General features: G+C 44.9%; 2 protein-coding genes across 2 annotated transcripts; one reads left to right on the top strand and one right to left on the bottom strand.

Annotated features, from left to right (window-relative positions):
- Positions 1–31660: 31660 nt before the first annotated feature.
- On the top strand, positions 31661–50619 carry ANKRD1 (ankyrin repeat domain 1 (cardiac muscle)). Its single transcript, XM_015410177.1, has 9 exons — positions 31661–31768; positions 34284–34460; positions 40373–40510; positions 40623–40730; positions 44391–44489; positions 46124–46222; positions 46383–46481; positions 48124–48222; positions 50333–50619. The coding sequence occupies exons 1-9, from the start codon at positions 31742–31744 to the stop codon at positions 50441–50443; spliced, it is 957 nt and encodes a 318-aa protein (XP_015265663.1). The 5' UTR covers positions 31661–31741; the 3' UTR covers positions 50444–50619.
- A 2615-nt stretch (positions 50620–53234) lies between these two features.
- Positions 53235–71026, bottom strand: RPP30 (ribonuclease P/MRP 30kDa subunit). Its single transcript, XM_015410180.1, has 11 exons — positions 70733–71026; positions 69037–69092; positions 68428–68484; positions 66379–66453; positions 64101–64172; positions 59985–60074; positions 58933–59049; positions 57601–57630; positions 56722–56759; positions 54912–54991; positions 53235–54083 (listed from the first exon to the last, which is right to left on the bottom strand). The coding sequence occupies exons 1-11, from the start codon at positions 70812–70814 to the stop codon at positions 53977–53979; spliced, it is 804 nt and encodes a 267-aa protein (XP_015265666.1). The 5' UTR covers positions 70815–71026; the 3' UTR covers positions 53235–53976.
- Positions 71027–71690: the final 664 nt, after the last annotated feature.

The raw sequence follows: 71690 nt of genomic DNA, 5'->3' as shown, positions 1-71690 counted from the left end.
TTGATCACCTGGCAAAATGTCCACACCTGGCATCTTCCTGGATATGTTCATAGTTGGTGTGGAAAATCTGGATGTGGTCCTAAGGATCTTTATGGCAGCTGTGCAAGAAGATACAGACATGGCCAGAAGAACCAACATGTGGAAGATTCTTAACTCTGGGGGACGGATTGATAATTTATTTAACCCAGGCTAGCCCAATCTCGTCAGATCTCGGAAACTAAGCAGGGTCAGCCTTGGCTAGTATGTGGAATACCACGGTCATGACACAGAGGCAGGCAATGGCAAACCACCTCTGAAATGTCTCTTGCCTTAAAAACAAGTCTAGCTCATCACCTAGTAGTGCTTAATGCTAAAAGTGCTAGAACTGCTGACTGCCAGACAAACTTAGGATCTCCTGGCTATTCTACACACAATGCCATATGATAATTATAAATATAATTATTAATTTATTTAGTTAATAGAAAAATAGACAAATGCTTGCCATTGGGCCACCTGTATCTTGTTCCCATGCTGGGAAAGGAAAAGGAAAATAATGTATTGTGCCTTGTGCCACTCTTATGAAAAAATAGTGGGGTTGCCAGTATTCAGGTGGAGTTTGGAGTTCACTGATCACAGGGATTAGTTTACCAGTAGTAAATGGCAGCTTTGAAGAAGAAGAAGAAGAGATTGGATTTATACCCCGCCCTTCACTTGGAGTCTCAGAGTGGCTTACAAACTCCCTTCCTTCCCCCTCCCCACAACAGAGCTCTGACAGAAACTGCTCTTTTCCAAGAACAGCTCTGACAACTATGGCTTGCCCAAGGTCATCCAGCAGCTGCAAGTGGAGGCGTGGGGAATCAAATCTGGCTCTCCCAGATTAGAGTCTGTGCACTTAACCACTGCACCAAACTGGAGGACAAATTATGGCATTGCATCCCCATTGAGACCCCTCCTTTCCCAAAACTTCACCTTCCCCAGGTACCACCCCCAGTTACCCAGGAACTTTTAGAGTTGCCCTAGAATTGGCAGCCCTAGAAAGTAGGAAAGAGTTTGAATGATACACAGCAACACCACCTGACTCTAGGCCCAGAAATAAGAAAATGTAATCACTGGGGGGTCCTTGAAGCCCTGCCAACATATTCTATTTATTGTCTTGTTTTCGGCACTGGGAAAAAGGAAATCTTGTTGCTTGTGCTTGCCCCACTCTTATGGGCAAGTAAAAATGGTTACATTTTCAGATTTCAGGTGGAACAGGATCTGCCTCTCTGATTCATGATGTGCACCTTCAGCACAGGCATAGAAAAATGTCAGTCACGGTTCTAGTCATCTGCCATCATCCCTTACTTTTGTCACCACCCCCTAAAAGTCCTAGATGCCATTATTTCATTCTCCACATAAAGATTTAAACACTTCTGTAAAAACTTGCACATATTGCATACGGGGTATATTTTTTATCCCAACCCAGATTTCATTGTATTTTGTTGCAGCAACATTCCCACAAACCCAAGAATGTTTATGGCAGCAGATACCATTGTGTTTCATAGTACTAAAGCATCCAGAGCTTGAAAACATACTTTGACAGATGAAATGTTTCTTTTGCACAGATTCAATTCTCTCTTTTTACATATGGTTCCTTTATATAGCTATAATTTTTTTTGGGGGGGGGATCAGAAACAATTATGTTTAGAGCCTAAAATATTAGACAGCCAATAAACTTTGATGGATTTTAAAGGACTACATTTAAAAGTACCTAAAATTAATAATTTCTAACATTTTTGTAATTTGGGGTGGTTTCCTACCCCCTTCACCTCAATATGGGCTAAAAAAATCTCTGTGCTAAAGACACATTGATTTCTGAAGTTGTTTTGTACCAAGAGTGTTTGTTTGTCTACAGAAAGCAAACTGTAAGTCATAACTTGCTGTACTTTGAGAATATTGTTTATTACTGCACAGGTGACAATGTTCTAAGCAGACAAAGTTGTGGAACTACTTTTCTATTCATTCTGCCAAAAAAGTACAGCCAGTGTAGCTAACTCATCCTAAGGGTATTTCCAATATGATGTAATGCGTGCTTCTGGGGAACCCAAAATTGTGGTCTGCAAAACCTTCTATCTCCAGAAATGTGCTGGAATACAAAATGTCCAGAGTGCAAAATAAGAAGCTCCTGCAGGGGGCAGTAAATGGAAAAGCTAGTCAGTAAAGGGCATGGGTGCTAGTGCCACCCTTCTTTAATTTGCTAAATGGTGTTTCTTTGTTTTTTCTGGGAATGCAGCTCTTAAACTTGCTTCCTACTTCTCTCTGTTACTTCCTGCCAGATAGAGTGCTTAAACACTCTCTTGTTGTGTAATGTCCCTAAAATAAAATATTATTGTGTTCAATTCAATTTCAAAACACCTCCAGTGCATTTCTTTATAAACAAAGAAAAACCTCAACTTTCCCAACAAGAACAACATTTTTTTGGGTACCCTAGCAAGCCCCTCAGTGACAAAACTGTGGTCCACCCCCCACGGCTTTTGCACTCCAGGTAGCTGGAGAAGGGGGAAAGTTCCTGAAATCTTGGAGCACATCTCTCTCTCTCTCTCTCTCTCTCTCTCTCTCCCTCTTCCCCCCTCTCGCCCTGGCCCTTTTGAAAGGAAAATGACTTCATAGTGTCTTCACACTGTCCCTCTGCACACTAGATCACATACTGGACGGCTGCCCATGCAAAAGGCAGAATAGTACCACCAATGTCTGTTGACACCAGCAGAGATTGTGCTGCTGCAATCCTGTACTAATCTCTCCCCGCCCTGCCCCCAAATGCAACAAAGGAAGAAAGAGACAACATGGAAGAGTAACTGGGTGAAAAACAGGAATGCAGCTGCCTGTTAATGACATCATCTGGATTCTCTCTAGCAAAGGAGTGTATAATCAAAGGCAATTGCAAACTCTCTGCTGGAGGAGGAGGGGGGCGGAGAAGAAGAGTCTCAGAGCACCTTACAATCACCTTCCCTTCCTCTCCCCACAACAGACACCCTGTGAGGTAGGTGGGGCTGAGAGAGCTCTGAGAGAACTGCTTTTGAGGGAACAGCTCTGAGAGGACAAGGTCACCCAGCTGGCTGCATGTGGAGATGTGGGAAATCAAACCCGGTTCTCCAGATTAGAGTCCACCACTCTTAACCACTACACCACACTGGCTATTCAGAAGATGCCACACTGAATTTGTTCTTGCTGTAGGATAGCTCCCACCACACACTGTATCTGGGTTTCAATTGTGCATCCACACTAGCATGAGAGGGAGAGTATTAAAAAAAGGGTGGGCCCTGTCTCTCTGACTAGTAACGTGGATCCCCAAGTCCACGAATAGGAAACAAAGGTAGCTTTATGATAGAAACGTCTTCTTGCCACGTAAGAGCCATTACTGTCAGGGTTGTTAAATAATGGCAGGGAAGGCCCTTATCTTTCTATCAGTCTAGCAATCCATGCTGATTAGCATTATTAATAAAACCAGGGTGTGGCAACTATTAGTTCATCTGGGCTGGCTGATGCAGACTACACAAAGGTGTGGTTGGATAACTTTGGCATTTCTCGAAGGTTTTGATTACATCAGTTTCATCAGAAGAGTGCTGGGTGATTCCCACATGGGGAGGAGCTTGGATAGGTTCTGCATTGCTGCTGCAACTGACAATACAGCATAGTGGCAAAGGGGTTCCACATGGCAGGTTTCTTCATCATTTCCAGACTTTCCATCCTACGTGGAGCTATGTAGGCTCTGCTGCAGTGTTTCCCAAAATTTCAGAGCCAAGCAGATTTGGGAAATGTCAGGGGAAAGTCAGGAAATGCACGAATGCACCAGGAAACTGTGGGGAAGTGAGGAGGAAAAAACCCCATACACTTCCCAGCAACATCAAACCTGGGGCAGATAACCTGTACATAAATGGCCCCAGTGTGATGAGAACTTCCTAGTTCAGAATTTACCTCAGCGACAAACTTGTTTATGCTTTTAGGACAGTTGCTATTGTCTCCTCCTCAGCCATCCCTGTCATAGGCTGATTGGTAATCTGCATCATGACAGGAAGAGAAAGTTAGTCAAAATAACTTCTTACCCCCTCCCTTCTAGTGGTCTTTACCCTTGTCACTGGGTGGAAATCTTTTATTTATTTATTTATTATTTTCTTTTTTCTTTCAGCTGTCTCTTCTCTACACAACAGCCTTTTTTGATAACCTTTGGTGTTGTTGGTTTTGTTTAAATAGGACTAACCAGCTCACTATTATCAGATAGAATGGTATGGCCTTAGACAAAGAGTGGCAAACAAAATGTAAAGACCCCAAAGTGCTTATTCAATAAAGGCAATTTTTACTGAAGATATTTTTTAAAATATTGACAACATACAGGGTTACCAGCATTTATACTGGTCCTTCTAGTTGTCCCTGCATTATCAGCTCGATATGCAAGTAAATACTAAGTTATGTTATTCACCTTCATACCATGAAAAAGCTTAAACTGTCCACTTTTCCTCATTAAACCTCTATTAAAGTGACAGGATTTTTTTTTTGCCAGGCCAGTTAGCAACCTTACTTAGCGCTATTTTTTAAAAAGCAGTTTACATTAAAATCAGAGGAGCATTTAGAGTAAGAAAGTAACAAGGGGAAACTCAGCTACTGTTTCCTATTCTGATAAGAGTCTAAAACCAAACAATGTCTTCACTGCATCCTTTCTCCAGTCAGCTCCTTGAACTTTTTGTAGTGACCAAATTTTTCAGCAAAGATTTCTCTTCAGTTCTCTTCTTTGGTGCTCAGCCTCAGACCTACCTTTGTTTCAACTCTTTCTCCTCACTGCATTGTCTCTGGTTCTTCTTGTTTATATAGTTTAGTTCTGATTTCTGTTCCTTATGAACTTTCTGCCTGAAACGGATCATCACAATGATTCTTTTCAAAGACAACCATTTTAAACACTAAACATAATAACAACCAGTGTTCCTTCTAAGCTGAGTTAGTGTGAACTAGCTCACAGTTTTTTAGCCTCTGGCTCACAGATTTTTCTCTTAGCTCAGGAAGGATAGCTCCAGAGCAAACTAATTTACGCAGTAGCTGAATCACTCACTCACAACTTTAATGTCAGTAGCTTACAAAGTAGAATTTTTGCGCACAAGACTCCGTAGCTTAGAGGGAACATTGATAGCAACTAATGCAATATGGTGCAAACCATTACTCCTAAGGGCACCTTGTTGCTTGGTTATCTGGCTTTTATCTGAAATCTGGGCATGCCATCCAGTACCTGTTTGGCCTATGCCCAGTTTTCTTTTCCTTCCTTCCTTCCGGCTGTAGAGATATCTATTAAAATGTGAAGACTTCTTCATCCTGACAAGGAGAAAAATATCCTCACGGTTAGAGCAAACAAAAGTAAGCTTGCCAACTGGCCTGGAGAAAAATGTCCTATCCCTTTAAAAGATGCATAATAGTATGCTATTTACTCCCATGCAACAAAAAGCTTCCACTGCCCATTTCCACACAATAAGCCTCCATTAAAAAGACAGATCGGTTAGTCTCCTGGCCTACTTTCAGGTGCGTTTGTATTTGGAACCAGTGGAGACTGAAGAGAATTTGGCTTATCTAAAATAAATAGTAATTATTTCCTTTTTATACAGTCAAGTTTTAAGGTTTTTTTGGGGGGGCGGGGTGGATACACTGTGAAAATTACAAACAACTTTGAGGTTCAGGCTAACCTTTCTGCATAACAAAGTTTGCGTCCAGTGGCACCTTTAAGACCAACAAAAATTTATTCAAGATATAAGCTTTCATGTGCACCCATACTTCAGATACAGTGAAACAGAATTTCCTTACCATTACATATAGGGGGGTGTGTGTGTTAGTTGCCAGGAAGGGCTACTTAGAGTCAAGATGCATAAGTAACTAGGTGATTATAGCTGACATAGAATTAAGGCGGTTGGTAATATCTGTGAATGGCAGTAAATTACAAATACAAGAGTTAACAAACAGATGTGAGAACGAAGGTTGAGTCCAGTGGCATAGTAGGAGAAGATACAAAGCAAGTGGTTGATAACATGACAATTAATATGATTGATCTGCATAATTAGCAACCAATTTGGATAATATTCAGATTAGGTCACCCAGATTTGAGGAACTTGACTATGGCACTGCTAATTCCTTCTCCCTATAATGATAGAATGTATAAGTTAAAAACATTCTCTTATGCGCTAGAGAGCTGGTAGTTTCAGGATTTTCCCTAAGATCACATTACCTATAACAAATATGTGACCCTATTTGTGAGCCGCCCTGAGCCCGCTTGCGGGGAGGGCAGGCTATAAATTTGAATAAATAAATAAATAAAAATAAATAAATAAAATAACAAAGTTTAGAAATGGCTGTAGAAGATTTTTATTTGCTGCAGGCCTCATTCTGGTAGTCCATCAGTGGATGGAGTAATATTATACTCCCCATTTGCAATGTAGGAATATTGAAATTGGCCCACCTTTCTGGACTGTTATAAAGATTACTGAGATAATATATACAGAGAGAGCTTTGAACACTTACAATATTTTATCAGAAAGATGAGATGTATGGTGGTGAAGTGCAAAAGAGCATTGGGAGTGTGGGAGACAGATGGTGGGTCTTGGGGAGTGCAGGGATTAGTGGGCTGAATGTGTATTTTAAGTGTTAGGGAGTGATGGATGCTGGCACATGGTTGATGGCAGAGGGTTCATAACTGTGAAGGGCTATGGGTGGTGCGTTCAGCATACCTATCTCTGAAATATCAGTTTCAGATAATCCTTTATCAAGGCAAGCATCTTTTCCTTGGGCTTGGCACAAATGTGTAACATCCCCTCCAGCTGCGCACCATCCTGCCCCATATGTATGATCACATGAGCTGAATATTTCCTATATTATTTCTGAAGTGTCATTAAGTAGACCATAACATAATACGCTTGTAGGCATCTTGAGTGTGGCCCCTGCCTGAGGCTACCAACCTCTAGTGAGGCCTGGAGTTTCCCAGAATTACAGGTGATTCCCAGACCACAGAAATCATTTGCCTGCCCTGGAAGAAATGGCAGCTTTGGAGGGTGGACTCTGGTGGCATCACATCCCTGCCTTCCCGGACTCCTCCTTTCTTCCCAAGCGCTGCTCCCAAATCTCCAGGGACCTCTCAAGTTGGAGCTGACAATCCTGGCTAGGCTCTAGAGAAGTGCACTTATTCTTTCTCTCTCCTGCCGTGCTTCATCATTTATCAAAAACTAAATTATTTAACTAAATTCTTCCATTATCTGGCCACAGGAAAAGCTCTCCCCCCCTTTCTGCTCCCTGTAACAATGGTTGCTCTCTCTGACCCTTGTGTTCAGAATGTTTCCATTCTTGAAGAGCTACATGGACCAATATCGCTGCAGCTTGTTCCGTTCTCTTCCGGGTTGTATTGCCTTAAAAGCTGTCCTTTAAGTAACAGCATGTAAGATCTTTGTTTCTAGGAATTCACTTTCAAAGGCTGCAATCCTAAAGAACATTGTCCTGAGAGTCATATACCCCACTGAATGAAATGGGACTTACTTCTAAGTAGTCCCATTTCGGATTGCTCCCCAAGGCCTGTTATGCAAGGATGTTTCCCCTCGCTTTCACTGTGCATGTCCATCGGGTTTTCTTTGTTGTTCTGCTTGTTTTTCCTCCCTTCAGTGCTCAGGGCAATTGCATACTTTTTTTGCAGGGGGGGGGACTTTGGATGCCCCCCCACATTACAAGTAATGTTCCACCCTGATTTAGAAAAGTGTTTTTTAAAAAAAATGTAGCTGCAGAATAAATAAAATGGAGGGGAAAGAATGGTGTGTAAGGTGGGCACAGAATCCAAAGTCAAGATTAAAGGCTTACTGCTCTGAAAATCTGCAGTAAGATGTGCCTGTGTAATAGGCCTAAGTTTTATTGTTACTACAATGGCAGTATCTTTTATATCTCAACAACACAGCTAGCAAATAATTCAAGTGATTTCCAAGCAACATTCAATAAAGTTTTATTTGAAAATTAAGAAGTTGTGATAATCATAAACATTTATTTTTATTCATCCTGGCTTCTTGTCTGGAGCCTCGAGACACCTAACGATATATGTTCCCAGGTGAGCAATCCTTTAATTCTCTGAGACCCTTGATTACATTAACAAGCATTCCTTTAGCATGAGAACATATTTGTTCTCTTGTCACTGTAAACAATGTATAGCTGATAGAGAATAGCCTACCCTTTCCTCTGAAAACAATACCAAACATTAACAATTCTTCAGGGAAACCTGAGCTCTAAAGGCCAAAAAGTTAAGGGCTAAAAAAGAGGGCTGTGCACAGAATATTGGGCAGGACCCAGAACAGAACCATTGGGAACTTTGATCCAAATCCTCAAACTATTCTACAAAAATGTTGTATGAATATTTTTTTTGGGGGGGACGACACTTTCCCCTATTCCTGTGATATACCCGGGTTTTAGCCTAGCAGGAGCCTTCCTTGCAGGCTTCCCAGTTGCCTGGGTTCAGCTCAGGGAATTCCCCTCTCATCACCTGCTCTTAAGAAATTGAAGAGTAGGAGAAAAAATGCCCGCATAGTGACATTCTAGGAATTTCCACTAGTCTTTATGGTCTTTACCATAAAGGTTAGGGGAAATTCCTAGAGCATCAGCTGGAAGGGACATCCCATCCTCCCCAAACTCCATACTTCCTGGACACTGCTCCCCAAATCCTCTAGCATTTGCCTAGGCAATGTGGGAACTCTACATCCTTGCCTTGCAACATCGTATCCTGGAACCATTGTCTCTTCTTGGTGCCCTTCAAACCAAGTGACAGAAAATGGTGCTGGTGGTGTGGAAATCATAATAAAGAAAGCACAGCTCCTGGTAAAAGTATGTCGGGGAATATTCCCAATGGATTTGGTGGGTACAAACTCTGCCCAATTCCTGCACCTTTGTGATTACATAAAATAACAGCAGAACCTCTTCCAGCTTCACCCAACCCCTGTACTGCTCTTTTCATAACCATGACACATAAAAGCCATGTCACTTTTCATCTCTCATGTTATACTGTAAAGCAGGGAGGGTTCAAAAACTTGTAAATGGACACATATTTTTCATTGGGTTGGATCCCATGCAAAATTTCACTGTATGAAGGAATTTCAGTCCCCAGAGCAGGATTTCTGCACCTCATGTATGAGAAGGAGTGACTCTCAGGTGTTCATTTCCCACCTGACACATTGATTGTGCCCTAATGTGAGTGATAATTTGTTTCACATAGGGTACAATTTCCCTTCTTACCACAAGCATCTTTTATCATGGAAACAGCTAGGAAGGATGAATGGACACAATAAATGTGCAGAGGAAACTAATTTTTCTGTTCCCACTGCCTCTTCCATTGAGGGTGTGTGTGTGTGTGTATAAAATACTGTTAAGTTGCAGCTGACTTCTGGCGATGCCATAGTGGTTTCAAGGCAAGGGACATTCAGAGGTGGCTTGCCATTGCCTGCCTCTGTGTAGCAACCCTGTGACTTCTTTGGTGGTCTCCCATCCAAGTGCTAACCAAGGCTAACCCTGCTTAGCTTCCGAGATCTGACAAGACTGGGCTAGGCTGGGCAATCCACGCCAGGGCACTGAGATCTTCTGCTGAGACCATGCTTAAGTCTATATGTGCCAGTCTATTTGGAAATTGTAGCCGATGACCGTGGGAGCCCTGTGTCACTGAGCAGCTGCAAGGATTTCATGTGTGTGTCTCTGTGTGTGTGTGATCTGATGGTGACGGAAAGGCACTTTCCAATGTTCCCAGTCTGTATTCTAAGTATTACTGCAGGTCTTTCAGAGCTAAGTCCCAGCTTTAAAAGGCATTCTGAAATTATTGTAACACACCTGTTAAGGAACCAGCATTATTAAAAGTTTTCCAAGTGGTATCTAGTGCAGTCTTCGGCACTGATCTTAAATGTAGTTCCTACAGTGAAAAAGTAAGCCACCACAGAATCCACAGCAACAACTAGAACCAATGGAGAACCAACCCAAACACTTAGATGTGCAACAGAGGCAGGGATGGTTATATAATCATCACATTACACCCTAGAAAAGACATGTGGGCGTCATGTCCAAATGAAAACTCTCAGACTCTGCCAGTGGGTGGGAATTAGTGTTCCCTCTAAGCTGAGTTAGTGAGAGCTAGCTCACAGTTTTTTAGCCTCCGGCTCACACATTTTTTGGTGTAGTGGTTAAATGTGCAGACTCTAATCTGGGAGAACCAGGTTTGATTCCCCACTCCTCCACTTGCAGCTGCTGGATGACGTTGGGCAAGCCATCATTCTGTCAGACCTGTTCTCTCCAGGACAGTTCTCGAAAGATCTCTCTGCCCCACCTACCTCAAAGGGTGTCTGTTGTGGGGAGGGGGCAGGGAAAGGAGTTTGTAAGCCGCTCTGAGATTCTGAGGGAAGGGCAGGGTATAAATCCAAACTCCTCCTCCTCCTCTCAGGAAGGATGGCTCCAGGCCAATGCTCCCTCTAAGCTGTGGAGTCTTGTGAGCAAGAATTCTACTTTGTGAGCTACTGGCATTAAAGTTGTGAGCAAGAGATTTGGCTACTGCATAAATCGCTTTGCTTTGGAGCCACCCTTCCTGAGCTAAGACAAAAATATGTGAGCTGGAGGCTAAAAAACTGTGAGCTAGCTCACACTAACTCAGCTTAGAGGGAACACTGCTCCAGACCCGGAGCTACAGTGGGGCATCTCGGGGCCAGGCCCCCCAACTTACCACACAGGCCTCCTGACTTCCCATCTAGCCCTCCTGACCTCCTTCTCCAGGGTTCCTTTAGTAGGGCTTCTGGTGGAAGAACCTCAGAAAAGAGCACGGAGGGTTTTTTTAAAATAGTACCCTGTCCTGCTCCTGCCAGTAAACGCTCCCTAGTTGCCTTAGATGAGGTCTGTCTGGCCCCTCCTGCCTTGTTCTCCCACGGTGCAGCATTTAAAGAACTGCCTGGGGGTGGGACAACTCTGGCCTCGCCCACTCCCTCTATCCTTGGGGACGGTGCTATGGGAATGGTGGGTCGTGGCCCAATGGGGATCCTGCCTGGGATCCCATTTCCCCTGCCCCTCCCCTATGGGAAGCCCTATAAGGCTTCTCCTGTGACCCCTGCTGGCCTATGTAGGTCACTGCAGCCTGTTTCCTGCCTTTCCCCTTCCAAAGAAGCCTCCCTGGCTCCCACAAAAGATGAGGAAAGGGCCATCACATGTGGTGGGTTCTACTGCTCTTCTCCCCCCCCCCCTTGTTGACTGCTGCTGGCCTCTGGGGTTTTTTTGCTGACCAGCTCCTGGACTGTCTGGCAATTCTGGGTGTTGCGGCAAGCTGGGAAACTGCTTCTGTTGCATCACATGGGGCTTCTGCAGCCCTCCCTGGACGGTTTCCTTGGCACGGTCTGGAGGCCTCTCTCTCCTTGAAGGTAAGCATGGGCGCGGGAAGCCTGACCCCGGAGAAAAATCCTTATATGACATCAGGATTGTCAGTGCATCAACCAATGCTCTGGAAACTCTGTGGCAATACCATAGAATTTCCAGATCATTGGTCAATACACTGATGTCAGATATGCAGATAAAATGCAGTTTTATATTTAAATATTTTATATATATTATTGGTACCCTTTTGTATTGTTTGTAATTGGGCTGGTGATATACCGAATAAACTGAATACTAGTAACCTTCCACTGATGTCAGATCCAGGTTTTCACTTGGGTCAGCACATTGGCTGATGCACTGATGTCAGTCCCAGGTTTTCACCTGGGTCGACACATTTTGCAGTGTCACAGCTGCCCCTTGCCTCACCCCCAAAGTTTCCCATGACACCAGGCAGCAGCCTAGTCACCAACTTCTTCTTTGATTAAACTGAAGTTATTGTACCTCGGTCACATTATGAGAGGGCAAGATCTGCTGGAAAAGAAAATAATGCTAGGGAAAGTTGAAGGCGGCAACAAAAGAGGAAGGCCCAACATGAGATGGATTGACTCCATCAAGGAAGCCACAGCCTTCCATTTGCAAGACCCGAGCAAAGCTGTTAATTACAGGACATTTTGGAGGTCATTAATTCATGCTGTGATGTTGCTGTGATCCTTTGGTATTTGGGCAAAAACTCTATGGTAAAAATGGTTTTTACCATACAGTTTTGTGCCCGAATACCAGAGTGTCAGTGCAATGTCACCATGTCACTAGTGATGTAGTCTGGGCCTCCCACCCTCTCCTGGTAAGTCCCTCCCTCTGGCCAGCTGATCATGAAGGGGCTGTTGGCAGGGGAGGGGCTGGTAAACTTAGGTCTCCTAGATTACAGTCCAGCACTCTAACTAATACACCACACTTTGCCCGTGTTCCCATAATATGGTGACTGTGTTTATTGGGTAGTGTCATTGGTATAAAGGGGGGGGGGAGGTTGTTGGTAGACTCCTGGTACACATGCATGTAATGTCCGAAAAGGCCTGTAGAAAACGTGAATGACAAGGCATTTCTTCTCTTGTTCCAAAGCGGCTCTATTTCTCCCTCTAAAAAACTCAGTGGTTTCCTATCCCCATGTTTTCATTCTTCTTATGCCATCATCGACAATTTTACTGACATGCAAAACAGTATGATAGTCTCTCCGGACAACCTGAGTAAGGTTGCCCTTTCAGGCACTGAGACCTCAGCCTGATCTAATGGAGAAACAAGTACTTTTCCCACTCAGAGCCTTTAGCTGGGAGTAAGAGCATACATTAATATTTTGAGTGCAATTAATTAAGAGCGTTTTAAGGGAAGAGGTTCTTCTCTCAGAAAGTACACCCCACATTTAGTAAGGAGAAGGGAAACCACTGCAATTTTCTGGTAATGGAGATGGGTATTACTGTTTAAGATGTATTACTCAACATTTTGGCATTTGCCAAATCATTGCTCTTGCAAGACTCCGTGAGCCCATTAGCCCTGCCCCCCTCCTCCTAACACCTTTTCCTTTCTAGCAGTTGCTTACCTGTAAGTTGCCTAGCAACCAGCATTAATTCAATTGCTGGTGACTGTGTTAGTACAGAGTCCTCTGCTGTTCTTGAACTGACAATTGTAGCCTTGCTGTATATTGAACATGCCTGCATAAAGGAAATGTTCAAAAGGAAAGCCTGTGGAATGCATTTTACTTTATGTATTCCACGAATGTATATGTCATATTTCCAACCCAAATGAAACCCAAGATAGACTCCAGAATAACCATTTAAAATATGATGTCCATTAAAAACATTCAGAAAGGCACAATATGAACATTTCAGACATAATAAATATATTTTTTCCTCCTTTTGGGAATGAGTATGTTTTCAGATTCACACATTGTACATGAAGCTGCCTTCTACTGAATCAGACCCTTGGTCCATCGGTCAGTATTGCCCACTCAGACTGGCAGGGGATGGGAGACCACCAAGGAAGTCCAGGGTCACAATGCAGAGGCAGGCCATGGCAAACCACCTCTGTTTGTCCCTTGCCTTGAAAACCCTGCAGGTTCACCATCACGCCACCAAAGAGTTGCTGTTCCTGCTCCTGTGCTTTTAATAGCAGCCTAGATGTGCAGAGCTTTAATAGGCAAAATGTTTCCTGGCATGACCATAAAGTAATAGGGAAAGCATCACCTGCAACATTTTGGTTAGTCATGCTGTGGTTGAGTGCCAAGCAATCATAACCAAAACACAGTTCAAATGATAAAACACAAAGTTGCTTACAGTTATGGTTAAGCCACCTCTGAAGTCTCCAGAGACCCATTTTTAAATGGTGTGTGATGAATTATGCAACTCGTAGTAATTCACTTCTGTTTCAGGGACCTGACATGAGAATGGTGTTGTTCAGAACAGACATGTACCAGATCGTGAGATTTTAGTGATGGTTTTATTGTTACCCGTTTGTCACAATAGCCTAAACATACAGAAACATTGTTATCACTAACTTGCTGAACAAACCATGCTGGAAGATAAGACTTGTATTAATTTGGCAAGCAGAGGCTGCTTTTGTCTCGTGCTCATCCAGAGCTGTGTACAACAAGACAATGGGCACCATCCAGCTTGCTCTGCGCACAGTGAGTTGCAAGGAGTGGCAGTTCAGCCCTCCCCTATCCATTGTGCTATGTTAACATTTGCCTGCCACATTTTCTATGCGCATGTTGCACTACAGCTGTGCTAGTTCCAGGTTTGGGGGGAGTCTTTGAAAACAGTGCCCAGGGGCTCCCTTCAGCCCACCACCAGCCTCCCCCATGACTCCCTTGCCACCCACCAACCTATGTGTCCTCACCTACCTGTGCACCCTTTCCCCACTCACCACCCCTCCCACCGTCTGTGCTCACAGCCACCTGTGCCACATTCATGCCCTTTCCCCTGACAGCCCTGGCTTTGGCATGCGGCCAGTAATGCTGTTGCTGTGGTTGCCAGTATTGCCATCACTGTGTGTGCCCCCTGCATGTACCCCATCAGTGCGGGGAAGCTGTGACCACGGGTGGTGGAGCACTTGCAAGAGAATGGGCAGGGAAGGGCCCAGGGACAGGTAGCAGGGAGGTTTATGGGGAGGGTCAGCAACAGTGGGGCCAGGCAGCTGCCCCTCCTCAGGGCATGCTGACGCTGACCCTGCCCTGCAGCCTTTGTATTGACTGTAAGGCCAGGCTTTCACGGAGGTCTCCAGGTCTCCAGTGGACAAGCTGTACTTGGGCATCCCGGAATAGTGTGGGGTCTTGGGCAGAAAAGAGCTCTTCAGTCAGAAAATCAGAGGCGATGGTTATTCAAGCTATTCAATCCCCCCCTCTCCCCCCCTGACAGACTATTTATTTATTTATTTACTTATTTACTTATTTACTTATTGGATTTGTATCCCGCCCTCCCCTTAATTGGCTCAGGGCGAGTTCCAACAATATAAATATAGTACAACGATATCAATACAGTACAATTAAAACCATGTTAAAACATATAAAACATACAACTCTTACAAAAAGCCAATTGCCAATTCAGACCAACCTCTAATTTTTTAAATATATTTCTAGTTTGGGATTGCAGTTATGGTATTGTTGTCAGCTCTGGGTTGGAAAATACCTAGAGATTGGGGTAGGGTTGCCAGGTCCCCTTGGGGGACAGGGAAACCCCTGTTCGATCATCCCATTACCCGCCGGCCCGTGATTAGGCCGCTGGGGGGAACCCCACCCCCAAAATGCTGGCATCGCAGCAATGTGCTGGCGTGATGATGTCACCCGGAGGTTTTCTATGGTTTTCCCTAGAATCATAGCTGCCCTGCCCCCAACATGCCTGACGCAATGACGTCACTTCCGGGTGGCGTCATCAGAGCGCGTGCTTTGCGTGTGCACCAGAAGACTCCCAACGAGGCCAGGAACTCCCCTGCTACAGCCCAGGTAGGGACTTGGCAACCCTAGATGGGGGGTGGAGCCTGGGGAGGGTGGGATTTGGGGAGGGGAGGGACCTCAGCTGGGTGTAATGCCATGGAGTCTGCCCTCCAAAGCAGCCATTTTCTCCAGGGAACTGATCTTGGTCATCTGGAGATCAGTTGTAATAGTGAGAGATCTCCAGGTGCTGCCTGGAGGTTGGCAACCCTAAATTATGCCTCCAAACGAACCAAAGCAAGCAGGAAAAAAAATGATAAAAGTGCCAGAAATCTCAACAGCATTTTGATACAAAACCATGTGAAACACTAAGGCATCAACTCAGATGATATAGAATAGCTGGTGTAGTGTGGTGGTTAGAGAACTGGCCTACGATTTGGGAGAGTCGGGTTGGAATCCCTTCCCTGCCATGGAACCTTGCTGGGTGACCTTGGGCCAGTCACACACTCTCAGCCTAAACTACATCCCAGGATTGCTATGAGAATAAAACGCAGTAAAGAAGAACGATGTAATCCGCTTTGGGTCTCCACTGGGGAGAGAGGCAGGGGATAAATGGAGTAAATAAATCAAGTTATCCCACTGCTCTAAAGCTTGGAAATTTACTTGCTTATAAGGTATTGTTTATTCGCTCAGTAACTTGAAACAAAATGCTTTCAGTAAAGAGGGGTGGCTCACTTTGGTTCTTGTCGTGTTTGTGATGTCTGCGGACACAAACACAGATCCAGAATTGAAGAATGTTTAATCCCCCCCCGACAGTGTGAAGTTGAATCATAGTTTTTATGACTCCACTGTCTACATCCTTAAGGTTCCTGGCCATCTTGACAGGATGACTCTCAGTCTTTTCACAGGTCGCTGCCAAGAAGCAGACTTTGGCAGGCCGATGTCACTTGGTGGCAGCTGAGAATCTAGGCCCGGTTCCAGCAAGAAGCAGCCTGCCTGTGTCTCCACTAGTGCCAGCTTTAGCCATGTTTGCTCCTGGAGACAAAATGAGTGCCTTCCACTCAAGACTGGAATGCTCCCTTTGTAATACCAGTGATACAGAAGCGAGTCATCAATGTGACATCCTTTACAGAACTATGGAGACTGCTTCACCGCCCCTAGTTCCCACCTCATCTAGGCCTGCCAGTTCTCATACTATGGGGGGCAATCTCCCTCTTCCACCTGCTGGAATCTGCTGCTGCTCAAATGAGGGGGGGGGAATGGGGGGGAACACACTGTGTACACCTTGAAGTCCCTTCCAGCTAAAACCTGGAAACGATGTCACTGACATTCTAGGATTTTACTGATCTCTACGGTAAACCAGGTTTTAGACAGGTCTCCAGGTTGTAGCTGGAAATGACATTGACACATATATTGACACACATATATCTTTTTGCCCCATGCCATGGCCTCCCAAAGTCTCCCAAGGATTGTACACATGCGCCTGACAACCCTAAGATCACCCCCTGCCTGATGTGCACAAGAAGCTGTTACAGAAGGGCAACCCCAGCCCAACATCTATCTAACAATAAAAATGTAGAGTGCACCAGGTTCTCCATGCGCAACAGCAGATTATGTCCTTATATTGCTGTGCCCACCTTTCCCACCACCATGGCAACAGGGAAACCTAGTCCATGCATCCATTACTCCATTTACTTTCACCTGCTCAGTGCAGGAGTTAACATAAGAACATAAGAGACGCCAATGTTGGATCAGGCCAAAGGCCCATCCAGTCCAACACTCTGTATCACACAGTGGCCAGAAATACCAGGTGCCATCAGGAGGTCCACCAGTGGGGCCAGGACATTAGAAGCCCTCCCACTGTTGACCCCCCCCCCAAGCACCAAGAAGACAGAGCATCACTTGCCCCAGAGCCCCTAGCTATACCTTGTGGCTAATAGCCACTGATGGACCTCTGCTCCATATGCTTATCTAATTCCCTTTTGAAGCCGTCCATGCTTGTAGCACCCACCACTTCCTGTGGCAGTGAATTCCATGTGTTAATCACTCTTTGGGTGAAGAAGTACTTCCTTTTATCCGTTCTAACCCGACCGCTCAGCAATTTCATGGAGTGCCCACGGGTTCTTGTATTGTGAGAAAGGGAGAAAAGTACCTCTTTCTTTACCTGCTCTTTCCCATGCATAATCTTATAAACCTCGATCATGTCACCCCTCAGTCGTCTTTTCTCCAAGCTAAAGAGCCCTAAGCGCTTTAACCTTTCCTCATAGGGAAAGTGTTCCAACCCTTTTATCATTCGAGTTGCCCTTTTCTGCACTTTTTCCAAAGCTATAATATCCTTTTTAAGGTGTGGTGACCAGAACTGCACACAGTATTCCAAATGAGGTCTCACCATTGATTTATATAGGGGCATTATGATATTGGCTGATCTGTTTTCAATACCCTTCCTAATAATCCCCAGCATAGCATTGGCCTTTTTTATTGCAGTCACACACTGCCTCGACATTTTCAGTGAGATCTACTACAACTCCAAGATCTCTCTCTTGATCAGTCTCTGCCAGTTCAGACCCCATCAATGTGTATTTATATTTAGGATTTTTGGCTCCAATGTGCATCAGTTTGCACTTGGCCACATTGAACCCCATTTGCCATGTTGACGCCCAGTTGCCCATCCTTGACAGATCCCTTTGGAGTGCCTCACAATCCTCACTGGTTTTCACCACCCTGAACAACTTCGTATCATCCGCAAATTTAGCCACTTCACTGCTTACTCCCAACTCCAAATCATTAATGAATAAGTTAAAAAGCAGTGGACCAAGTACTGATCCCTGTGATACCCCACTGCTTACCACCCTCCACTTAGAGAATTGCCCATTTATACTCACTCTCTGTTTTCTATTAATTAGCCAGGTTTTGATCCATGATTTTTGAGCTTACTTAGGAGCCTTTGATGAGGAACTTTATCAAAAGCTTTCTGGAAGTCAAGGTAAACAATATCTATTGGATCCCCCTTGTCCACATGTTTGTTCACCCCCTCAAAGAACACTAAGAGGTTAGTGAGACAAGATCTTCCCTTACAGAACCCATGCTGAGTCTGCCTCAATAGGTTTTGAGGGAGGGCTGCTAGTTCAATAACTGTCACAGATCTATGGGCTCTGGCACCAGTTTTGGAGCATAGTCCCTTTCACCCCAAGGGCACCGGCCACTCACCAAATAGCTCGGTGAAGCCCTCCATCTTCCCAGGGATCTATTGCACCTTTTAATGATCCCTCTATCTCTATGCAGCTACTGGGAGGCACTGAACCCATTATCGTTTTTGTGGCAGCTTATACATTCAGTACTTTTGTGGCACGCCCAACTGTATCTGAACCCATTTTCCACCTAATAAGAATATATATTTTTTTTCTCTTCCCTTTAATCAGTCTGTTTTGTCATCTCCTTTTCTCATCTGGTGAGATACATTTTGAAGAGTTAGTGTAAAGCAGTAGGTGGCACACTCTTGCGTTTTCTTAAATAACGTCAGCTGTGGGGCTAATAAACCATACACAACCTTAAATTTGATTGATAGATTTCACAGCCTGCCTTTACATTTAAAGATCACTGAGTTGTAAAACACAGAAACTAAAGATAACCAACCCTCCAAATTAACCACATTTGAGCAGAAAAACAGATTGTGTCTATATCCACACTTCAGATCGCCCATCTGCATGTCCTAATCAATAGTTGATCAGCCATATTGTGCACTAATTGTAGCTTCTGGATAGTCTTCAATGACAGCCCCCAAAGAGCACATTTCAGTAGTTTAGCCTCACAGTAAGAATCACAGATCAATGTGATGTGATGGTGCTCAGAAATGGAAATAAATTTCTGCACCAAATGCAGCTGATTGATGGAATGCAGCATCTTCCACTGCATTTATCTGATTTTCTGACAAAGGTGTGGCACCCCACAATACACTAAGTTCTTTATAAAAGGTAAAGGTTCCTTTGCTCGAAAGCCAGTCGAGTCCAACTCTAGGGTTGCAGTGCTCATCTCCATTTCAAAGCCGAAGAGCCAGCGCTGTCCGAAGACGTTTCCGTGGTCATGTGGCCGGCATGACTAAACACAAAGGCGCACAGAACGCTGTTACCTTCCCACCGAAGTGGTACCTATTTATCTACTTGCAGTAGCCATATACCATAGTAATTAGCACAATCCCTACCAACGCTTCTCCCTTACCTATCAGTATCACCTTCATTTTGCAGGGGTTCATCTTTAACTTGGTCTCCCTCAGCTAGCTGACCACAGCTTTGAGACACCAGGCCAGCATGAATATCCCTGCCTCTGGTGGCTTATTAAACATAATGATGATGACACTATGACAACACCCAACTCTGGAGCTCTGGACAATCTCATTTAAAGGGTTCACATTTTAATTTAAACAGTATGGACAAAAGGGTTGAATATTGTGTAATCTTGCAGGATCCTATGCCCCTCGTCATTTGCCTATGCTTTCTGAGTACAACCAGACAGAAAAGACTGAAACCATTTTAATACCATGCCTCTTAACCCCAGTCTCTTTTCAAGATGGTCCACTAATATCAAGTGGTTCACTAGTGTCAATATATAAATATATATTTAAAGATCTGTTTCTAATGTAGTGGGTGGCCGTCTGATCAGGATGTGACCAGGCCATTCTCATTCCCTTTGCAGAGAGAGGCTTGCCAGGTAAGAGTCAGCTTTTCATATTCTCCTTCCAGCCTTGCCAGTGTTGTTCCCAGTGATTTTACCTGAAAATTAGTGTTGGTTAGTCCAAAAAAAATGCGAGGATTCTACTTTTCTCCTGGCTCCAGATGTCCTTCCCATTAGGAAGTGGGAGGTCACCTGAAGATCCTTGCCGGCTGGGAGAGAAGTAGAACTAGTGCAGTGTTTTTTAAATTCCAGTGAATTACTATTCCCCTGAGCCAGCGTGGTATAGTGGTTAAGAGCGATGGACTCTAATCTGGAGAACCAGGTTCAATTCCACACTCCTCCACATGATGCCAGCTGGGTGACCTTGGGTCAGTCACAGCTCTCTCAGAGCTCTCTCAGACCCCTAAATAAGTCTAGCTTGCCACTTAAGTGGTGCATAATACTAAAGGGCTAGAACTTAAGGCTGCCAGACCAATAATAATAGTTATTATTTATTTATTTATTTATTTATTTCATCACATTTCTATACCGCTCCTTCCTGAAGGCTCGGAGCGGTTTACACATATATTTAATAATCTAACTAGGGCCACATATATTCAGGGGAGATGTATGCCTTACCAGGCACCTTAAGCAGCGTAGATCTTTTTTTCTTCCTTTCTGAGGCGGGTCTTGCTGGAACCAAGTGGTAGGGTCTTTTTTCCGGCGGAGGGCTGTTCTCTTTGGCTCGGGTCCCCTGGGGTGGCCCTCCATGGTGCGCGGCTGTGCGATGAGTCGCACTGGTCTCTGTCCAGCAGGCTCCGACCACGCTTCTTCTTCTCATCATTATCATCATCATCGTCGTCGTCGTCATCATCATCATCATCCCCCTGGGCTGAATAAATTCACAGTGTCTGTTGACAGTGAAGATATTTATGATCTGGGTCCTGCAGAACCTGTTCCACCTCTTCCTTACTAATAAATGATTCAGTTCCACTTCCATTCTTAGTACTTGAAGTACTGGGTGCTATGAATGGTCATAACATTGTGCTCCAATCTTGGTATTCTTCATACTCATTAGCTTTGCAGGGTTCTGACCACCAAGAGCAGTCTATAGCTCTCTGGTATCTGCACACACAAGCAGATTTCTATTTTGGAATAGAAAGTGCATGATTGGATCTATCAAGCAAAAAGTGGAGTTCAGCTAGTGTGATGTCTATCAAATGGTGTGATGCATGTTGTGGAATAGTCCAGGAATGGGCAGATCTCCTCTTAGTGTGAATGGTACTTCTCTTACTCCCCAGGTTGTCCACATCTGTACTAGGGATGCTTTTTCTCCCATTCAGGTATCAGGCCAGATCATAATTTTCTAATTTCTGCATGCACACATTTGTTCTTGACCCCTTGCTTTAAGGCCCGTTGAATCTACATTCTTCAACCCTTCTACATTCTTTGCCCCTTTATGGAAATAGGTGTCAGATTAGGACGGAGGTTATAATAAAGGCCACTGATGCCACAAAGGCACTGATATCTCCATTTAGCAAGGGGTGAGCAGTGCTATTTCAACATGCTGTCTGTAAAAGAAAGAAATCAAGATGGGTAGTCTACTAATGTCATTCGGCTGCCTGCTAATGTTCCACTTTCAGATATATAAAACAATTCTAGCTGTATCTGAAGAAGTGAGCTGTAACTCATGAAAGCTCCTATCCTGCCACAAATTTTGTTAGTCTTTAAGGTGCTACTGGACTCTTGCTATTTTCTAAAGGAAATATTATAGGGAGGATGTCTCTCAGTTAAAAGTTAACACATTCCCTAAACACTGTTTATGGATTTTATTCAGTACTTTCCTGCCTTGCACCAGCAAAGTGGTTCAGGAGGTGAAGGCAATCAGACAGATGGACACATTAAGAGAGATGCGGGCAGGGGTCATTTCGTAGAAAAAGAGCTAGGGGAACTCATTAGCATAACTCATTAGCATATGCCACACCCCCTGACATCAGGGGCCCGGTGGTGGACCTGCAAGGCCAGCGGGAGTGCGAGGAAGCCCCACCAAGGCCCTCCCTGGCCCCAGGCAGGCAGGGGTAGGGAGAGGTGGGGAGGAAGCAACTTGCCCTCCCTCTTCTCCTGCCTCCTCCTGGCTGAATGAGGGCTGGAAGCAGGGCATCCAGAAGCAGGGGGCGGGGCTTCATGTGCCCCGCCCCCTGCGCCTCACCCGGGGGAACTGCGTTCCCCCGCGTTCCCCCCCGAAATGACCTCTGGATGCGGGGCATTATTAGGCAAAGTACATTGTTGTTAGATTTTTGTGTGTGTGCTTCTGGGAGTTTTAAACATCTGGATTGAAAACAATAGCAAGCATTCAAGTGTGTGCATGTGTGTTTTAAAACAAGCATTTCATTCTTGCAGACCAGTCAGTCAACCATTTGAATGTACTCTGCACAGTATATGAGAACTCAGGAATGTTAAACAAGCATAAGTGGGATGGCCAGCCCATGCACTATGTATATTGTATCTGTGATGATTTCAAGTTATATATGTGTGTTTCTTTAAATGGTTGGTAAGTGCCAGAAGAACAAGGGGTGTGTGAAGGACGGAGATGAGTGAATGAGGAGATTGGTTGGTGACTGAGAGTGTACGGGCGGAGCTAGGTGTGTGTGTGTGTGTGTGTGTGGAGAGAGGGAAGGCAGAGTATTCAGTTTGAAGTTTGAAGTCTGGAGTTCGAGGTCTGAACTAAAGTCAGCAGTAAGCAGCTTTCAGTTGTGGTCAATCTACACGGTAGATTAGAAGTAGTCTTCTAATTAGAATCATATAGAAGTGCTGTGAAAGGCAAGATTCTAAAGGAGGAAGAAAATATACTTAAGGGGGTGAAGTGTAGTGGGTTAGATGCATGTAGAAACCACAGAGACAGATGAAGTGATGGTTTACTCGTACACAACAAAGAAACAGAATAATGGCCGGATGGCCAACTATATACACACCTGGGGGACACCCCCTAGGTCCCGTTGGTGGGTTCAAATCTCCCGCCATGGTCCTATTAGTTCCCCAGTGGTGGGACTAGGATCCTAGTCGTTATTGTTTGTATGTATTCAAGATCAGGCGTATACGCTGGCCCCTGATGGCGGTCAGCAGACATAACGGGGGGCATATTAGGCAAAATCTAATACAGTCAGAAGATTTTTAGGAGAGTGAGGGGGGAAACTGACAGAGACCTGAGTAAAAAGGGAAATATTTTATTGAGCAGCTTAACAAAACATCTTGTAACAAATACGCTTCATTTACCAATAAAGTTTTATTTTGTTTATTGTTAACCCTGAGTCTTATCCTCAGAACCACATAGTCCAACGAAGGAACCTTAGAGCCTGGCCACAATACAGTGAGAAAGGTTAATTAAAGTGACCTCACAGTGACTATCACTGTGAAGGAGTCTTCTTGAGCGAGCCTGGAGCAAGGCATTTTAAAGTAATGATAGTGCCATGTGTGTGCGTGTGTGCACATTGCAGCACCTGTTGAATTATGGTATTAAATTTATTATTAAGCCATTTTAATGAAACAAATTGAATTCCAGTGATATAGTTTTTGATGCCAAGTTCTTCATTCATATTAAAGTGCCTTAACAGCAAGTTTACTCATGCTACTGGACAGAATAGCTGCCAGCACATTTCCCTTTATATATCTAGGCCAGGGGGTGTCTCCAAACTTGTTGAGCCTGTGGACAGTTTTGGAATTTTGAGGACAGGTAGTAGGTGCCACAACAAAATGGCTGCCATGGGAAGCAGTGCAACCAACCACAACATGGCTGCCATGAGGACTGGGATGGATCACAAATATTGGGAGGTTCCAAGCCAAGTTCCCTCCTACGATGAAGGCAACTGTTTCCAAACAGGTGCAGACTGCAGACACAAAAGAAATGCTGCCAGGCCTGGGTTCTTCTGAAGCACCTTTCTGTCCAGTGAGGTGGAGGAAATTCAGCACTGACATTATGGTTTGTAGAAGACAAGATGTTATAGAGAAGAAGGATGTTATCTCCAGGAAATGTTCATGAGTGCCATGGTGCCCATAGATGCCAGACTGGGAATCTCTATTCTAGGTTTCTCTCCTTAATGAAAATGAAACATTTAGGAAAGAGCCTAATACATCCCCTGAGAGTCTTCTGAATGGTTGGACACATGGGAACACCCCCCTCCCCAAACTTCATCATCATCAACAACAAAAACCCTTCTAAAAGATGTCTGAGTCAGGATGCTTGAGATGAAACCTAAACCCCACCATTTGTCAAAATCACATTTTTGAGGAGGAATAATGTCATGTGGATGTGGATTTTTGAACAATTAATGTGGGATCAGTGAAAAAATATGGACTAACACTTTTGCTATGCTACATTTAATTTTAGCACACTACTAGAGCACAACTGGAGATTCTATGGTTAGGAAGGTTTTTAAAAAATCCCAAGAACTGTGGGCAGCATTTAAACTGTATTAAGACAATAGTGTGTCTGTGTAGCTTTCACACTGTTAACGCTTCTAAGGGTCACCCTCCACTGTCTCAACTGTTGATGAAATTATAATCAAGCATTGTTTAGGGCATTTGTATAGGCTGAGTATATAGAGGTGAGCATGTTTAGAAAGCTTCAAATGGCAGCTGGTGTGTTCAAAAGAGGATACAAACCTTGGAAAGCCACTGTTAACACAGACACGATACACTGACGTTCTAGAACTTGATTGTCTTGACATCTAGCCAGATGCTGAAATCTGAATTGTCATCTGTAGGTCTCCCCAAATTAAACCAGGAATAGGGCTTAACAATGAACTGTGCACTTTGTATAAGCAAAATTCTAACGTAGAAGGAGGACTACATACAGAAATGATAATTTGGACATTAGAACTTGAAGGAACAGACATACCTTCTAATTCCTCCCTACAGGCATTATCATCCATATCCAAGCTCCCATCCCCTCTTTGCAGTTCACAACATGGCAGACAGAAGGTAGCCATAGAACAATACCCCTAAGGGCAAGTACTGCATCCATTGGACTTCCTCAGAAATGTCTTAGAGTTTTCAGTGTCTATATTTCAAATCTGACAAAAGCCACAACAGGTGAAAGAACAACAATGATCCCCTCCTTTGGTTAGTGCATGACTTGGTCCAAATAGGAGCTGGTTTCCCTTGAGTTTATCCAGCAAGCCCCACCGAGGACTGCCAAGAGCCACCATGTCCCAGATCAGAGATTTCCCCAGACAACCTAACTAGACCCATCCCAGTCATTATATAAAGATACATCTCCAGCTCCCTCAGCCCTCAGAGTGGTCTACTAGTTCTGCCCTCCCAGCAGTCATGCATATAGGGTGGCATCTGAAGAGATGCATGGGTCTTGGAGACTCTGATCTCAGTACCTCTCCTTCAGTGTTTTTTCTTGGCTTTGGTTATAGGAGGATTCTGCTAGCTGTAATGGCCGGTCAGTTGGGGCCTCCACACCACTGATGAACCAATCTCAGAACCTTGGTGTTTGCAGGGGGAGCAACATTTTCCCCAACCTTCTTTTGCTATATCTCCCTTGTTTAATATTTCTTATTAAACCTCTGCTTCAGCTGGGGCTAAATGGTTGGCCAAGGATCAGCTGGGCCATTTAGTAGACCACAGCATAAATGGGATGGATTGGCTCTGGGCTTGCATAGACTACCTTTTATTTATTTTGCTAGAATCACCATTGTTCATCAACTCGTTTTTACTTAGCAAAACAAAAGTACATGTTCAGGAACTCTGTAATCTTAATCTGATCTAAGCAATCCTGTGCTTTCCTTCCACTTGCAGAGCAGGACACTCCATTGCAGAACATGTTTCTCCATTGCTATACATTTTCTACTCATGCAAAGTGCTGGATCTTGAAAGAGCAGGAAGTGCTTAGCACCTGAGCAACACAGTTTGCAGTGGAAGGATCACACTATGCAAGTGGAAAGAAAGTACAGAGTCCATTCTTCAGTATGTTTGTTTAAGAATATTGCATTGCTGAATGAGACCAAGGTCCACCTGATCTAGCCATTTTCTCTCTTCCACAGTGGCCACTCTGATGTTGCTAGTCATCTTTGTTCACCCCCCCCCAAGCCAATTAAATCAAAGCCCCCAAATTATGGAATCCCCTCCCCACTGAGCTTCATTGGCCCACTCCTATCATTGTCTTCTGCCAGTGAGCGAATCCTTTCGTGTGCGTATGTGTGGCATTCCCATATCGGTTCTCATTCACCATTCCCCCTGTAAATGTGTTTCTTTGTTTATATCTTGTTTTAGTTGTTTTATAAATTATTTTTATATATTCATATGTGTTTTTAATTTGGGTGTAATGTTTTTATTATTTGTTGCCTAGGACACCCTAAATTGGGTGGAAAGGTGGCTTAAAAATGTTTTAAAGTTTTAAAAAGTAATCAAAGACATAGAATCTTTAAACATGGAAATTCCATTTAAGGCCATTATGGCTCATAACCATTGACAGACATTTCCTCCTTAAATTGGTCTGTAGCTATCATAAATCCAACACAATCTTGCATTCTTTTCCTACCTCTAAAGTGCAAATGGGGCAGAGGGAGCTGGTTTCCCTTGAGTTTATCCAGCAGGCCCCACCAAGGACTGCCAAGAGCCACCATGAGCCCCAGATCAGAGATTTCCCCAGACAGATCAGAGATTTCCCCGTATTACAACTGATGTCCAGATGACAGAGATCACTTCCCCTGGGGGGGAAATGGCAGCTTTGGCAGGTGGACTCTATGGCATTATACCCTTCTGAGGTCCTTCTCTTCCCCAAACTCTGCCCTACAGTTGCCAGGTCCGACGCAAAAAAATACCTAGGGACTTTGGGGGTGGAGCCAGGATGTGACATCACTTTTGTGATGTCACATCCTGTGATTTCACTTCCAGGTCAACCCCCCATATCCAGAAGGTTTCTGTGATTCCATGGTAGGAGCTTGTGCTTCTAACACAGCAGTTGCTTTCAACTCACCCAGCCCACACACACTGATACTGCCCTTCCCAGACTCCACTCCCCAAATTTCCAAGTATTTCCCAACAAAGAGTTGGCAGCCGTACGTGGAGGACATAAGCCACATCTACAGATCTCTCCAGACAATTGAGCTTCTACATGCTACCATGACGGAAAGCAAAAGCAGAGGCAGCTGGTGCCGCTTGTGATAGCAGCAGTCGTGTCCACTGGAGGGAAGAAGTGAGCTGCCTGTGCTTTGCTTTGGAAAAAAGCCCAATGGGCAGCAGGCACTGAGTCGTGCCTTCTGGCTACCTTGGTGCAAGTGACTATCTTTGACCAGGCTACTGATTTCTGCACACGTCAAAGCTCTATAGCCCTTGTGAATATTATGCTAAGCACCTGGACCTGCTTTGAGTAGATTGCTGCACAATGTCGACACAGGGGCTGTGCAAAGTCATGCAGTGAGGCTTACCACAAAATGTATACCCTGCCCATCTGCCCTTACAAGAGCCGCCGAGGCGGCTAACAATTGAAAACATGCCTGATAAAAATCACATTATAAAACTGTTATTTAAAAAGCGTACAAAAATATACATGATTAAAACAACTTTAAGAAAAGTTTTAAAAGAGTTGAAATATGTACAAAACAGCTAAATAGGTACAAAGCATACAAACACTGGTTAGGAAGGAGATATTATTGAGGGAATGCAAAAAGGAACAATAAAAGTCATCACCCACTAGGGTTGCCAACATCCAGGTGGTGGCTGGAGATAGAGATAAGTTCACCTGGAGAAAAGGGCCGCTTTGGAAAGAGGACTCTATGGCATTCTACCCCACTGAAGTCCCTCCCCTCCTCAAACCCTGCCCTCTCAGGCTCCACCCCCAAAATCTCCAGGTGGTTCCCAGCTTGGAGCTGGCAACCGTACAAGGACAGCCCCGTGTAAAGTGCATTTCAGTAATCTAATCTGGATGTAACCAGGGCACTGTGGCCAGATCTGTTCTGTCCAGCAAAGGGTGCAGCTGGCCAACCAGTTGAAGCCGGTAAAAGGCACCCTAGGCCACAGCTGCCCCTTGCTTATCCAGCAGTAGGCCTGGGTCCAAGAACATCCCCAGACTATGGACCGGTTCCCTCAAGGGAAGTGCAACATCATCCAGAACAGGTGGTGACACCTTAAATCCTGGGTCAGACCTTCTGCCCACCAGTAGCACTTCTGTCTTGTCAGCTGACATCCAGAACTGCCTCCAGGCACTGGTTCATGGTTTCTCCAGCCTCTCTCGAATTAGATGGAAATGTGAGATAAAGCTGAGTGTCAACAACGTATTGATGAAAACCCAGCCCAAATCTCCAGAGGACCTCACCCAGTGGTTTCATGTATTTTACTCAATCACATCACACTTGCATCACGGCTTTGTCCAACTCATCATGGCTCTTATGCTCTTTAACCACTGTGCATACTCAGGAGCAGTTAAAACCAGCTATGCATTAACTATTAAGAAGTCCTGTGCTCTGTATATTTAAAATACATTGCCATTCTTGTAAAAAAGGACTGATCAAACTACCCCGGTGTACACGAAAACCATTTCAAGTGGTCAGCAGGGCATCTGGCACAGTTTTCCACAGGAGGGAATCATCTCAGATCGGTTGGGGAAAGCTTGTTTAAAAGCCGTTCTCGCATCAACATTTCTCTGCCTCTCGAAAGCAAATGTTTTGAGGAGAAAGCTGAAATCAGAGCCACTGTTTTGACTTTGTAGCTTTTCTGAAATCATTTCCCATTTCAAGGTCTCTTTGGATGTGGGAAGCTCTTGTACTTGTGCATATACCATAGGTCCCTCTCCACCCCCCGAGATATGACAAGAAAGCTTTGCTCCACACTCCACCTCTCCAAATAAAAAGTACGAATGCAAAGAGTAGAATCTGTTCTGCTCCTGAACCCACATGGTACAACGCCCCCCCCCAGCAAATCCACCTGGCAACTAGAAAACCAGTGGGTGGAGGAAGGGTTAAGCGCCATTTCCCACACATGCACGCTGTACATCATTCCATCTCGATGCTTGCAGTCATAGAAAGGTCGATGGGCTAATGTTATGCGTGGTTGTGTTATAATGTGTAGTTTGATGTGCAGAGTGGGTTACTGAGGCCACCATCTAGAACTAAAGCTGCTTTTCACTACTATTTGGTAGGTGGTTCCATTAGGCATTCATCAGACAAGCGTTTTATAGTTTGATAGTTTTAGGCTGTGTATTACTTTTTTCTTTTTTTTTGGTCACCTCAGGTACTTTTGGGCAGACAGCAGGACTTGTAAATACAATAAATGAATTAATGAATCTGTATTTTGGGGATGGTGAGTTACCTGAAAGGAATATGAACTTGACTACAAGACAACACCCCCTCCCGCCAAATGTCATACACAAAAAGTTTTATATTATTGCGCATACCTGTAATTTGTATGTGAACTTAAGATGATCCTCTGTTTCTATATGACAAAGTTTGAATCCAGTGGCACCTTTAAGACCAACAAAGTTTTATTCAAAGTGTAAGCTTTCATGTGCAAAGTACACTTCTTCAGACAAATGGAATAAAAACCTCCCCAAGGGTTACTTACGTGTAAATGCAAGAGTTAACAAAAGGATGCAAGAATGTGCTCTTGCATTTACATGCTAATTTGCTGCCATCCATTGATCTTACCGGCCACCTGATCCAATTTCACCTCTGCATATGCATCTGGGCTCTGAGTGGCCCCTACTAACGGCTGTTCCCCCCCCCTCTTTTTTCCTGTAAGTAACCCTTGAGGAGATTCTGAAGAAGTGTGCGTGCACATGAAAGCTCACACTGTGAATAAAACTTTGTTGGTCTTGAAGTTGCCACTGGACTCAAATGTTCTGCTGCTTCAGACCAACGTGGCTACCCCACCTGAATTTTTCTCTGTTTCTGTAGATAGTTTCAGAGGATAGCGGTGTTGTTATGCAACAGGAGATCTAGATCTGAGTCCAGCAGCACCTTAGAGACCAATAAGATTTTCAGGGTATAAACTTTCAAGAGTCAAAGCTCCCAAGGGTATTTCTTGAAGGGAACTTTGACTCTTGAAAGCTTATACCCTGAAAATCTTATTGGTCTCTAAGGTGCTGCTGGACTCAGATCTAGTATCCTATTGATACCATTCAGGGGAGAAATGTTGGATCGCCGCTAACAAAGGATCGGAGAGTGATTTCAGCAAAGAAGTGATTCAGCTTTATTGAAGTAACGAACAAGCACTTAAACGCATTCATAACCAGAACAAACAACATTGGGAGCTGTGCTCCTTTTAAACATTCCCGGGCTAACATAGCCACACCTATTTACAAAAACCGACCAATGAGGTTGCTTGGATAAAGTCCAATGGGAGTTCTTCCCGCTCAGTGTTAAGTATTGTCCTGATTGGTCGTTGATACAGGCGACCAATCACAAGTGAGATCGGAGGAGCCTTCATTCGGCTCAAGCTTAACATAGGAGGTGAATGGGACGATTCATGTAAGCAATTTCCAATACATTACAAGAAATATCTAGTCTTCCTTTCAGGCAGACAGGAGATACAGACTGACTTTTTATTAAGGGCTGTGCACTAGCCAAGACTGATTTTTCATCAGCTATACATTTCGCATACATTGCCCTGACCTGGGTAGCCCAGGCTAGCCCGATCTCGTCAGATCTCGGAAGTTAAGCAGGGCTAGTATTTGGAAGGGTGACCTCCAAGGAATACCAGGGCCATGAAGTGGAGGCAATGGCAAACCACCTCTGAAAAATCTCTTGCCAAAAAACAAGTCTAGCTCGCCACCTAGTGGTGCATAGTGCTTAAAGAGCTAGAACTTCAGACTGCCAGGCAATCTTAGGATCTCCTGGCTATACTACACACAATACCATACAATAATGTATTGTAAATTATTTGCACACATTTTTGTTGCAGCCCAAATTTGAGCATCAAGTCTACGTTCCACAAACATCATCTGTAGGTGATTTAGTAAGACTGTTGTGATTTCAGATTTCAGTGAGATCCATACAAGAGGGCCGTCTTTTGGCTTTTCCCTTAGAATCACAGGCTCCTCTCTTTATATTCAGGTCCTCTCTTTATATCCAGTGACAGATTCTAGGGAAAATGCGAAGCAAGCGGTTTGGTATCGCAGCATGTCACGAAGCCTTTTTAGCACCAGAGACATCATTCTGGCTTCGTAATCCCTTCAGAGAATTCCTTCCAACAAATATAGACAAAGGCCGTCATGACGAAGGGAGAAGGGGGGGGGGAGCCCTTTCCCCTAAACTGCTCACAATCCACCAAGAGAATGTAATAAGAAAAAAAAGAATGACTTCCCATAACAGAGAGGATTGCATGTTCACTTCTTAGAAAATGATGCTACAAGCGCAGCACATAGGTCATTTGTCCTTTTTCTGGAGCCTCTTGCTCATGTGAAAGTTGGTTACGATATGGCGTGGTTTCTACAGACAGCTGTCCTACTGGGCACTGGACAGACAGAATGGCTGGCATTGCGGAGCGATGTAGTCATTGCAAATGGAATGAAGCTCTTGTATTTCACACAGATTCACTTATGCAGTGTGGTTACACTCCGAGACTCATCCCTCTCCCCCCTCCCTTCCCAATTCCTATCCTTGACACTAGATCTGGCTAGTTAACATGTCTGGAATGAGAAAGCACCTAGCTCAGAGCTGGCGGTGCTGAGGGCGTACTTGGATGCCCAGGTTGGAAGATTATCTCATTCAGAAGAAGTTTTCCCAGGGATATATAAGCTAAACTAGATTGGCGTGTCTCAGCAAAGCTGCCTTGAGTCCTGGGAGGCATCTTCCCTTAAAGGAGTACCACACACCACTAGCACCAGCTATGATGATGCTAAGAGTAGAAGAGCTGGTAAGCGTTCATTACCTTTTGCATTGACTGGTATTGTAAGGTTTGGTAACACACAGTGAATTTGTGCATCGTTTTATGTACTTCTGTATATTGTTGCTGTATCCTGTGGAATGGGCCACACTCTGCTTAGAGGAGATTGGCCTGTTTTGGCTTTTGATTTCAGTTTTATGCTGTTCCACAGATTAGCAGGTTACAGCATGGGATGCAATTTGGATTGGTAAACTTGTGTGGTGGTTTGTAACCACAAGTGACAAAATCCCGGTTCAAATCTCAGTTTAGCAGGGAGCTGGTGGGTGGCCTCAGGCAGTGGCTGTTCCACCACAACCCCCTTTGTGTTATATGAGAATCATCTTACAAAGTCATTGTGAGGACTGCTGATATTATTAAGTGCTTTAAGTACTTAGAGTAAGGGCTATAAAATTCTAAGCATTGCTACAGGGAAAAAAATGGCTTAGATTTAGAACAACATAAGAAGAAAGTGTGACTTTATGCAGAAACACATCATGCTATGGATAGTATCTCATGAAGGGAGTTTAGACTCTTGAAAGCTTCCAAAATCTTGTTGGTGTCTAAGATGCTGCTGGATTAAAATCTAGCTATCATGCTATAGTTGGCTCTGTAAACGATGTATGGCAAACGCAAAAAGGCTTGATCCTACCCCACGGTGAGTCAGGGAAACAATTTTTTATTAGATCTGTATCCAGCTTTTGGCCCAATGGGTCTTTACAGAGTGGCTAAGAGGCAGCTATTAAGATGTTCTATTTCACTCTGAATGATCATCTATATTCTTGAATCTTGCAAATGTATTTCCAGCTATGCCTATGCTGTGCAAAACATGCAAGGCTACCTCAGATGTAACTGGGAGCCATTCTGGACAGGACAACCAAGTATAGGGAGAGGAGCTGAATGACTTAATGGGCTTCTCTAATGTTGATGACCGTATTATTAAAGGCAAGGGGGGAAAGTGCAAGATGGTAGTCTTCTGAACAGATTGATTGCCCCCCAATGAGTTTATTTATTTTGCTGTCAAGTCACAGCTGACTTATGGAAACCTTGTAGCATTTTCAAGGCAAGAGATGTTCAGATGTGGTTTGCCTGCCTCTGCATAGCAACTCTGAACTTCATTGGTGGTCTCTCAACCAGGTTCTAACCAAGATTGACCTGTCTTAGGTTTTGAGATCTGATGAATCAGGCTCGGCTGACTATCCAAGTTAGGTGGACCATATGAGCACATTTCCTATAATTACTCTGTTGGAATCTCCTCCAACCTGAGATAGATGTAAGAGCTGGACTTTTATTATTTGCACTGGTTGAGTAGAGTGGTTCCTCAAATGTTCCTGGACATGAACCACAATTATTTTAGATTGACCTTAGCAAATGGAATCAATGGGTATGAGTTAAGATCAAAAAAAAAAATCAGATCTTAATGAAATTTGGTGACTTCTACTGCTAATACTTATGTGGCTTTCAAAGAAACAACATTGTCTGGATCACAAGAACAATTGATTTTTCATGTCCAAGGGAGCTTTGGATTTGTGTCTCTCAGACATAGCATCCACACGTTGCATGGCAAACTTCTTTTAGAATGAAGAGGAGTTTTGATACAGAGGTTGGTATTTCAAAGGGGGTGAGTGGGAATAAAACATCCCACTGGACTCATGTAAGTGCTTGGATGTACCCAAAGTAGTACACAGGAACTTGGTCACTAACCCATTGAAAGCAATGCAATTTACATTGATCTTGGAAAAGTGATTTCCTTGATTACAACAAGACTTAGTGTGACTAATTTTAGCTGGATCAGAGCCCGTGGAATGGGCTGGCTGTGCTGGCTGACTGATGCATGCAATAACCACAGTGTACTCATAGTGCCGAACATAGGAACACTTAATTTTAAATGAATGGACTAGTCACCTTTGACCAAACGTTTATTTTGTTATTTCTAATCAACATGTTCGATGTAAGCCCTTCCCCCCAAATCTGTGTGTTCACTAATAGGAAAAATTTAGTTCTTGCATAAAAGTGTCCTTTCTAATCTATTTCCTCATAGATTACATATTACTAGAAACCTGCAGCAAAACAATTGGTCGGTTGGTCAAAACAATACATGAAATACAGCTGCCTGCTATTGCTCACTGACCTCCATTGCTCCCTGTAGAGTTGCCAGGTCACAAGAGTGACAGCAGATACACAATTGGCAGAATTCCCCTGTCAAAAGACATATGAGATTTTAAACCGACACCTTTCCCTTTCTTCACAAAAGCTGGACTGCAAACATTCCGAGCACTTTGTTCCCTGAATATTTGGAATGCTCGTCAACAACATTCTTTGTCTTCAAAGTGGTACAGCCAGTTGCCTTTCTCAAATCCCTAATCATCCATGTTGTCATCATTTCACCTCCATTCCAACGTATTCCCTCCCTCCCTCTTTCTCATGAGTTTTCTCACTGCATAGTTTGACAGTGGACAAAGCTTGTCCTTGAAATTCTGATATCTCAGGTACCCTTTTTCTTCAACAGGTAACAGGAAAGAAGGCCAGTAGAGAAAATGGTGATTTCCTCCTAGAGGATTTCAAAAACGGAGAATATGAAGCTGCAGTGAAGTTAGAGAAACAGGAGGATTTGAAGACACTCACAGATCACTCCTTCACACGGCGCAATCTGACCTACAAAGAAGAAAAAGAGCTAGAAGCCCAGGTAAAAACAAAAAAAATCATTATTGCCTGTATGTATTCTTAGGCTTCTATAGTTAATTAAGATAACACCCTAACTATCTTTGGCAAAAACTCACCTTTCAGATAATAATGTGAACATTTATTTATTTATTTAAATGGTTTTATCCTGCCTGAACAATTATATTTTTATTTTTAAGAATGTTTTAACCCTGCCTTTCCTTTTGACTCAAGGCAACTCTGGTAGGTATACTTTGGAAACCAGAGAAAACTTTCTCTTTGCTTATGAGTGCAGTCATATGACATTACCAAGCTGGCCCTAAGATTCTCAACATCAGCTAATTATATAACTAGAGAACCATGGACTGGAGGAAACTAGAGGGGAAAAGTGGGGGACCTGCAGGGATTTGGGGGAAGTATCTCATTTTCTCCTCTCCCATTATTTCTTCTTTCCCTTCTCTCATAGCCCCTATAGCCTTTTTCCTTTTCTTCCATCTTCCACCTACCTTTATCTGCTCCCCAACTTTCCCTCCTTCCCTCTCCTCTGGCAGCCTCTAGCCAGGGAAAACCCAGGGTCCAGTCTTGTGGTGAACTCCTGAGCTCACACGATCACACTACAATTTTTTCACAGGATGGCTGCTGTTGAACAGTAGTGAGCAGCCAGGCCTAGGTGAGTCATGTAAGTCAGGTGTTAATAGGTTGCTAGGAAGTTGCTGCTGATCGTGGCTGTGATGAGCCCTCTCAAAGGCCAAAACAGCCCTGGAAAGGGCCCTCCCCCTGCCTTTGACCACAGCTTGAAGGCTGGCAATACTATTGTAGAAACCCCCACAATGGCCACTGAGGGGGCATTTCTTAAAGGTACAGGGACTGCTTCTATTATTTTTAACCTCCCCCCCGGTGTACTATATTTCAGATTTATGTGCAAACCTTGGGCCTTTTTTACAGGTTTGTAGAAGGATCTGTTCATGGCTCCAGTCTCTGGAGTATCCAGAGTATCCACTGATTTGGCCATGCTGAGTATTAGATGTGTTGATGTGCTGCAGCTCATTCAGTAATGAACAGTTTGCATACATGATGCCCCAGATTTAATCCTAAAGTATTTCCAGAGAAGAGACCTCAAGTTGCAGGATTGGGAAAGAAATTATTTTGAGAGAGTTTGGAAGATGGCTGTTAGACATGGCTTAAAGTTCTGGGGTAGGAGGACCATTGGTCAGAAATGGACAGAGACATCTTGGGGTCTGAGCCCCCCCCCCCCGTGATATTTCCTAGGTTATAAGAAACATAATAAATTGGTTGCTTTTTAATAATACCTGTCAGGTCTCTGAACTGGGTGTTGCTGGCCCTGCCTTTGATCTGACTTCGTACAAAGCAGCCATTTATATCTAACCAGAAACTTACAGTAAGATCCTATGCAGAGTTACTCCAGTGTGAGCACAGGATTGTACTGTTAATTGGCTGACCGTATGGGAATACCCAAACTGTGTGTCTCTTATAGATCAATTATTCAGATAGTGTCTGGGAGTGGTTGTTATCCCAGTGTAACCTCCCCACCCCAAATGCCTTCCTGTCAGTTTGCTGTGGTTTCGTGCCAAGCAATCTGCTTCCCCATTCTCATCATAGCAACTGGCAAGGGCGGCCTCTCCCTATCCTGGATTTCACGCTTGCCATTTCTTACATACTCCTCTCATGCCTTTTGCTCATCCTCCAGCACTTGATGCTGAGAAGGTCGCAGAAACGAGACCCTCCTTATTTTGCAAGCTCAACATGCCCTACAAAAAACAACTCCCCCTAAAACCCCAGCCCTCCAGTTCCTCTATGCATTGTTCACAAACACAGTTCTATGCTCTGTATACTTTTTCTGTGACAAGAGTACAGTATGCTTAGTTGCTGACAATGATGTAATAATATGATCACAGCCTAGTCCAGTGAACAACAGAATGGGGTACCAAGATTCAGTGACAAACCCAATCATTAGAAAAGAGCAAGAGTCCAGTAGCACTGTAAAGACTAACAAAATTTGTGGCAGGGTATGAGCTTTCTTGAGTCTGCTCACTGTATCTGAAGACGTGAGCTGTGACTCATGAAAGCTTATACCTTGCCACAAATTTTGCTAGTCTTTAAGGTGCTACTGGACTCTTGCTCTTTTCTACTGCTACAGACAGACTAACACAGCTACCCAACTTGATCTAAACCCAGATTAACTCTGATGAGATGAGAACAGAATAATAGAATCATAGAGTTGGAAGGGACCTCCAGGGTCATCTAGTCCAACCCCCTGCACAATGCAGGAAATTCACAAATACCTCCACCCCCACACCACCATTGACCGCTATTCCACACCCAGAAAATGACAAAAGATGACAGAACTTTATAAAGCAATCCAAGTTCCATCTAGTCTAGAGTCCTTTTCCAGCAGTGACCAGCCAAGTGTACCACAAAAACTCACAAACATGATCAAAACACCCTTCACTAACATTGGCCAACCACAGATATCTCACCTCTGCACATGAAAGGTCTGCTTTTACCCATTTTGGCCAATAGCCATCGACAGAACAATTCTCATGAAGCCAATGCTGCTAGAAGCAGACTCACGATGCCGTGCCAGAGCAGCTGCTTTGTTGATGCTACCATCCTGGCAATGCCAGTATTTCCATAATATCTTTGTGCAGAGTGTTCACATGGGTGAAGGCAGAGGGAAGGCAAAGCAAAGGCTCGACACAGGAAGGCTTATACCTTTCACCCCTCTCAAATCCATCTAGGATGAAAAAACCCTACATACCCAACTATATCTGGCTATAATGAATAGACAACATTGCAGGATAGGCCTACCATCTGATCGCATCCTTGAGATACCCCTGTAGCTTTACTAGAACAAGCCAAACCTTATGTCAGTTACCGATATGGGATCTGTGGGGTCACGTGAACGTAAGAAGCTATAACAATGAATCACATCAGTGGTCCATCTAGTCCAGACTCAGGGCAGTCCTCCATAAGTCTTAGCGTAGAAATGTTTTCTTTTAACTGAAAATGCTGCGGAGGGAACATGAGACCGTTATGCCTGTACAGCATCTACATGGCAATTAAACTATGACCCCCTCAGCCGATAAGTACATTTTGTAATATAATCATTGTGATTTTTCTTCCCACTATCCAATATTTTTCTTGTGGTGGATGAGAATAAATACGAGTACCAGCCTTCACCTGAAAAGATATGCAAAAACAGAGAAAATATTAGTAACATTTAGTTTCACATACTTTCACTTTGAAGTAACAGATTATTTGGCACTTGAAAATTAGCATTTAACAGCTTCAGTGCGGATGGATTATTCAAATGTAGAATTATAACACCGTGTTACATCTCATGACAGATCCAAATCCTACATTTTAAAAAAAGTTTGGGATCTGACTCTTTCTCCCTTTCCCTTTAATGAGGTGTAACAAAGGTGTAAGGTGAAACGGCTTCATTGCTTAAAAATAGGCAGGGAGTATCTGCCAGTGGGCAAGAATCATTTAACATTCTGGGACAGGGCCTCTCGCTCACATTCACACTCACAAGCATCTTGTTCTGTGAACAGTCCTGCTAGATGCCACGTTGTTTGACAAATGTGATTTTAATACTGCCTGATGATTATTCCTCAAGAATTCTCACTACAGTGAATCTTAATGAACGTGTAACACTTTATATATAGTATGTGCAGGCTATTCTTTAATCATTTGTTTAAGAACCAGCGGCATTAGTATGTATCCACTTTTTACAGGGATCAAATGATCTCATTCAGCACACCCAGTCCCCATAAAACCATGGTAGAATCAGAGAATTATGCTGTAACAGGGACAAGACGAAATCCTGAGGGTTGATTCTCACAGATTAGATATCACAGAGTAACCCTGTGTATTGTACTTGCCATGGGAATCAGAAGTCCACAATAATGGTGACCCCTGGGGATCGGGTTGCCAGCTCTGAGTTCGGAAATAGCTGGAGATTTGGGGGAGTGCACCCTGGAGAGGGTGGGGTTTGGGGAGGGGAGGGACCCCAGCGGGCTACAGTGCCATAGAGCCCACCCTCCAAAGCAGCCATTTTCTCCAGGGGAGCTGATCTCTGTCATCTGGAGATCAGTCGTAAAAGCGGGAGATCTCCAGTCCAGACCCCACCTGGAGGCTGGCAACCCTAACTGGTGGGGATGGGGATACTAACTTCAGAGTCCGTGTACATGAATGAGGGATTCTGGGTCTGGGAGGACCACGTTTAAACCCCCACTTCACTATGGAATCGTGCTTTGTGCAGTACAAAAGGATCTGTTCCTGAAAACACGGTGAACTTACCTTGCAGAAAGCAAGCAGCTTGTCATTCATTAAACCTTAGCATTTTGAAAAGGATAAATGGCATTATGTGGGTGGAAATGTTGTTCCACCTGCTGCATAGAATGAAACACCACATAGTAACTAGTAACTCCTTCATTATACTTGAGCTTCATTATACTTTCGCTACATCTCTCTAGTCCAGGGGTACTCACCCTTTTCCCGCCTGCAGGCACCTTTGGAATTCTGGCAAAGGGTACAAAATGGCCGCTGCAGGAGGCGGAGCCAACCACAAAATTGCTACCACAAGAGGCAAAGCCAGTCACAAAATGCCCGGGAATGAGATCATGCATAACTCTAACAGAGACTCTGCAACATTTCAGGCAGAAGCTCTATTTAACAGGGTGCCTTTTAAAATTAACATATTGTTTAAAAATATTTTCTTCCAAACACACTGCTTACTGCCAGTCAGACAGTGAAGTACTGTGGTGGCAGCTGCTGCCAAAGCAACTTTTTAACAAATCTACACAGCCATTCAGATCTCCAGAGCCCACTCAGAAGCCCTGCTGGGCAGAAACCCCACCTGGCCCTGCCCACTTCCTAGAAACATTTGGCAGGCACTCAGAAAGGTGTCGGTGGGTGCCTTGACATTGGTGACCCCTGCTGCAGTCTGTAGAAATGAGCCATTTCTATGAATTTCTTCAGTGTCTTCAGTGCCCATTCAATGCCTTCACTTTTCAGAGTTGTTCTCCCAAGGGTAGTTCTCGGGAGAGCTCTCTCAGCCCCACCTATCTCACAGGGTGTCTGTTGTGGGGAGGGGAAGGGAAAGGGATTGTAAGCTGCCCTAAGACTCCTTTGGGTAGTGAAGGGTGGGGTATAAATCCAACCTCTTCTTCTTCTTCCTACTGCCATGTTTTACGGATTTTTTTAAAAAATGTCCTTAAATCACAAATTAAACCAACAGCAAAAATTTCACTTGTTGAGTAGACTGAAAGGCAAAGGTATATCAGAAATACATATTTTACACACACATATACTATAAATAAAGTAAACAAATAAACAAACAAGTGGAAGCTGCAGCATCTGATGGAAAGGTCCATTTCTGAAACTGCCACCAACAAAGAGAAGGCCCTGCTCTTGGATCATTGTGACCTTACCTCACTCTAGAGCTGGGAACCCGAAGCAGAAACTCTCCTACTGTTGTTGTTTTGTAATTATTATTAGTATAATAATAATTATTAAACAAAACTTAGACCCTGCCTTTGTACCCTCATAAGGGCTACCAAGGTAGCTAACAAATTACAACATACATAAAAACCACACTTAATTGGCAAGAGGACTCTAAAGGAGTGCTACGTAGGGTTGCCAGTGTTCAGGTGGTGGCTGGAGATCTCCCACTATTATGAGAGAAATCAGCTCACTTGGAGAAAATGGCCACTTTGGAAGGCGGACTCTATGGCATTCTACCCCACTGAAGTCCCTCCCCTCCCCAAACCCCGCCCTCCTCAGGCTCCACCCCCAAAGTCTCCAGATATAGAGCTGGCAACCCTGTGGAGTAGGCAGTCTCTGTGATCAATGCATTGAAGCTGATGTTTGTTCTAGTTTCTGGACAGTCAGATGTTTGCTGTTTTCATTCAGCTGAAGAAGAAGAAACTAGAGGAGAGACCAAAACTTGAAAACTTGGAAGATCTTGAAAAAATCATCCAACTGAAGAAAAGGAAAAAATACAAAAAAGTCAAAGTGCCTATTTTAAAGGAACCTGAACAAGAAGTTATAGTAAGTTCTGTAACAAAATATTTTATTGCTATTTTTATGGCATCCCCCCTCCCCCCATAAAAAAAATACAGCAACCTTTACTGGTCTAACACTTATTTCTGTTCTCCATCAGACAGGTCCTGTGGACATTCCTATGTTTTTAAAGGCTGCCTTGGAAAACAAGATGCCAGTAATTGAAAAATATTTATCAGACAAAGGGGATCCAGATGCTTGTGATGAGGTATAATCTTAATTCATTTCTATTTCACCAAAAGAATATATCTGTTTTAATGATAGTTCATCTGCCATGACAGTCCCCAAAGCATCCTGGGAACTGGAGATTGATAAGTATCGAAGATGAGAGATCCCCCTCCTGTTCCTGTCAAAAAACTACAGTACCCAAGGTTCCCTGGAAAAAGGAATGGACAATCAAACCAGTTTGAATAGAGACCCACCTTTTTGTTAGAAAACTGCATACAAAGACTGGCAGTTAAACAAAACTTCCACTTCCTCTTCACTTTTGTAGCAGGTTTCTCCTATACTTTTTCACTGCTTTAAAATATACGGAACAGAAGTATAGCTTTAATCCGTTCTTTAAACAGATATTCAGGAATATATCAAATTCAGGAATACAGCAAATATATTTCATTAGTCATGTTTGTTCTAGGATTGCCAACTCCCACTTGGGAAATACCTGGAGATTTTTGGCGGTGGAGCCTGGGGGAGGGGGGCCCTCAGTAGGGTGTAGAGTCCATCCTCCCAAGCAGCCATTTTCTCCAGGGGAACTGCTCTCTGCCATCTGGAGATCAGTTATAATTTCTGGGGGATCTCCAGCCCCCACCTGGAGATTGGCAGCCCTACCATGTTCTCACAAATAGCGGAAGAGGTGATAAACCAACCAGCAGTTTGTGACCAGGAAGGAAAATTCAGCACAGTTCGGCTTGCGCAAGAGCTGTAGCAACATACAACACTGCAGTATAATTTTAATTGAAATAACAATGTGCATATGGAAGGGTGGAATGTACAACAGATGGTTCACGTTATATAATTTGCTTTTGAAATTGTAGTAGAAGAATTACCTTCCAATATGTCTTGAGCACATGGAAAATATGGTGGGAATACAGTCACTTCCCCATACAGCAAGCAGGCAGCGAGGAGTAATTTTAGTGCTTTCACTGTTATATGCACAGACACGTTCCATGGGCTCCAATCCACATTTGAGGTTGGGGTTCACAACTGAATGCTTCCCCATTCCAAAAATTCCTCATAAATTAGCATGCCAAAGAGAAGACTGGAACTGCTCCTTTTTCTGAGATTGTTATATTCATGGCATTGAAATGTAGGATTTCCTTGATAAAATGATGTTCACAAAAGAGATTCAATGACAATATCCCACAAATGCAGGAAGCTTTTTGTGCATCTGTAAAATCTGGGGCACAATCATGCCAAAAGGAAGCCCGGTTGAGTCCAACTGGAGAACGCAAAGCATAGGTGTCATTCTTCTATTTCAACCAATGCTACTCAAAGGTGCTATTGTTTTGGCTGTCTTGAGTGCTCTCATTCTGAGGGATTTATGCTATCCTGACATTTGGGTTGGGAGGGAAGGAGGCACCGTACAGCCTGATCTTGTCAGGGGGTAATCAGGGTCAGTACTGGGATGGGAGACCACGAAGGCAGACTCTGCAGAGGAAGGCAATGGCAAAACCACCCCAGCTTCTCTCTTCCCTTGCAAGCCCCTTGCTGGGGTTGCCATTAAGTTTTTTGCAAGTTGACAGCACATACAAACATATAACTTTAGAGTCAGCGCAAAAAGGTACTTTACTTAATTTGATTACAGTCATAGGTCAGCAATAACATAATCAACCGTCAGCAACGCAATAAAGGAAATATGCACATTCGGTGAAAAACAAACAACCTTGTTATAAACTAAATTCCATGCTATGGGCATAGTTACTAAAAAGGTGTAACTAGGTGCTTCCTTATTAAACAAACTGAAGCACAAAATCTGGCCACCTTTACAGTGGTTACTTGCAATGCTCCCTCTAAGCTGTGGAGTCCTGTGAGCAAAAATTCTACCTTGTGAGCTCCTGGCATTAAAGTTGTGAGTGAGCGATTTGGCTGCTGCATAAATCAGTTTGCTTTGGAGCCATCATTCCTGAGCTAAGACAAAAATGTGTGAGCCGGAGGCTAAAAAACTGTGAGCTAGCTCACACTAACTCAGCATAGAGGGAACACTGGTTACTTGTAAGATCCAGTGAAACATGGACTTTGGAGTTCAAGGGACCAAGAATATTAATCTAAAACACCAAGTTGCAGATGGTAGTCCATGCGTTTTTTAAAAAATGCTACAATTGGCACCTCTTCCGTGGCAGAGCATGACTATAGAAGCAGATTTTAGGGCTCAAATCATCACTGCTTGAAAACAAGCAGGCACAATGACTGTACCCTTGGTATTCTGCAGGGGCAAGAGAGCTGGAATTCCTGGACCCATAGTTTGCTTCAGTCTAACTCAGCTCACTGACCTGGATAGCCCAGGGAAGCCTGATCTCTCGGATCTTGGAAGCTAAGCAGGGCTGACCCTGGCAAGTATTTGGATGGGAGATCTCCAAAGAATACCAGGGCCAGGAGCAGGGGTCGTTTCGTAGAAAAAGAGCTAGGGAACTCATTAGCATAACTCATTAGCATATGCCACACCCCCTGACATCACCGGAAGTGTGTCATAAGGCCACACCCCCTGAATGCACTCGCCCGCTTCGGGAGAGGGGATCAAAGTGTAATACAAGCCTCCTCCGAGACTTACTCACAGCAATCTCAACTCTCTCTTGGGTCTTGATGCCTGCCAGTCATTCCACCTACCTGGGGGAAGCCGCGTTGAACCAAAATACAGTCCAAACTGCTGTAAGGAACACCCGTCCACCCTGAGCACTTACAGGGTGCGTCAAATCGCCATTTTACCCCCAACCGGAAGCAGGGGCGGGGCTTCGTCGTGTGCCCTGCCCCTGCACCTCACCCGGAGGAACGGCGATCCCCCGCGATCCCCCCGAATCAACCCCTGGCCAGGAGACTAGAGGCAGGGCTATCAAGCCACTTCTCTGAATGTCCTCCATGCTCAGGAGTCGTCAGAGGTCGCCATGACTTCCAGGCACGGGCATGCGCACATGCACATACATATACACACACAAAAATGCAGAACTAACCCCCCAAATCTAACTCGGCAGCTGGCCTGAGACCAGGAACTCTGATAGTACAACCCCATAAGTGACTCCAGTCTAAGCCCACTGGTTTCAGAGGGTTTAGAAGGGAGAAACTCTGCTAAGTCCATGGATTTCAATGGGTTGGACTGGAGAAACTCTGCATAGATTTGTGCTGTTACTCTGTCATCCACAGCCACTGCCCTTCATGGTCATATGGAGATAACAGGAATGCATAATATTTATTTATTTATTTATTTATTCGATTTAAATCCCACCCTTCCCGCCGAAGCAGGCTCAGGGCGGCTGAATTTCTGGAATTTTATGTAGCGCTACAAGAGTGCATCGAACCTTAGATAACCAACGTAAGCAAATGGCCCTGTCTTAAGGAGCTTAACAAATCCATGTGGATGAGAGGGGAAGGAGGGCAGAGACAGAAGCAAGAGGAGACAAGAGGTGAACATAAGCAAATGTCACTCATAGGCTTTGTTTCAGCGGGGATGAAGACTAAGGGCTTAACTGGGGGACAGAAGAGAACAGCTCTGATTACTCCAAAGGCATTAGAGAAATGCCAAGTGCTGCTTGCTTTCCTCTAATGCAATGAGAATGAAGAACTAGAAGATTCCCTTTTTGACACATTTCATATCTGACATAGATTGCCTTTTTAAAAAAGGAAAAGCAAACCTATTTATTGCTCTTCCAATCCACAGTACAAACGCACAGCATTACATCGAGCGTGCTCAGAAGGACACCTGGCGGTGGTGGAAAAGTTAGTAGAAGCTGGAGCCCAGCTTGAATTCCAAGATATGGTATGTACATTCTGTGTGTGTGTGTGTGTGTGTGTGTGTGTGTGTATTAGACCCACAGAGAGACACGCAACAATTTCTCAGGGGCAGCTCACGCATACATGCTCAGTGTTTCCCGTGGCAGCGAATCATGACTTGCACGTGTCATCAAGCCATCCCAAACTGACCACTCCAGATGGGATTTCCACAGGTACCTCAGATGCTAGGCTTTCAATAGAGAGCGCTCACATACGTGGGTGAGAATCCTCAATTTTGCATTATCAGTTGCTGACCTCACGTGTTTGCATGCACCTGTGTGACAGTCACAGCATTCTAGCAATGTGTGTTCTGGAGATGAAAAGTGTCCTAGTCACAGTGCATAGTTACTGCAGGATGCAGCAACACAGCGCCTTCTTTGGCTTGGCCTTTACCAAGGCATTTGCTACACCCCATGGCTATTCCTGTGCCAGTCAGGGTGTGAACACTAGGGCTGCCATCCCCCTAGTGGGGGAGGGGTTCCCCCCAATTTTGGGGCCTCCAATGCACCAATGGCCAGCTGGCTGGTGGGGGGAGCCCTGCCCCTGAAAAGCCCCATCCCACCCGACGTGCCTGGCGCGATGATGTCACCTCTGGATGATGTCCTTGTGATGCACATGCAAAGACTCTCGGAGCAAGACTGGACCCCCCTGCCAGCAGCCAGGCATGACCGGGCAACCCTAGGGAGCACATAAAACTGCCAGATCCATATAACAGGTCTATCAAGGCCAGTGTTGTCTACTCTGACAGGCAGCAGTCTCAGGAAGAAGTCTTTCACGTCTCCTTTATGTAGCCATGTCAGGGATTGAACCTGGGACCTTCAGCATGCAAAGCAGATGTTTTACTTCTGAGCCACAGTTATACTCCCCCCATGTCTACTTCTCTTTGGGTTGTGCTTTTATCAACCCACCAGGAAGCCAGACTGCCTCTGCAGAAGCCTTTATGTATTCTCATAGCAGCATTAGAACTGTGGCAGAAAGAGTGGTAACTACACTAGGGAAATTTTGTGTAAAGGAGGAGGTCTCGGTGGCTAGCTATTTGTTTGTCCGCTTGTTTACCAAAGTGGTATTTGTGCCCGTCTCAGACAGTTGTAGTGCTTACTGCGGCTGGAGTGCAGATTGTTTCAAATTACAGACAGGATTCAGGATAACTGTATCAGGAGGCCCTGGCTAGGTGGCAGAGCGCATATGTTGCTTGGAGGAAGCCGCAGGTTATAGCCCCACTTCAAGGAACTTAGATAGCAAGTCTGGGAAAGACCCTTGTTGGAGATCCTGAAGAACTGTTTTCTCGTAGGCTTGCCAGCCTCCAGGTGGGACCTGGAGAGTTTCTGGAATTAGAACTGATCGCCAGGCAAGTGATTAGTTCCTCTGGAGAAAATGGCAGCTTTTGAGGGTGGACTCTGTGGCCTTGTACCCCACAGAGGACCTGACCCTCCCCAAATGCCACCCCCCACCCTAAATCTCCAGGTATCTCTTAACCCAGACCTGGCCACCCTATTTGCTCAGGTAGCACAGTCCTGGGCAAGAAGATCCAGTGGTCTTCTCTGTTAAAGGTACTTTTGTACATACATTGTTTGGACATCATTTAATCTCCACTAATCAGATCGTTTTCTTTGGGCACAGCTCGAATCAACAGCTATTCATTGGGCATGTCGTGGTGGAAGCCTGGAAGTCCTGAAGTACTTGCTGAACAAAGGAATAAACAGAAATGCCAGAGACAAGGTAGCCTTTATATGATCACAGGTTATGATGTGGAATTCCACCCCCCACCCCATTCCTTTGGTAACCATTTGCACGCGACTCTGTTTTAGGTCAAAGTGTGTTATTGTATTGAAACCAACTGCCCTGCTTCCCTTGACTATGCTTTCTTCCTTTCCCCTAGCTGCTCAGCACACCTTTGCATGTGGCAGTGCGGACCGGCCAGTATGACTGCGGAGAACACCTCATTGCCTGTGAAGCAGATCTCAACGCCAAAGACAGAGTAAGTCCGTAACAGGCCACATGCAGCCATTCCAATGAAACCTCCTTCCCGTGAGGAATTTCTACTCTCTCTTAACACCAGGCCTGTCAAACAACATTCACGTAAAATCAAGATGACCTTGAGAGGGATATGGGAAGGCACAGGCAGAAAAGCCCTTGAAAAAGGTTCTAGCTCAGTGTTGGGTTCTACCCACTTGACTGCAAGGAGGAGAAGGGGCCCCTTTTGACCCCTGAGAAGATTATGCTGAGGACTGTAGGGCCCCTATGAATGAAAAACCATGTTGCGTGGAATGGGGGAGAATGCCGTAGGTATGGAGGAGTATGAAGCAAGATTGCTTGTCGTACCCCTTGTACCAAGAGAAAAGCTGCTGGGGGTAGGTTCAGCTTAGGAGAGGGGGAAAGCATTTATAAGGGTGGGGCATTCAAAAGGATACAGGTAAGCGGGGAGAAGCCCTGACCTGGGTGGTTCAGGCAAGCCTGATCTCATCAGATCTCGGAAGCTAAGCACAGTCAGCTCTGGTTAGTACTTGGATGGGTTAGTACTTGGTTGCTGTGCAGAAGTAGGCAATGGCAAACCACCTCTGTGTGTCTCTTGCCTTGAAAACTCTGCAGGGTCATTTGAAGTTGGCTGCAGCTTGATAGCACTTTCTGCCATGAAGCAGGGAGAAGTTCAGTGATGCTGCTCAGAGAGATCACTAGAGAAGCACCACCTTCTGTCCCAGATGCTGAGGACCCAAAGAACACACCCTTTTCCAGAAACATAGGCTACTGGTGCTGATTAGAAGTATCCCCAAGCTGAAATGCCTGTTGGGCTGATGTCATTTGGATGGTCTTGTGAAAGCTAGGCAACCATCTCCCCTCTGGTTTAAGTAATCCACAGGTCTGAGAGATGCCTGACAATTGGCCTTACCAGAAGCGACTCAAAAATTACAAATACACACACACAATGTACGAGCCCACGTGCCCAAGCTGTAGAAGAGATAGTGAATCAATGTATAAAACCTTCCTTCCTCTTTCTTAACTTTTTACTAGCCACAAGTGACTGGGTCAATATTTACTTAAAACCTTTATGAGATTTCTGCAGAGCATCTAACACCACACTTGATTGCAGGTCAAGCAAAAGGCTATATCACTATCTTTTTGCTATTTTTCTTGTATTTGTGTGTGTGTGTGTGTGTGTGAGCGTGCGTGCGTGCGTGCCTGGAAGTCATGGTTGACTTCTGGCAACCCCTAGTGGGGCTTGGACATTTTCAGAGAGGTGGCTTGCTATTGCCTGCCTCTGCATCCCGGCCCTGGTATTCCTTGGAAGTCTCCCATCCAAGTACTTGCCAGGGTTGGCCCTGCTTAGCTTCCAAGATCTGATGAGATTGGGCTTGCCTGGGCTATCCAGGTCAGGGCACCTTTTTGCTAGTTTAACAGCTGCTCCCTCTCCAAGGCAACCTTGGTAGTGCTTAGATACCAAGACAGTCCCTTAAACAGTGAATGCTAACCAAGAGAATGAGAATAGTACTTAACACGCTTTCCATCCACCCAAGGCAATCCAGCACCGTGGCACTTGGGTGGAAAATGCTGCCTGACTGGTTAAGTGTTTTCAGGAGGGTGCCTGAAAGCAGATTCTGTTCATTCCTTCTGGTCTGTTCTAGGAAGGAGATACGCCGATGCATGATGCAGTGAGACTGAATCGCTATAAAATGATTCGACTCCTGATTATGTATGGAGCCAACCTAAATGTGAAGAATACTGTAAGTAGCCCATCAGTCTTTAATATTATAATGATGCAGAAAATATGTTGGTGGAAATTATATGGACACTGTGGAAAACTGTATAGGATGCACTGCACAATAAATCCAAGAGCACGCTCGGCAAATTGGGAATTATGACAATAACCCTGGCGTATCTAGTTTCAGGAGGATGGCCATGCTGGTCTGCAGTAGAAGAGCTAGATTTGAAGCCAGTCGCAATGACAAAGGCAGTGTTCCTGCTCTGAGCCTAGCAGGAAGCTGAGCCCCGTTGGCAAGCGAGTGATCAACACACGTCTGCTAGGCTCAAATCATTTTGTTTGGCTTCTCATGCATTCAAAGAAGCTCATTAACTTATGATCCAGCTTCTGAATGAGTGAAAGAGTTCATCTTCAGTTTATCACTATCACAGAGTCCATTTGTATGGCTTTGGTGGGAAGAGATGATTCGGTGCATCTTTGTTGCTGCTAGTGATTGTCTTTTAACAAAGAAAGGAAAAGGCTAATAAGAAGGGAACCAGAAGGGAACCTATGCATAACCAATAAGGAAGGCTATCTCAGAACATCGGACCTAAGGGAGTTAATGAACTACGATTCCCATCATGCATTACTTTAAAAGTAGAGGACTTAATCTTCCTGCGCTAATACAAACTGCTTACTATGCTTTTCTATATACCCTGCTGGGGCAGCACAGGCAGTGTTGACTCTCGAAAGCTTATTAGGGTTTCCATCCTCCTGATGGGGGTGGGTTCCCCCCAATTTCAGGCCACCCAATCCACCTGTGTGGTCAGCTGGCTGACAGGCAGAGTCCTGCCCCCAAAGAGTTCTATGGCGCACAACATGCCCAGCACAATGACATCACCTGGAAGTGACATTTCGTGCCTGGCAAGTCATGTGGAGGGACACTCTAGTGTTCAGCCAAAAAGTCTATGGTGGCCAGCAGCCAAGAGTCCCCCAACAGCAGACGGTAGGCACCTGGCAACCCTAAAGCTTATTATGCCCTGAAATTTTCTTAGTCTCTAAGGTGCTACTGGACTTGAATCTAGCCCTGGGATATCTATCATTAAATGTATTAAGGCTATATGTCAATTTTTAAAAGTGATCTGAACATTCAGCAAAATGTTACATACCAAAGGGAAGAAAAGGAGGACTATTTAAAATAGGGTTTTCGCTTTCACTTTGTATTCTCCTTGCTTTCCATTGTATGTTTTCTCTGGTGGACATGATCTGGCAAGAATTAATCACAGTTTACACAACTAATTTGGACCTCTGAAGAGTTCCTGATCTCTTCACTGGGTATTATGCATAGCATTCACATGCTAGTGTGGCTTCTCTCCCAACCATAAACGGTGTGCAACATGAGTAAAAATAGCTGTGGCAGGTTAGGAACCCTTTAAGTAACATGTCAAACTACATGAAACCCAGCATAGAAATTTTCCTGCACCCGAATCAGTCCTAATTGAATTGCAATGAATGCAGTCAAACTGATTTGTGACTTACAAGTGTGATTGATTTCAGCGAGATTCAGAACCAAAATAGACTAGATACGGAAGTAAACAACAGCTGAAGGATCTAATTTGGACTGGGGAAGATGTGAACCTGTATGTTTCCCCCAATGGGGCAAAATAGCAGCTTCAAGGGACACTTTAAAACTGGGGAAAGGGCAGGAAGGGTTAAACCCACAGCCTCCCTCAAACCCACAGCCAGAGTGCAAATCTGTTATCCATAAAAGGATTTAGATCTCTTGTTTGGTTTGGGCATTTTTAATGACTTTTGCTGTATTGTGCCCTGTATATTTTGCTACCATGCTGACTTCCTGGTCTTGAACATTTGTGCTAGCAAACCTGACTGATGGTCATGACCCGGTGAAGGTGAGTGTGCTTCAGAATGGACAGAGGAGGCAGGAACCCAGGGTAAAAGCAGAAACTGACCGAATCTGTCAACCCTCATGAGGGGTTTAACCCAATGTATTGTTCCAATTGCTTCTCCCCATCATCCCATGTTTCCAACTTCTAGAAACATGGTAGAACAAAACAGCAAGTTTTAAGTAAAAGCTGTAAATTGTCTCTAAGGTTGAAAGATTTCATCTCATTTTCTTACGTTCCCCCGTACAGGAAGGGAAAACTCCTATGGATCTTGTTCTGCAATGGCAAAACGGCACCAAAGAAATCTTCAACAGCCTGAAGGAGAACTCGTACAAGAGCTCCCCTATAGACACCTTCTGAACTCTTTAAGACTCAAACATCAAGAGGATTGACAGTAACCTTGTAAATGGCACCATTATCAACACGAAGGAGCAGCAACCATTGCAAAGGGAACTAAACAAGTGTTTATTTTGCTGGATTATGTAAAGCCGCCTTTGTTAAAATTCAGAAGGAACAAAAAAAAAAAAAAGCGAGGACAAAACCATTTTCAAAGGCACTGTTTGAACATTTGAATTCTGTGGATTTCAAGTTGCTTTATTTATTCCTATTTATATTTTGTATTCCATTCCTTTCCTTTCCCCCTCTCCCCCTTTCTTGGATAGTGTTCCGTTGGCTGTTATTCTCTGTTGATCTTTTCAGTAAGTCAAGTTGGCACCAATGTTAGTGAGAGAGCTTGGGTTACTGATGTGCTAATTAGAAACAGCCAGGAGCATTAAAGCTGCTTTTTAAATTTAAAAAAACCCAGCAGTTCGGAGTATATTAGTAGCTTCCTGTCAAGCGCTCTTTTCATTCGAGGGTATTTGGAACCATCGCTGGTGTCCTGTTAAGACGCCGAGGCTGGAGAGACGGTGGGAAGGCAGAGAGTGTTAACGCCAATTAAGGAGAATTAACGAGGGAACGGTTCTTCTCATTTGTTAAAATCCAAGAGAAGCAACAGCCAAGTCTTTCAATCAAATGTTTCAGCGTTGTTTGGACTACAGATTTCAAAATGGAACGTTTATGCAGGTAAGAGGAGGGCAGGGCAAAAAAGGCACACGAGGGAGTACGTTGTTGTTCTCAAAGCCTGAGAAGAGAAGGAGAGGTATATTTGTACGGCTCTTTATGAACATTTTTTGTATTAAATCTTGTTTTAAGATTTCAAACATCACCCTCTCTCCTCTCTAATTTGTCTCAAGATATTGTGTGGAATAGAGAACCTGGTTTTATCAAGGCTTTGTTGCAAAAGAACACTGCGTCCCAATGGCTTTGTGAGCTCCCATTTTCAAAGTTACAAACGGCCACCTATTAGACGGAGAAGGGTCCCCAAAGGTCACCTTCTCAGCTTCAGAAAGCCACATCACAAACCAGGGCAACAGCTGGTACATGGGACCCCCAGCGACGCTTCCAATTCTGCAACTGTCCACAGAGAGCTACCAAACAGAAGCTGTGTTTCCTTTTCTGTAATCATGAAGCACGTGTGTGATTTCTTAGGAACACCCACAAATGATGGTTAATAGCAGAAAGGGACACAATGCAAAAAATCAACATCTCCAAGGAATTTTAAGTGCCATGGCAAGCAGAATCACACCCTTCTAAGCCCACTGGCTTCTGGGAACACAGAAAGGTATTACTGTGTACAGGATCACACTGTAAGTTCACTCGAAAAAGCAAAACCATGTAGGGTCTGCAAAATCCAAGACAGTTTTGGAGACTCTTGACCATCCATGGCAAAATACATTTGAAATACCTTAAAGCCATAAATGGCTAAACAGAAAAATTACTTAGGAGCACAGTCCCCCACCTCCCCTAACCACTGATGTTAACATAACCATTCATGGTTTGTTAGTTTCAGGGTTACAGCCTACAAACAGCATTTCCTCATCTTCCTATAAACAGTATGTCTACAACACAAGCCCCCTCTTAGGGTGGATAATTATGTTCCACTTCCCCCCAGGGCCTCTTCAGATGGGGCCACAGGAAAACACAGGCCCGATGGCATACTGAAAAAACACATCAGGGGGCAATGTAAAAGGTCCTGAGTTCTTCCCCTCTCTGTTCTTTTCTTTTCACTCCAAGGCTAGTGCTATTCTTTTCTCCTGAATGGTGTTTATTTCTCCCAGCTGAAGAAAAAATGCTACCTGTGTGTGAGGTGCCATCACAGCCGACTTATGGCAACCCCAGCAAAGGGCTCTCAAGGCAAGTGAGAAGCAGAGGCGGTTGCCATGGCCTTCCTCTGCAGAGCCTTCCTTGGAGGTCTCCCATCCAAGTTCTAACCAGGGCTGACCCTGCTTAGACTCCAAGATCTTATGAGATCAGGCTGTGCCATCCCACCTTCCCTCCACTGGCCTCCTACTCAAGCCATTTTCTGCATAAATACAATACCAACCTTTTTATATCTGTTTGGTGGTGACTCCTCTTCTGTCAATCCTAGTTAGACCTCCAGTTGAACAACAGAAAAGAACAGCTCCAGGACTCCCCCTCCGCCCCACTTTTTTCATGGTGAGGGGAAAGGGCCAATTGCAACCGGAATTGCAGAAATGCTTTAAAGGCAGGTAACTGGAAACTGAGGAAGTCACATAATGGAAGAGACATTCAGGGTCAGAAGACAGAAAAGTTTTATTTCACTTATTCCTGTAGGGGAGAAAAACGGCTGCTGATGCACTCTGTTAAACATTTTTGGGGACCAAGATCTGGGTCCTCGCATGCCATGACTGTCCCCCGTATGCACTCCTTGTGCTGCTGGCTGGGGACCCTTGGGTCTCTCAAACGGCTGGCATTTCTAACTGTCGCCTAATCCTAAAGCTGTTTAGTGAGACTTTCAGGAGGCAACAGAAAAGAGCAAGAGTCCACTAGCGCCTTTATGACTAATAAAATACGTGGCAGGGGAGGAGCTTTACTTCTTCAGAACTTCTTCAGAGCAGTGACTTTCGAAAGCTCATCCCCTGCCACATTTTTTGTTAAGTCTTTAAGGTGCTACTGGACTCTTGCTCTTTTCTACTGCTACAGACAGACTAACACGGTTACCCATCTTGATCTTTTAGGAGGCAGTCAGATTAGTACAGATCCCAGGACGAAATTACACTAATCCTGTGTGGAGAAGAAGGGGGGGGGGGGGGGGGGGACCCTGCAACATCTGAAATCCAGAATTTCATTTTTCTACCCAATGCTGCTGAATGCAAATGGGGTGATTTGCTAATTGCAGGATCAGACAAAAAAGGCCAATGACGGCCTGTGACGACTGGCTCCCCCATACCACACCCACAAGTAAGGAGTTGCTAGTGACTCCCAACCTGGAATTGCCCCCCTTACAGAGCCCACAGGCACAGGCCTCGTGATGCATGAACTGCTGGGGCCCCCATCTGTACACTTCCAGTCACTGCCGTAATGCTATCATTAACGCTTCCAGGAATTTATTTAATTGCTTGACTGTGCGTTCATGAAGGGATTAAAAGCCACTGGGGCGCTAAAGCGCTCTGAGAGTTACAACTATCTCTAGAGAGACTCCATTCCTGGAACTACTGCAAGACAGATGGCAAAAGGGAGTGTGGCAGAATTCCTTGGTAAAAGGTCTTTCTCCTAAATGGAACGGAGCTATACAAATGGTCTTCCATCCGCTTTGAAGTCTGCGACATTGCCACTCTCCACTAGGCGGCTGACACCCCCCCCCGTCCCCAAAGTCACAACAGTATCTGCAGCTTCCAATGTCCACAGTCGGACACTCCACAGTCTCATCGATGCCAAAGCCCAATGTATTTAATTGCATCAACAGAACAAACGCTCCCTGCATCTGGCCATCCAAGAGCCTGGAGCTTGGGGGGGAGGGTGCATGGAAGCCACAGAGAAGACCCTGCTCATCACAATGCCATCTTGACTTTTTTGGTAGCTGGAGTGGAGTCGTCTTCATCTGGGGTTCGAGGTTTCTTCATTGTATATACTACTCCAAAGGCAGTCTTTCTGGCTTCTGCAATTCAACAAGGAGAAGTTAAAGACCCACAGCCAAACACTGCTAGACTCAAAAGGCATCCCCTAGAGTGAGGTGCCACTAATACGCAGTGTGAGAACTCAGCACCACGGTGATGGCACTGCACGCTTGACCAAGGAAATGGATTCCTGGGCAGCTTCACAAGGAACACAACCCACAACAGGCGACTACTACCCCTGTCATCAGATGTGGTGTCCTGGTGACACACACCCTGTGGGCAAGAAGGGAGCAAGAACGTGGCACGTGATGGGGGACAACTTATCTACAAGGCTGTTACCCAGCCAGCTAGGCACCCTGCATAAAGAGGCATTCCCACAGCACTGGAATTAATGGGCAAGGTTGGAAGACAGACATGTCTTGTGCAGGACGCCACGGGAAGAAGGCCAGTACAGGAGGACACGGGGGAAAACATATATACAACATTTTATTGTATTATCATTTCAAAAAAATCTCTCCTTGGAGAAAGATTACTGTTCAATCTTGGATTCCTTCTTTTTTTAAAAAGAACCCCATTCAGACATATTGGGTTGGATCCTGAGGAGGATTTTTGCTGTGTGGTGGGGCAATTCTCCCCAATCCCCACCTTCCATGGCAGACCTCTGATTCTCCTCTCCTTGTACTGAAGCTGCTTTATACTGGGCCAGACCACTGATCTATCAAGGTTAGTATTGTCTACTATGAGTTACTGAGGGTCTTCCACATTGCCTACTCCCTGATTCCTTTAAGCGGGGATGCTAGAGGCTGAGCCTGGGATCTTAGGCCTGCAATGCAGACACTGCACCCCTGAGCAACAGCCCCTCAACTCACCTCCATGAAGCAGGACCGCTCTGCCATTGGTAGAAACGGCGGCCTTGGCGTTGCTTTCCGACAGGCCGAAGAGCCATCCTCTGCTCGATTCATTAAGGATCCTCATGCTCAAGGAGGGCAAAGAGTTCAAAGGCACAAGGCTAAGTTCCCATTCCTCAAGAAGAACTATGGGGGTACAGTGGACATTCCTCTATGTAACCCGATTCCACTTTGTGAACTTCGTTTTTTGTAAGTCACTGATGTGATAGCAGAAGAAGAGATGAAGAGGCTGGATTTACACCCCACACTTCACTCGGCGTCTCAGAGTGGCTAACAATCTCCTTTCCCTTCCCCTCCCTACAGCAGACACCCTGTGAGGTGGGTGGGGCTGAGAGAGCTCTTTCGAGAACTGCTCTTGAGAGAACAGCTCTGAAAGAGCTGTGGCTTGCCCAAGGTAACACCAGCAGCTGCATGCAAACTGTTCTCCCAGTTCTCCCAGGTTAGAGTCTGCGCTCCTAACCACTACACTGATCTTGAATAGTAAAGCAAAGTCCAAATCTCCCAAACAAAACCCAGCAATCAAGCAGGCAAGCTTGAGACGTGAGTGCAGATCTTCACTTGGCCACTGACTGTTGCCCACTTTCAACCTCAGTTCCCCGGTATTGGGGGGGATCAGAACCATTTGCCTGAGAATGGCCGGGCAGAGGAAAGAGAGGATATATTTCGGCCGAGTTCAGACTGGCAGTTTGCCTCGATATAGGCACGTTTCAGAAACGTTCCACAACCAGATTAAAGGGGCTGTTCACACAGGCAAATCTGTCCGGCGTTCCCCAGCCGTACTCAACCCATCTTGTAATGCTTCGCTCTCGAGTTTAAAAGATACCTGGCGAACGTGGTATCAAACCCTGGAAAGCGCAATTATCCCGCACCAACAAAGTGTGAATGCCAAATGCTGTGTTTTTTATTGTGCGCTTATATGCATAAGCGCATATCTCCAAATTACCAAAAAGAAAGCTGTGCCTTACAGCCGTGCCTCCGCCAGGGGCGGGTCAACAGTTTGAACGCTCCCTTGCACCTCTTCCCCGGTATGCTCTCGCATAAGTTGGTACAGTGTGACCGGGAAAACCCGGAACAGTTTGTTCTGGGTCTTTTTTGCCACGAGTCTCTCCCGCTTCAAACTGCCAGTCTGAACTCGGCCTTCAAATCACCCAAGAGGTGCTAAACAAAATGATTTTAAACAGCTAATGACAGAAATGAATCCTTATTAGGCCAAAGAGGAGTCTCAAGTTGTTGTGTGAAACTCTCCATTCCCTAACTATTTGATCTTTCTGTACCCCAAAGTACCTTGATCCATAAACCTTCCCACCCTACAAGTTCCTTTGATACCTAACACCCCAAAGTCCTGTCCTCCCTCTCCAGACCCACACCGCATCTCCAACCCCTACTTTGCTTGGCCTTCTCCTAAATTCTGTGCTCCCTCTACCCCATCCTCCCCATAAATCCCCAATTCTCAACTCATTGATTACCCGTTCTACCCCACGACCTTCAGTTACCCTCTCCCTTTCCTTCCATCAGCTTTGCCAGCCTTCTAAAACAACTACTCTCTTGAATCCCTTTCTGCCAATAGCATTCTTTCTCGCTAAGCTCAGTGTGAGGTTTGTTCTATGTGACCTTTCACTTTGCAGTCAACCAGAAGTGTTTACTAATATTCTGTTGCCAATGGTTTCTCCTAAGTGGGGAAGGCTAGAACAAAGCTGCAACATTTCCCCCCCCCCCCCGACAAAAGCAGTAGCATTTTAAATATCCCCACAAGTATATGTGTAAAGGATACAGGTTAGCCACATCATAAGGACCTCGTAGCTGTAAAGGCTAAAGCAGAAAACAAAACCATGGTAAGTACAGAGGCCAGATAATAAAACCTGCAGCCGTAGACTGAAGGAGGGCATCACGTAATGACTGAATTCAAAGTCACACAGCCATAATTTGGAGCCCCGTCTACCTCCATCTGGCCAAGTCAATGACATGGCTCCTTAGTTTTAATGGCTACAAGCTGCACCTTCCCATCACCTGAAGGTCAGGAAGCTGGAGTTGTTGTGCGTAATAGCCTTGCTTTGACGCTTTAGAAAGACCAATACAGGAGTGGATATTAATTAAGTTCTCCCAAGTACACCAGAATATGAATGCATGCATACGCTTCTTCTTTATCAAAAGACAAAGAGGTAATTTTTTTTTAAGTATCATTTCCACTGTCTATTACAGATAAGTAGGTTTTTTGTTTTTGCTGTCAAGTCACAGCTGATTGTATGTTGACCATGTGGGGTTTTCAGGCAAGAGATTTGCAGAGGTGGTTTGTCATTGCCTGCCTCTGCATCCCAACCCTGAACTTCCTTGGTGGTCTCCCATCCAAGTACTAACCAAGACCAACCCCGCTCAGCTTCCAAGATCTGACAAGATCAGGCTAGCCTGGGCTACCCAGGGTCAGGATAGGTAGTATTTATTGTGCAGAACCAAAGGACATTACAATTAGGAGACAGAAAAGGGAACACAGGTAAACTGCAGCAAAAACAATAGCATTCTAAAGTTAAAAGCATTCTAAAGTTAAAAGCATGTGAAAACACATTAAAGAAACACAAGCACCTTCCCTGTGTACAAATGATCTATTAATTAATTACCTATTACAGATCTGCACTCATACATGCTGTGAATTTACCTTTTCTGCTGCACTGGACAGCACGATATTCTAGGAAGCAAAACATTCGTTTTAGACAAAATGAGATTAATAGTTTAGTTTGAGTAACAGTTGGTGAACCTACTTCCCCTCTTATTCCAAATATCCCCCTGTTTAGAGGTCCACATTCACTCAAGATTGACACAATCTACTCCTATCAAGAAGATCTCCTCTATATAACCCAGTATGACACAATGGCTACTGGGCTAGTCTAAGACTGGGGAGATCTTGGGTTCAACTTTTCAGTCAGCTGTGAAGCTTGCTGGGTGCCCTTGCCCTAGTCACCTACCTCACGGGGTTGTCGTGTAGATACCACAACGGAGGGGAGACCCGGGTACACCATTCTGAACTCCTTGCAACTGACAGAGTTATTTCACTGGATGTGACACTTCCCTGTGCAGATCCGTCAGTGGGCTTGAGATGGTGGCCCCTTTCCCACAGCTGACTGAGAAATCTCTTGAGGAGAGTGGAGCCAGAGAGCAAGTTGGCTGCCTCCGTATTATGGGGGTGCTTGGCCTATGTCCCATCCAGCAAAGAGCGACACACATGTGCGGGAAGCTCCCACAGGGGGAGCAGCCTCCTAGGCATGCTGGATGCTCCATGGAGTGTGCAACTCACATCTACAGCACACAAGCCTTTGCTCCAGTTGGCAGACGGATGGTGGCTACTGAGGAAGTGTTGATCACTTTCTGCCGAGGCAGGGGAGGTCAGAGGACTGATCTAGATCATGCCTCCAAACAGCCAATCAACACTGGCAAAGACCACACTATTGACCAACTGCTTGGCAAAAAACACAGCCATGCATAGCGAATTTGCTGCTTGCAGGGCGGGCGCATGGGGCACCCGCTTTCCCCCCAACTATTTAAAGGGAAGGTTCCCTTTAAATGGCTGAGAAAAAGGAGGCATGCGTGTGCGGCGCTGCGGCCCCAACACAATGACATCACTTTGCATGATGACCCCGGATTGAGGACAGCCCCCCCCCCCGGAACGCCCGCCCCCCCTCCCGAAACGCCCCCCCAAGCCCCCCGCCAGGGAGAAGATGGGACCTGGCAACCCTAGCCGTGCACAACTCACTGCCTCTAGAACTGCATAACCTTTCCAGGTTAACAAAACTAGAACCTGCTGGGGCAAGGTTCCCCTCTTCATTAGAAGATTATTAACCACACTGAACCAATCGTGTTTCCAGATAGAATTGTTCATTTTCTCTCCTGACAAGACAAAGGTTGGAGCGGCCTACGCTTAATTCCAGCGAGTGAACCTCCAAACCGTTCAGTGGGCAGAAGCGGGGCCACTCCTTTCATTTCCAAACCTCACCTTTCCTCGGCAGATCTGCATCAGGCTGAGCGCGTTGGAAATCGTGTATCTTCTCATCGTGGAGTCTTTGATGGCAGGCACATAAACAAGTTCAAAGTATATGCCTCGATCCATTGCCTTCACATGAAAGGGAAATAATCATAATTGGAAGGCAGCGAGACAGTCGAATCTCACAGCTATTGTCTATTACTGATGTGTTTTCCTTTCTTGCCTTCTCTGGTATAGAGAGGCAGCCAACGGGACAAAGGAACTGTTCTAGGGAAAACACAGTCGTCATTCCCCCCCACCCCCAAGATGCTCTCAGATTTAGAACACTTAAGGTGTTTAGCAGAGACTCCCAAATCCAAAGATATTCCACTCAAAAAGCAGGAGGAAAACAGAATCTGGAATCTGCTGCAAGAGATACGGTCTGAGGCAGAGTCATGGCACTTCTGCTGCGTCATTATATGACAATCACGGGGAGCAAAAACTGAACTGAAATCAAGCTGGCCATGACTGCTGAGTCAGGCCCACTCCTGTGACAGGGCCCTGAATGCATTTAGGTGTCACCATTAACAGCAGTTTCCTTAAACTGCAGTGTGTCATGCTAACTCTGAGGCACATAGTAGAAGTGGTTTGCTTGCAAATCCCTGGAAGTCTGCAGCTTCCCCCCTTTCCTGCCTCCACACAGAATCTGCAGGTGTTCTCCTCAGGCCCCCATGCCTTGCCAGGCCACTGGCAAAGCCCTTGTTACTATGGCTGCAGCCCTCTCCTTATTGGTCAGCTGGAACAGGGAGGACGGCTAGAACCAAGAGTGCTCTTGAAACAGCTTAGCCTGTTGTCAGACTGTAACCTGTAACCAAAATAAGGCTATGGGGGAAATGCTGTCCTTCTTGGCCACATTCTCATACCGGTGAAGAGAACTTCTCTAACTGGGCACAACACGTCAAAAATAAGACCTGACATGTTCCTCCAAAGCCATTAACTGGCCAAAAAAACCCTCAGTCTGAGGGAGAAAACACAAACTAAACACAAGGGTACAGCCAGCAGACACAGGTTGTAGACCACCTTACCACATTAACAGAGGGCCTCTTGATGTAGAAGGGCAGCTTTTCTGTTACGTTGATGCACACGAGGTCGACATCTAAGGTTGTGCACGCCACCTGCATTCGAAATTTGAAAAGCAGAGAACAAGCATTTCTTTTCTGAACGATACACGTGCACAGAAGGTTCTTTCCTGCAGCATCAATATGTGGGATGTGCTCCCAAAGGTACTTGTTTGGGTTGGAAGCTGCACAAGACGCTGCCCAAGGAAGCAATTATCCTTTGGAAGATGGCTTTTGTCCAAAGGCTGAGTTCCACTACAAAGAGCTGGCAGCTGGTTGCCCAGCAGTGGACACAGGATGTCCTGTGACACACTATGCAACAACAGGGCTTTCTGCTTTGTGAGGTCAAAGGAGGAAGGTGTTAATCAAGCCAGCATTTCAAGCACAGAGGACTCAATCAAGCCAGCATTTCAAGCACAGGGGATGGGAGGTGGGCTCATGAATTGGGGGAGTGTGCATGAGAGGGAGATGTCCCAAGATGTCTGGGGTGGTGGAGCATTGGCTGTATAGAGCACATTACTATATGGTCTACGGATATAATTTTAGATATATATTTCCCCCCCCCCCCCCCGGTTCAGGTGACTGTAGAAGAGGATGAGATGAGGGGAGAGCAGGAAAGGCCCAGCGAAATGATGCTTGCATCCTGACAACAGGTTGGTGAAACCTGAGATTGCCCTGAGACTGTTATGTAACTCAAGTCAATGAGAAAGGAGGCAAGAGGCTCAGTGGTAGAGTAATCTGCTGGGCTTGCAGAAGGTCGCAGGTTCAGTCCCTGATATCTCCAGTTTAAAAGATCCTATAGCAGGTGACATGAAAATTTAATTTAATTTTTATTTAATTTATTTTTATTTATTATTAAATTTATACCCTCCCCAGATGGGCTCAGGGCGGCTAACAACTGAGGCACATATGCCAAGATTAAACAGGATAAAACAAGCAATAAAACAATCATTCATATAAAAAATACAAGTGCTCTAGATGTCACAAATAACTGATGGGGTCACACATGACAAAGTGGTCCCAGAGCAACACAGGAGACTCCAGGTGGTACAGCGATCCGTCCTCCCTCCCAGGGCCGTCTTGTTCCCCGATGACACCCACTCCATTTAGTGGTGGTGGTACGGTGATGGTATAGTAATGGTGGCGGCTCCTACTCAAAAGCCTGGCGGAAGAGCTCCATCTTGCAGGCCCTGCGGAACTGCGCCAAAAAAGACCTCCACCCGAGACCCTGGAGAGCCGCGGCCAGCCTGAGTAGACAATACTGACTTTGACAGACCAGTCGTCTGAGTCAGTATAAGACAGTGTAATGCATTCAAGTCTCAGAACCAGGCAAGGAAAGGGTGTCTCTTCAGAGTGAGAGGAAGGCCGAAGATACCCACAGCCCCTTATCAGGCCTGGCAGACCATTAAGGTCAGCCTTCTCTCCTTAGAATGGCAGCAACTCTCCAGGGTCTCACACCGAGGTCTTTCACATCATCTGTTACCAGATCCTTTCAGCTGGTAATGTGGGTGATTGAAACTGGGACCTTCTTCATGCAAATGATCTACCACTAAGCCACAGCCCTTCCCCTAAACCAGTACTATCAACAGGAAGAGAAATTCAGTAACCAGTAAAATCGAATTTGGATTGCAGAAACCTGAAAACGAGCAGAAATCTGTGAGAAAGCTGAAACAAAGCTTCAGTATCAAAATGGCATATTAAACAATGCAGAAATTACATTGCAGGATAACACAGACAGCAACGGATAGTACCTATGATACACAGTGGTATAGCCCACAGTCCCTTTACCTTCTTTAAAAGCATCTTTTTGAACCCTTCCATGATAGTATAGCCCTGTTACTTGGGTAAGAGCACCCTATTGGATAATTCCATCTTGCATAGTTTGTGGAATGCCAGGAGAGCCTTCCTGATAGGCAGGCCATTCCATAAGGACGGGGCTACATCAGAGAATGAATATGTTGATCTTTCCCATTTGTAGGGTTGCACCTGCAGAAGGCCCTGCTCATATGAGCAAAACTGTTGTGGTGGAGCATGGGGGGGGGGGGAGAGGCTGTCCTGAACATATGACAGACCAAGGCCACGAAGGTCTTTGTATGTGATATAGAGCTTTGTGTCATCAGTATCTTGATGGCAGCCAACCTCAGAATGGTGAATGATTTGTCCTTCGGGCCTTACGCAGAGGTTGAATAGCATCGAGGGTAGGATTATAATCTGTGGAACCCCCACAGGATAGGTCCCAGACTGACAGTAACTGACGTCCAACAGCAATCTTTTGAGTCCAGCCTGTGACGAGTGATTTGGACCAGTCCAAAGCACATCCCCTGATACCTATTTCTGTCTCCAAATGCCTCAACAAGATGGCACAGTTCATTGCTTCAAAGGCTGCAGATAAACTGAGGAGCAACAGAGAGGCATGGCCTTTGTCTACATTGAGACGGAAGTCATCAGCTAAAGCTGTGAGGCCCTTCTATGTCCCATAACCTGGTCTGAAACCAGACTGAAACAGGTCCAGAGCACACGAGTTATCCAAGAAGTCCTAGAGTTGGTCCACTACTGCTCACTTTGCCCAGAAAGGGCAGATTAGAGACTTGGCCACATCATTTTTCTGTAGAGATGGGTTTCTTAAAGTAGTGGATGGATGATCGCCTGTTTGAGTGCCCTAAGTCAGTGACTGATTTATGACAGACAGCAGTAGCTCAGTTCTGTGGTTCTTACATGATGGACAAGTAACGGCCTTCACAGAACTCAGGATCCTGTCGACATTTCCTACCAAAGGATGTAGCAATTTAGACAGCTTTGAAAGGGAATAAGACAAAATCATGGAAGGCCACTCCAACAGTGACCGTCAGCCATGATAACTAAATGGAACCTCCATATACAAAGACAGTATAGCTCTGAATACCATAACCAAAAGATAACAACAGGGAAGGCTTCAGCCTCCATGCCCTGCTTGTAGGCTTTCTAGGGGCCATCGGGTTGGCCACTGCGTGAAACTCAACTAGATGGACCACTGGTCTGATCCAGCCTGGCTGCTCTTAAATTTTTTCACTCAGTTCTCAGAACAGTAAAAAATAAATAAAAAAAATCTTGCTACTTTTATCCAGATCAACTGGAATAGAAAAAACTGTTTGCTTTTATTTTTAAAGAGTGGCTAATTTCCCTGCATCCTGCAGGAATTTTAAATGCTAGATATTCAAAGAGAAAAAGAATCCTTGGGGGAGAAAAGGTCGGCTGACAGAACGCTTCATTATGGCACATTCCCCTCAGTTGCACTTTCCTCTGATCAGAGAGGCAACAGCACCTTCTGGTGGACAACGAACTCACAACGACACCAAAAATGTTGCTCGAATTCTCAACACTAACTAGCTGGTTAGACACTCCTTAGATGTGGGAATTGTTTTTTTTTTTTTTTTTTTTAAAAGACATGCTGTAAAAATTAGGATTACTATTGGTTTTTCTCCTTGCCATCCCCTCTTTAAGCAGCTCATGATTAAAACTCTTCAAAGACAGAGGGACTCACTGGAATCGCCCTTTGTCAACATTTCTATTTTAATTACTGCTCTTGTTTTTTGTTAGCACTTATGAAGAGATTTGATGTGCTTAAACTGTTCACATACATCCTGCCAGTAAGCCCTACAACAGACTTCTCAAGTAGGCCAGGAGCTGAGGCTGAGAAAACCAAGGCATGCCTTGAAACTGGCTCTTTCCCAGCTCACCCTAACACCGGTCCATAATTATCTGCAATACCATCACCTCAGAGGGGTCGCATCAAAACAGAAGAAACCATCCACCATTCTGTTGTGTTGGGTAAAATCATCTTCCTATCTCCCCCCCACCCCTTCTTCCCTTCTGTATCCCACCTTTCTTTAGAAAAAATAATTAAAAATTTAAACTTTTTTTAAAAAAATGTCTTCCTGATAATTCAGCAGTGGAATGTCAGATTCTTTATCTCATGGCAGCAATTGAAGTACATTCAAAAGGCAGAACTGGTGGCCAAACAACCTCCTTTTCCAAGCTAGTCCAAAAATCAATCACATGATGTTTTTCACCCACAATGGGAGGGGAGGAAGACACTGAACTTACATGGAAGAGCTTCCCATTCTTAGGAAATACAGCAAAGATGTCATAAAATTTTATGTTTGTAGATCTCGCCCTCTGGTAAGAAGAAAAATTAAACGGTGTTATGGAAAATGCAGCATACGGGATCTTTATCATTATATCGAGATAACAAGAAGAAATTATATTTTATGGCATAAAGCTAAACTACGTGTTTCAATGGCTAAACAATTCTGTGGATAATATTTGCAGCTCACTTTGTTCAGTGTTGAAGCAGTGGTTAGTATTAGGCAGTCTTTCAAGTTTCTAGCCCTCAATTATCTGGCTCTTCATTTATTATTGCATTTATATCCTGCTCTTCTACAAAGTACTCAAGGCAGCCCACAGTATAAAAAATTAGAAATTTCAAAACATTAAACAGCGCAATTTTAAGAATACTTTCCTGGGAACAAGTCTCATGGAGTGGAGCAGCTAAGAGTTGCTCTCTAAATCACATCTTCAAAAATTTGATTGCGTAACAGCACATTTAAATAAACAGAAAAACAGTTCTAGCCAGAATTAAAGTGCTCCATTAGAAATTTAAAACATAAAAGTTACATTGACAATAGGGATGTGCTATGATTCAAACGTCACTAATGGACAGGAAAAAGATTGTGGGCCTTAAAATCTCCCACATTAAATGTTCATTCTGGAGTCTGTCAAAACACAGATGTTGGTGAATGTTATGGGAACCTCATAAGAATCCTCGCTCATCTAAAAAAAGGGGGGGGGACACCAACCTCTGAAACTGCAAAAATGGTTCTCACAAAACCAAGGAAATATGTCTATTAGCAGTATTGAGGAAGTCCCACGAAATATAAAAGGTCTCTGGAACTCATCAGCACATGAGCAGCTTCTGCAAGTTACAGTAAGGTAGATCCAGTGGATCCATTCCACTAACAGTGGCCCTTTCCTCCAGTGCAAGGAGCCGTAGGATGACGCAAGCAGAAGAGCCACTGGCTTTGTGGGAAACTTCCCACAAAGGCCAGAAGAAGATATAACTTCTCGTGGACCACTGCTGCAGGATCCAACCTATTTTATTTCCAGAAAGCTGAATAATTTGCTGACTACTAAAAATAAAAAGTATCTTTCCAAAACCTTACTATTCTATTTCACATTACTTCATGCCAATGAGAATTTAAGGCACACTTTAAAAGGAGACAGATTTCTGAAGAAGTCCACTAAGGACTCTTTCAAGGCAGTCACTTCCAGTGCTTAGATTTTGTATTCGTCCAACCCAGTACCATGTCTCCACTGGTTGGCTAGATATAACTCTGCTTCAAGGAGTTTTACACTGGACTTGTAAATAGCCCTTTGTGTGGCAGAAGTAAGGCCTGATTTTAAAATGTGATGCTGGTGAGACAAAAAAGAAAAAAGGATTTGCCCCTAAAACTTTGCAGGTACCCACCATTTAGAGCCAGCTTGGTGTAGCAGTTAAGAGCGGCAGACTCTGATCTGGAGAACCGGGTTTGATTCCCCACTCCTCCACATGAAGCCAGCTGGGTGACCTTGGGACAATCACAGTTCTCTCAGAGCAGTCCTCGAAAGAGCTCTCTGCCCTCACCTACCTCACAGGGTGTCTGTTGTGGGGAGAGGAAGGGAAGGTGACTGTAAGTCACTCCGGGACTCCTTTGGATCATGAAGAGTGGGGTATAAAACCAGCTCTTATTATTATTCTGGGATGCTATCTGTGCAAAGCAGCTATGCTCACTTAGGACCACCAGGGATCCACAGCCTGGACTGGCATTGCTCTAGTGTACGAAGCACCCATGAGCTGCTTTGGGTTGCCTCCCAGCTTCAAGAAGAAGCTAAGCACTTGCAAAGCCACGCAGGCCAGCTGGTTTGTCTCATCCGCATCACACTTAAAATCTGGACTAACTGCCTCCAAATGGCCAGGCAAGGAAGGCTGATCCCAGACAGACTGTCAGTGTGCCACCAATTACTAACAGATATGCTGGCAGGCAGATTAGTTAAAAGTTACAGGCTAATCTCTCTTGCAGAATTCTGTGCAAGGCTGGCCCTGATTGATTTCCTGGGCAATTCAGCAGCTGGCCCCAAGACTCACAGGCTGCACAATAAGCTGCTGAGCTTACGAAACCTTCTTTTAAAAAAATCCCAAGCAAGCAGAAATTACATGTTAGCCACACGGTGCACTTTAGGGGAAAAAATTAAGCAAACAGCCTTTCTGCTGTGACCCATTGCTGTGAAGGGTACCTGACTCTCAGCCACTATTGTTACAGCCAAACCAACAGCATTCCAGACTTACTAGGATATTGCAGTGAGATGGATCAGAAACTACAAGCGTTAGCCGCGACAAAATCTTAATTGGCTTGGATTTCCCCTGCAAAGGAAAGTGGAGACTGTGAGGAGAGGAGAGAAGCAGAAACCACGGCAACAGGCCTCCCACTCGTCATTAAAATAAGATGAAGAACGCTGCCACATTCAAGAATCAATGCCCACACAATTCCACTTTCCACCATGGAAGACAAGCATTCGCTTTGCCCTCTCTTTAATCCACAAGAAGTCTATTTCCAGTTAGACAAAGAGTTTTAACCATACCGTTCGCACCACCCCTTCCATGGAACTCAGCTCAAGGACTTGCTTCCTGCTCCAGAACGGCAAGTAATTGTCAGTAATGCCACTTCTACTGCTGCAGTGAGGCTGTTCTGTTTTTTCTTCTTGGCGGCTATAAGCCCACTCCACAAACAGGAGTTTAAGCAAGAATTACTTTTCATTTGCAGCCAAAGGAAACTTGAGAGGGCTGGGTTTAGTAACGTTGGTAGCTAACTTTCCTCTCCACTTCAGTCACATCTCTCTGTCACCTGCACTCAAGTATAACCCACAGTTTGTCTTTCCATGTATCTCACATTCCTGAAAGTTATGAGGAGGCACACATGACAGGTGTGTGTGCAGGCTGTGTTTGCCCACCACCCCCTAAGATGAAGCCTCGTTAAAAAAAGAGGGACAGTGTTTTGAATGAATGACCCAGCAATATTGGCATTGCCCACTGAGCCTCTTCTTAGGCCAGGAGGCTATTTAATCCCCTAGTGTTACTCTAACAGAGGCTTTGGAGAATTCATCCCTCACACACTTTTGCTCAGGCTAGCTCAGTCTCATCACCTCTGCCCTGGCTATTCAAAAAGGACAGTTAGGACCAACATATCTAAGGGACCGCCTCTCCCCATATGTGCCCCAAAGAGCTTTGTGCTCTGCCATCTACTGGTTATCCCCGGCCCAAGGGATGTTCACTTAGCCTCAACCATGGCCAGGGCTTTTTCTGCCTGGGCTCCAGCCTGGTGGAACATGCTCCCGATCAAGATTAGGGGCCCTGAGAGACCATGTACCATTTCGCAGGGCCTGCAAAATGGAGCTGTTCCACCAGGCCTTCTGGTGAGGGGGTGGGCGTCCATTAGTTGGCCTCCAGGCTCCAGTTGCTGCTACTGATAGGCTTCTACCAATAAGAACTTGATAGCTCAGCTGCGGCCCACTTGTTCCTAGTTTAGGACTGCTGAATATGTAATTGCCGCTATGCCCATCTTTTAATAGTTTCAACTGTTTTTATTGCTTTATATCTACTTTTAATCACTTAGAGGTTTTAATTTATTCGTCCTGAGCCCGCTGATGGGAAGAATGGAGTATAAATCTAAATAAATAAATAAATAGTTCAGAGTTGCTACGCAGATGCAGGCAATGGCAAATCACCTCTGCTTGTCTCTTGCCTTTAAAACCCTACAGCAGACATGTCAAACATGCGGCCCGGGGGCCAGAACTGGTCCGTCCAGGGTTCTTATCTGGCCCGTGAGCAACTGGGGGGGAAACAGTCCAAATGTGGACCAGAAGGGCCTATATCTGCTGAGGTTCCTCCCTTCCGCAAATGCAGGCTCTCCCCAGGGTCTTCTCCCAGATCTCCAGGGATTGCCCAACCCAGAGCTGGCAACCATAAGGGGCGAGGAGGGCTTGCTTGGCCCCGAGCTCTTCTGAGGAGGGGTAGGGGTCACGATCAGTGGTAAAATATCTCCAGTACCCGGCATTACATTCTATGGCACACATGGCCTGGCCTGACAAAGTGACATTTATGTCAGATCTGGCCCTCGTAACAAATGAGTTCAACACCCATGCCCTACAGGGTCACCATAAGTCAGCTGTGATTTGATGGCACTCACCAACACCATCACACTTGCACTCACTCCCACTGCATGAGCAAAGACAATGGTAATGTGAATGAGCATCTCAAACAGACAAATAAAACACCCTCATCGAAGCCCATAGAGTGACCGGATGTATAGTGCAGTTACAAGTCAATTTCTGGCCATACCTGCACCATAGGCAAGGATGTAAACAGTTCTGAAGGTGATATAGGTTTCACAACTTCCTAAAGGGAAAAAACACACACATTCAGTACAGTGATCATGCATGTAAAAACTGGGTCGCTGCATTTGACAGCGTCACACAACAAAGAGCAAATAAAAACTAAACCGAACAGGTACTTTTATACACTGTCCTGGGGCTCTAATTAAGGCCCTGAACTTTGTGTGAAGCAGAGGTATTAAAACATGCCAAAGCTATTTCTGGCTTGCAGTGCCTTATCCATGTCAACAACTCATTTATTTCCCTATGAGAAATGCGGGCTCGTTTAAACATTGCATGTTCAGAGCCACGGAAGCGCTTGACTCTTTTCACTGCTGGGCAAGCTGAGACATACGGGTCACAAGCCAGTCAGGTCCTCAGAAGTCTGGCCTCTTTCCGGGGGAGAGTTAAAGGCTTGCTGATCTCTCTCTGACTAAAATGGTCCAGAGGAAGGACTGTGATATTGGACCGACTACTAGAGGGAGCAAATATGTGCAGAACAAGCAACAGGAACACACAAGCAAGGCAAATGGGAACACGAAAAAGCCCTGGGTCTTTTCGAAGAAGTCCGTCTCACCTTTTTCTTTTCTTCATAGTCAATGACATAATTAATTGCCACAGTGGAATAGCCAACTAGAAAATAAAAACATCAGAGTCAACACAAAAAAACAAGGTTTTAAATGTCAAATTTGGGAGAATGGACCCTTCAGAGATGGTATACCTCAGCATAACAGATGCTGGAGGAAACCAAACTGCTATTGTCTTCCTATGAACTTCCTAGAGACATTTGGCCTGTATTGTTGGAAACAGATCGGTGGATTAGAGGGGTGGTTTATTCCAGCTGTTTCTTTTCTGTGTATGCAAGAAAGCAAGACCTTTGTTGTGCGTGTTCCAGTTTTTGGGAGCAATGCATACTAGCAGAGAGGGGGGAAAAACCTGTGTCATTTAAGTTTACAGTCAAATTAGCCGATTTTATAAAGATCCTATCACACATGCTTTTAATTTCAATAAAAGCAGAACTACTGACATGTTTAAAATACACAGATTTTTTTAAAAGACATGATTGGCCTGTAAACGGGCCACCCCCCCAAAAAAAAATCTTGTGTGTGCACTTCATTAAATAACCATTCATGCCTTAAGAAAGCGTTTCAGTTCTAGATCTTGCTTCAGTGATCACCAATGGGGAGAATTTTATTCTGATGGTATCATCCATCGCTGAAATATAGTGGAAACCATCAGGACTATTTTGGACATGCTCTGTCAGTATAACAGAGAAGCCAACTTTTTAAAGAAACCAAAGCAAGGGTGTTCTTCTGAACATATGCAGAATGCTCGCTATGCTCTGAGTGTTTACAGAAGAATGAAGCTCTGTCCAACTCAGTGAAATCCCAACCAACTGTGTGTTTATAGCCATTAAGGCATAAAATCCCTCTGTATACAATTGCAATCCTCAGACTAAGTCCCTAAAGTTGACCAGTGGGGTACAGTCTCCTTGTTCGCATGCTGCAGCAGCAGCAACAATAAAAACACTCCCCCAGCGGGGGGGGGGGGGCGGCCGCTGGGCATTATCCGCCCTGGCCCTGGAGCCTGGCGGGGGCGCAGGGCTACCTTAGGGGAAGGCCGGCTTCTAAGGAGCTCCACTTATTAAATCAGAGTTAATTTAATTAACTCTGAATTAATTAGCCGGCGCCCCACTCCGGAGGCCCCCACCCCCCAAAATTCCCTAGCTACGGGACTGTATCCAGTGTAATCTTCCATAGATCACAGGTTACAGAAATGTACACTGGAATAAAAATGTGTTGATTTAAGGGGACGCTAGATGCCTGGTCAGGAAATCGCTGTTATCCTGATATGAACGGCTTGACCAAATGTACCAAAGAGGTGAAATCTGAACCAGAAACTTTCTGGCTCATTCTCTTCGTCCCGAGCTGCTTTAAGGAACCCCGAAAGCATGAATCCCTAAGCCGCTCATACTATGAGAAGTGGTGTGTTTTCCCCAGCGTGCACTGGATGTGTGCGGCAAAGCCTCCCTCCCACCCCACACACATCATAGCCTGATGTCTTTCATCTCTCCCCACCCCATGAGTCAGAAGGAAAATACAACTGAGTCAAGGGAGGAAACCAGCGAGCTCTAGGCTGCGGGTCTAAAGCGTGGGCGCCGGACAGTCTTGGAAACTCAGCCGGGCCGGGCGGGCTCTGGTCTCAGCCCGGCCACCCAGCCTCCCCATCCATTGGATGTTTTGCACCCGCCCCCGGTCGCACTTTCGACTCACGATGCGCTGCAGACGCCACCAACTTTTGCAAAGACTCCTTCTCCGGCAAATGGGGGATGTTCAGATCCACAAACCCGGCCATGTTGAATCCACGTGGGGGGAAAGCCAGAAAAGAGAAAGTCCCCCTCTACACGCTTACGTTCCCATGCATGCCGGGAGTTGTAGTTTCCTCCCGCTCTCTCTTCAGGACGCCTTTTCTCCGACGGTGAAGGGCGAGTAATTGCTATGGTCGCTGCGAGCGTCTTAGTGTGGCTCAGAAGAGGCACATGCGGTGATCAGAGCGATCAGCTTGGACTTTCGTTAAAAAAAATTCTGATACTGGAGTGCGCGCCCACGTGTGGGAATAGAGTGCGATTCTCCTACAGTCATGGTAGGGTTGTATCTGCGAGGCCACCTAGTGACTGAAAGCAAGATCGCCGGCTCCTTTTCAAATTCAACAGGTTCCTGTTGTTAAACGGTGCTGTTAGGAATACTGCAGTTCCTCAGCACTCCATCATCAAGGGGTTCCGATTAGAAGATCAACCCTGTTGCAGACAGGACTGTCCAGGGCTAACCCCAGGTAGAAATTCTCTCGGTCGCACTCTCACCCCACCCAGGACCAAGGCAAAGTCAGAAGCAAGCCCCCCTTTTTTCAGTGGCAGCCAGGAGTGCCACTTTCCCACAGGATATGCTGAGGTGTATGGCTTAAACACACACAAAAAAATACTGTGAAGATTCACTTATATAAACAATGTGTGAAGAATCTTTTTGCCAGTTCTAGCACCATGTTCCCTTACATATTTTTTCTGAAATGTATGCCTTGCCATCCGCACTAGAAAAGGACAAAATGCTGGTTTTCTGAGCCACTAACCACGCAAGAAAAGGGGAACTGGTCCTTGGCTAGGCTGGCAAGGGAATGTCCCATTGAAGCAAAGGGCAACCCAGGGGGAAATCCACCCAGCCCATTGTGCCCTCTTGG

This window comes from Gekko japonicus, unplaced genomic scaffold (genome assembly GCF_001447785.1).
Source record: "Gekko japonicus isolate JY-2015 unplaced genomic scaffold, Gekko_japonicus_V1.1 scaffold841, whole genome shotgun sequence".
NCBI classification, from domain to species: domain Eukaryota; kingdom Metazoa; phylum Chordata; class Lepidosauria; order Squamata; family Gekkonidae; genus Gekko; species Gekko japonicus.
Note: the sequence above shows the minus strand (reverse complement) of the source record. Positions and strands in the feature narration are given on the sequence as shown.

Coding starts and splice junctions, on each gene's coding strand:
- RPP30 (XM_015410180.1), bottom strand. CDS start 70,814: ATGGCCGGGTTTGTGGATCTGAACATCCCCCATTTGCCGGAGAAGGAG. Junction 68,485..69,036: donor ACTATGAAGAAAAGAAAAAG/GTGAGACGGACT, acceptor TTTTCCCTTTAG/GAAGTTGTGAAACCTATATC. Junction 64,173..66,378: donor CATCTCACTGCAATATCCTA/GTAAGTCTGGAA, acceptor TCTTCTTACCAG/AGGGCGAGATCTACAAACAT.
- ANKRD1 (XM_015410177.1), top strand. CDS start 31,742: ATGATGATGCTAAGAGTAGAAGAGCTG. Junction 46,482..48,123: donor ATCTCAACGCCAAAGACAGA/GTAAGTCCGTAA, acceptor GGTCTGTTCTAG/GAAGGAGATACGCCGATGCA. Junction 48,223..50,332: donor ACCTAAATGTGAAGAATACT/GTAAGTAGCCCA, acceptor TCCCCCGTACAG/GAAGGGAAAACTCCTATGGA.